The following is a 72,089-nucleotide window of genomic DNA, read 5'->3' on the forward strand; positions in this document are numbered from 1 at the left end:
ATTTGGTATGTTCTTACATATGGATAAGCAACCTCAACATTGGAAATTTCCTACCATTGCATTTTTGGGGGATTTGAAATTATACAAGGTGCATATGACTAACTCGACGTTGAACCAACATCTGATTATCACGTATAGGCCGTAACATGAATTTGGTCTTTTTTCAGATGCAACACTCCTGATTAGAACAAGGAAATCTAAATAGCTGACTACAGGCATAATTCAATAAGCACCCTGTGTAAAGGGGGATTACTGTAATAGCTCCTGATTTGTCTGACATATTGGTTCTTTGTTACTGTCTGATGCCATTACTTTTGCTACCCATACCCTCTTCAAACTACTAAGACAGGAAAGCGCTTGGCTTAAAACAGACTCTTTTTAAATTCTTCATCCGTGTCTTCAAAACAGTGGTTGTGACCAGTCACCTTCTTGCGTTGCTGATGTTTTCCTCTCAACTTCCAAGCACTTTCTATGTTCATCTACCCAGCATCCCCCAATCAAAATCGAAAACCTCTGCACAGCATCCTGATCATGTCCATTTGTAACTTAGGGTTTCTGCACTGGAATTCCTTCCCAGGAGAGCTGAAAGCAATAACCACCTCCCAAAGATGACGTTAACACCCACCTCAGGGGCGTGGATGACCACCAGTAGCTTACTAATCATGCCTCTAACATTGAGCTCCAGGGCACATGTGGACTTTCTGCTGTTTTGTTCCAACTGATGGACATTTTGCTGCCTGCAATGCAGCACCTAATTAAATAGTGCTCCAATTGCAGGTGGGAAAATGCCTGTCAGCAGGTTGGGAGGTGCACGAAAGAAAACTGCAATTTGTTTTGTATTTAAATAGTGGTTACTTCCCTTGATGAGGCGTCAAAGCGATTTTCGGTCAGTAGCACGCTACTCTGAAACTCAAACAGGATTAGAGTTTCATTAGTATATGAAATAGGTATTAATTTAAGTGGTGGACATGTGAGTCTGATAGTTGGATTGAAAAGGATAAAGGAGGGATAGAAGAGGGAAGAGTCTAGAAAGTGTTTATTGGGAGATCATAGTAGTAGGAGGAGGTTTGGGATGAGTAAAGGAGAGATGGAGGAGGGAAGAGTGTCTAGAAATGGATTCGGGAGATCCTAGCAGTAAAATGAGGTCTCAGACGAGTTTAAGGAGGGATACACGAGGGAAGAATTTAGAAGAGTTGTTTGGGAGATCTTAGTAGTCACTGCAGGGCAAACACCAGCATCGAGAATCAAATGGTGTTTGCCACACGGTGAAATGTTCATAAATCGCCCAGGCCTCCTGCAAGAACAAATGCTATTTATGCACTATCATGTCTGTGATAACCATAACTCACTACCTCAGTTTATCTAACCTACCAATTTTGTGATTACTACTTTTGGTATCCAGGGCTTAATGTGGAAGTACTCTCTGTGACCAACTAATAAACACTCTAGGCCCTCTCCCAGTCTTTGATTTGTTTTTCTATGAAGATGGCAAAAGTTAAAGTTTGTAGATTTATATAGCGCGGCTTATCACCCATGAGGGTATCTAGGCCCTGTCCATGTGCACGGGGAGATGAACTGATTTGTGCAGAATCACAGCATGTTGCGCCGATTCCGAGACTCGTACCTGGATCCCCAGCTCCAAGTCAGCAGCTCCAGCTGCTGTGCTACATCCACTTTCCCGCATTCCTGAAATTAAGACCGATTTTCAAGGACACAGTTACAAAGTGGTTATATTGCACTAATACCACATTATGCCACTGAAGGTTTGTGATATTTCACCACTGGCATAAAGCTTGTGTTAACCATGTGGGTATGAATGCAGAACATGTGTGGCAGCATTGTTACCATGAATTGTTTCTGATCATTTCCACTTGTAACTCTAAATCTGAGGATAACATATATTGGATTGTACCCCTGAATTTAATGCTCAAAAATAAGGGAAGGCCTGGGCGTTTTTTGAATGATAAATAGAGATATTGTGATGAAAACTTTTTTTATTCTTTAAAACACATTGGTGCTGCTGGTCATGCATGGTAGGAGCATTCACTAATTTAATAATTGAAATTAATAATAAATAGGTAAGGAGTAAAAAGCCGGGGGCATTCCACGTTTGCTGCTTCTCTACTAAGTATAAACGAGCACTTATGTGAGTGATGAAACATATATGTTTAAAAAAAACTTTCATTTCTGAATTGCCCTTTTATAAACTAAAAGACCACTGTAGTGACCTTTTGGCTTGGGAGAAATCTGGAATTAAAAAAGTGGTTTTGAAAGCTCTTAAATATGTGTGAGCACATTTATAAAGGAAGCTGTCGGTGCACTGGAAACTGAGAGTGGGTGAGAGAAAAGCAAGGAAAGCGATCCCACGGCCAGAGCATACAACATAAATCTGTCTGAGGGAGATTGCAAACCCAGAGGGATGAGCTGGAATGGTTCTCCTGGCCAGGGAAGAAAGGGCTCATGACTGTTCATTCATATATGTGAAATCAAGAAAGGATAAATCCATGGCTTTACACACCTAGCCTGGCTAAGTGTCAATGTGAAACCCTGACAGGAGGGCTCATTTTTAGGTCTGGCCTAGAGAAAAAAGCAGCTATTCACTAGGTCATGTAATGAAAAAGCTAAATAAAAAACACACACACACATGTACTCAATTGAGAGGCCATTGGTAAGTCTTCTTTATCTATTGGTCTATTCAACTGTCACTCATATGTTGCTTCCGCCCACCGCAGCATAGGGTCAGTGGGTCAGCCCACTGCAGGCATTGTCTCTCTTGTACTGTGCATGACTGCATTTTGCTTCCCCATATGTGCACATCAGTCTTTTAAGAAGTGCACTTCACTGCAGTGCCTGTCGACTTTCCAATTATAATTTTACGTTTTTAGTCTGTTGAAACTGTTTTCTGGTTACAGCAATTCAAAACCAGCGGTACATTTTCTTTGTGCACATAAGAATCATATTTTGCTGTGATATGTATGAAAAACAATACAGGTTTCTGTACCGCTGATCATTACACCTATCTGCTAGGAAGCACCTATATTTCTCTATTAAATTACATGCAATGCAAAAAAAATTTTTAACATAACATTTTTTATTGCAAACATGTGGCCATCACATTTAGGTGGACGCATATTTTCATTTTTGTTTCCTATTATATTTGCGGTTTAAGTCAACAGTATGAAATTTAAAAAAAATACTATTTCACCTGCTTGCCCATGCTAGACCTATTGGCATTGTCATGGTTTGTTAGATCTGGCTTATCAGTGCAGAGGTCTACACAACCTATTGTAAGCCATTATTTAATGTGTGTGTTTGAAGTAGAATATAAATATATATATATATATATATATTTCACCTTGCGATACTGGCTTTTCTTGTTGCACCATTCTGCATCCTATAGCATGCTTGCTTTCCAATGCACAAGTGCCTATTTTACATGTCACAAGAATCTTAACCATCACAAATTGATTGCTTTATCCGACAAACTCATTGCTTACAGTAATTTTTGTTTTATTTTTGCACTTTAGACGTCTGTTTATTTTGCTGAAGCTATTGAACAGAAATTGTGGATGGTAACAGACCACCAAATACTGATATTTGAGAAAGGTGGGCAATGAGCAACAGATTAGAATAACTTTTATTGAACCTTATACATTGGTGTACGGTTGGGATCGCATTGTGTGTAGTGCGTGTGGGGAGGTGGATTAATTTAAAGGAGCATTGACTCTAAGTTGGAGAAAGTGGTGTTTGAGTTCTTTCAAACAATGGCTTAGCAAGGCTTGAAGGTTCCTACCGAAACAAGGAAAATTGGTCCCTCCCATTGAGTTGAATAGTCAAAAATGCCCATCGTTGGGGTGCTGTGGGCTCCTTGGCCCCAGTGCCACCACATCTGTAGCACTATTGGCAATACGCTCCTGTTTTGGAAAGTTATCAGAGTTGTAGCAAACCCTTATTCAACGTAAGGAGGGATTCTGGTATGTTGTGTTGTAACTGAACTACATTTTGAAGTAATAGAACCAAACAGTTATCCCGTTGACTAATTTATACACCCCTCCCATCTACTTCTGTGGTGCGTGAACTCAATTGTTACTTATATGTAATCAGTATTATGAGGAAAGGTATAGGACGCACTTTTTTAGAGTATAAAATTGCATTTGTTGTGTACGAACAAAATAGAACTCATAAATCACAAAATGTAGGGCAGACAACACAGTGTTCAGACCGTGAACACAAGTACATATAACAACATAAAGCATGACACTGACCAGATCCCCGGGTTGCACATACATTTTGAAAAGCCATAATATGTGGAGATCATACCAGCACATTCTCAGTATCTCTTGGCGTGTTCTAATACGCTCAATGCAACCTGGGGAGGATATGTCGACATTTTGACCCGTGACTCCTTATCGGGTCGCATCTAGACAAGTGTCATCTGACCAATTTTTCACAAATCATGTGGATTTGGGGACACTCAACAAGTAATCCACTTGAAGTAATGTGTGGAAAAATGTTTCAAAATGCAGTCATTGACTTACGGGCCACTAGATCACTTATGCGGTCCTGTGTGTACTTCAAACGTGATCCGTGCAGAACTGCTGCTTCTCTTTCAACGATCTGCCCCCATATCTGCAGACCTTCAGTAAAGACAGACCACGACTTGTGGTACACAAAGAGATAGTCTGCTTGATGTTTAGAGATGGAAGTGGATCAAGGAAGGATGAACACGATGTGGGTGGTAGATCTCCCTTTTCAAGGGGACGCTAAGAGATGAGGGGAGGCGATGGAGAAAGCTAATTTGGTAATCAAACTTTGTAATACTTGTCTTGAAAGATATTAAAGGTTTTTCTTAGTGCATCTACTCTCACTACAAAAAGTGTTTCTCTCTTTTGTTCATTTGTGCACATGTCCTCTGTCCTGAACAAATAATAAGTATTATTCAATGATGTACTTGCAGCAGTGATCAATTACACCTTCCTGTAAAGCAAGCAAATCTATTTGAAATAGCCTTCTCATCATTAGTTTAGGGTTTCCTCTAAACCTATTTCTGGACTTAAGTAAATGGCAATTATATGGTATTTCTGTTTTTGCAAAGAAAAAACTATCCTGCAGAAGAGCGTTGAAAACCGCATCTTTAAATATGCAGTCCACAATCTATATTTGTTTATTTTTACAGTCTAATATGTAAACACCAAGACGTCCTCAAAGTTGTAATTGACACAGAATACAATGTAACATCAAATAACATAGGATAGCACATTATGGTGTAGCATATGATGCCTTAAATTGGAAGTGCTTTGCTAAATGTGACATGAAGAGTGAGACCAGTCCATTTTCCTGTAGAACAGCATCTCAAGTTCTCGCATTCCATTTAAGAAATCAGAGCATTCTGGCATTTTGTCTTGGTTTGCCCCAATAGAACCAATTGGCTTAACAAACATCTAGTGATATCACTTGCTGTCCAAAGGGCCACAAGTCCATCTCCCCCACCTCTAGAATTTACTAGAGCCATACCCAATTCATAGAATTGCTTCTCCCATCGGTGATTTTCAGTGGGTATTTCCTGCACCACACTCTTTTCAGGCAGGTTTCAGGAAGCGACATAATATTGTGCACTCTCGTTTTGCACGACAAACGTCTTTTGGCTGCACTTGAAAGTATAGTTCATAGTGGCCTGTATTTGATCTAAATACATCACTGGCCGAACACTGACGTTACAAATCTTTTTTTTCTGGATTTCGTGGATGTGTCATAAGCTCATGATCCTTTGCGCTTTGGTATCAATGACATAACAAAGCGTGAGGGGGCCCCCCTGCAAGATATGCTGAAGGGGCCCCTCACACCTGCATCAGTTGGGGCAGAGGGAGAACCCTCCAGTATGAGTAAACCGTGGGGCCCCACACACTGCGGGGGCCCTTGTGACGTCCTTGTTTGGTATCCTCACTCAAGATGAAAATGTTGGTCTTTCCTGCATGACCAGAGCTAGAATACCTAATGATCAACATTGTATTAGGAATAAGAGAGTGACTTTAAATAGTGATATTAGAAGCCATTCTAAAAATGGTAAGGAGTAAAGACCTTTTCAGCAGAAGCAGCATCTTATTGCTAAATTTAGCAGACAAATTAAGTGCTTGCGGAATGAAGAATATGTGACCGGATGCTTCAATAGCGAAAGCACCATTCTAAGGTTTTCACATAAGTAGTAAAATGTTTTGTAGGTAAGAGTTTTGGGTATGGATAAAATAACACATCGTTTGTAATAGCATACCCTCTCCACCACCAATGTTATGTTATGTTATGTTATTTTCATTTATACAGCGCACAGCTACTCGGAAGTGTCCCGGCGCTATAAACCGCTGGGGAACCCATCCTGGCTATCCCTGTGAGATGGTCCCTTTCTGGGTATCTCCATGGTGAAACCAGGCATCCCCGGCATCTGTGGGGGGCCGTTGTAGAGATGAGGCAAGCTTAATGTGTTGCATGAAATATGCTGCTGGTCCCCAGCTCTTGGTTGTAGATTTTAGTGCGGCTCTTATATGAGGGTCACATCAGTTGAGTGTTGTGGTATCCCCAAAGGTGATAGATCTTATTCTGCAATGGTGAAAGTTAACTACACATGAACTGGGAATATATTTTTATTGTGGTCCACCGTTGTTGAAATAACTGGAACTCTAAGATTTGGGTCGAGGGTTCTTTAAGTCTCAAGTTAAGTTGGGTGCTTCCAATAGGGAAGGGAGGTCAGAGGAACTGTAGACCATTCTCTAGGGAGAGCCTCTTTACACAGCTCAATATCATCATTTCAATTTGAATGAGCGTTTCTAAATTGACTGCTTTAGTGGAACCTGGATAAACTAAATTAATAAAAACTATTTTGTATAGTTGTGAAAAAAATATTCTCATTGGTCATATTTAGAATATTCTATCATCTACTCCATCACTAAAACAGAGACTGAAGAGAAAATAACGTAGGAGAGTGTAGGAAGTGTATTTTGTTGGGAGTTTTTAGAATGTACACAGTGAACACCTTGCTATATGTGACTTGTTTCAGAACCCTTTGAGATGTAAGAAGCAGGTATGGATAGGATGTCCATTGCTAATCTTTGGAGGGGTGCAGTATCTCATTCTTTCAAGTCCTTTCAAGTTCTTTCAAGTCCTTTCAATGCATTACGACTAGAGCTAATTATGTTCAATGAAAATCATCCCGAGCTACTAATACTAGTGATGTAAGAGTGAACACTCCATCCAATAGTGTCAGCAGTGATCACATTAGGCAGGGTGTCCAGCAGTAATGTAAAAAAGGCTTTGGCAATTTAAACGCAAATATTACATGAGTAGTACATAAAAACCATAGCTGCAATCCCCCTGGCACCAAGGTATAAATATGAGTAATAAATCTCTCCAATTCAAATAATAGCTTTAAACACATTTTGAAATTTCAACTATTTTTCTTCAAACACCAGCTTATAAATTTGGAAAATACACACATTTCTGTCTTGAATGCATGCTTTTTAATTTTGGTGTATATATGATAATTCAACCAAGCCAAAGATTTGATAGTCGTAAGCTAGGCTGCACACAGGAGAGCTACTCACAGGTAGCTGGAAAGCAACTGGTAGCTTACGAGATACTGATTGGAGACGCCTGGCACTAAACTAATGTAATCTGCAGCATGTTACTTATGACTATGCTGTGTCACAGGTCCTGGGTCAAGAAAAGTCATACTGTCCTTAAATACTCTAGCTAGCAGCAACAACCTTTTACCCAGCCGACCTAGATTTTCATCCTATCTATTTCTAGTGGAAAGGATATGAGTTGTTAAATTAAAACTTAAGTGATTGGTGAGGGGATCAAATGAAGTATGCTACCTCCAGCAGATGGAATACCACGCCCGTGCCCTCAAACACAAATTTCTGCTTATCCTAGATCTTTTCCAACCGGAATTTGTCATGCGTCACCTACAATTAAGCAGATTCAGAAGCATCAGCATCGCAAGGTATTGGACATTGTCCACCCTAGGTCTGGCCACCAAGACCTTCAAGCAATTTCATTGGGCTGCATATTTTCTAATCAAATTGGTACTTTGCCATCACGGACCACAAGTAATCCTATTCTTGAACTCAAGAGGTGAAATAGTTCTTCAAATCGTAGTCCGTCTTCTATATCAAACTCTGTCTCATGTCTGGGACCAAAAGTGATCCTTTGAGCTGCCTCTTTCCTCTCAAATGGTTGATTGTCAGGTATACAACGTGCAATTTTTGGAGCTATGATATTGCCTTGCACTGCTCTTTTCAAAACCCCAGCAGTTCATCAAGGTCTCCTATCCCCACCAGGCCCGAGGATCTTCAACCGGTTCAGCCATGACTCCTGCAATTCCCTCCCTTATCACCCCATCCGCCTCTGCTGTGAGTGGACTGAATTAGTGAACAGTTGCCTCAAGGATTGGAGGAGACACCTACGGGTCAATAGCTGTTTGAGTACCTTGCAGTGCTGCTTGGGAGAGCAGAGACCACAGCATTGACTGGCTGGGAGTCTATTTTTATAATGAATGAGTTTTGAGCCCAGTATCTGCTCTTAAATATTCAGTAGCCACTACTTTTTCTTGTAGTGCTCTAAATGAGCAGGGTTTGGAACTATGAGAAACTGTGTCCAATCAGTAATCACAAATGTCTCCCTGGAACCTTGAACCGAACTCTTACATACTCAAGCAGCTCAGACAAAAAGTTGAAAAACTGAGTACTCTGTTATAAGAGGAAACTTAAAATACTGTGCCATCCTGTGTAATTGGACAGCAGTCATAAGAATACCTTGTTTTGTATATAGTGCCTCATACCACACTTCTGCCATTTCTAAGCACTGAAAGTAACAGATTTTGCTATTACCCAGTCTATGCTACTCAATTTACTGACCTTCAGGAGGATGAGAGGAGGAGTCAGCCTTGCCAACTTCGGAATTTGTAAGTCACTGATCACTGCTTTGTTCCCGTGGAGAACACTCAACTCAATGAGCTATAATACCGGCCATAATTCTTTCGACTGCCACTTCATATGACCCTGGCATATAATATTTTGGGTTCTGATAGTATTTTAGTTTCTGCCCGGTAATGTTGATACTCTGTTAATAGGCACAGGTAAAGTAATGGGCTTTAATCATAGTCAGAATAATTTCTACTGGTGCAGGATCTTCTTTTTTAAGTTCAAAAGAAGGGTTTATTAAAAGAAGTAAGGGTGTCAATACAAATTCATAACACTAGATGCATGTATACAAGAGAGAAACACAGCAAAAATTACTACAATAAAGTTATAAGGATCGGGCTCAAGGATAAAAAAAAATAAGAGAAACAAAATGCTATACAAAAAGCTTAAAAAACAGTAGAGTATCAAAGATATTTGGAACACGTTAGAGGGTCAAGGGGGTTTTGAAACTTCTTGTTGAAATGGCTGAAATCGAAAAGAACGTTTAGCACATATGTCGAGATACAATGTAACAGGTAACCATAACTCCAGTCGCTTTGTTGCTATGTTCAAAGGATACACAAAGGAGGTGTCCAACCTCTGGTTATGACACACATTGTACCACCATGCTTTATAAGATATTTTAGAAAAGTCTTTCCAATTAGCTGTAATTTGCTGGAATGCAACTGCTAGTAGCAGATCAATAACTTTAACATTAAGCGTGACACTTTTCCAACAAGATGAGAGACTACCTAAAAAAACATGAGTGCAAGAAAAGGAAATTTTGGTTCTAAAAATCAAATCAATTTGGAACCATACTTGTTTCCAAAAACTAAGCACAATAGGACAAACAAATAGCATATGAAATAAATCTGCATTTGGAGAGGAACATGTCCAACAAACATCTGATACCTCCACAAACCTTTTGCTCAGATCACTTGGTGTCAAAAAAAGTCTGTTATAAACAAAAAACAATGTCTGCGTGATATTAGCTGCTCTGGATGACTTACGAATTTTGATCCATATGTTATTCCATAAGGACACTGGCCAAGAGAGTGCAAAGTCATGCTCCCACGTCTCTTCTACATTGGATTTTTGCCTGACATTATCTATATTATGTAGGTAATTGTATATGACAGAGGCCTTAGGTGTATTTGCTAGTAAGGTGTGGAGTTGTGGAGTGAGAGGAGAGATACTGGAAGAAGTAAGCTTATCAGACAGCTGGGCATATGTGTCCATCACGGCTTCCTTAAGCAGGATGTATTTGTAAATGAAGGAGGATGGACGGTCAGTTGGAGTAAAATAAATTGTGTAACTGATTATATAGGGAGGTGTTACTCTGACCCAGAATCCTCTCCACCCTCTAGGCAAAAGAAAAAAAAAAAATTCAATATCCTTTTGTATACATAAGACTAAATGATTGACTGAGCAAAGAAAAAGGAATAAAGTCCGATTTCGAGAAAAGCTGGTGTATCCAGATTAATCCTCTCTGGTGCCAGGTTTTCCAATTAAAAGATTTGTTTTCAATAAGTACACTCTTGTTATGCCAAATTGTGGAGTGAATGAAGGAGTCTACATTGGTGTGCGGAGGTATAGAAGAAGAAAGGAGAAGTTTAGATGTTAGTTTAATTATGGGAGTAGATAAGGTTTGTGGTTTGCGTGAAAAAGAGAGGTATTCCACAAAGGAAAAAGGAGACAGAAAAAGACATTCAATTGTAGCCCATAGGGGACAATCATCAATAGGATCGCGCAACCACAGGGAGGCTTGACGTAAAAGAAATGCTTTCTGGTACACCGGGAAATCAGGAAAATGAACTCCACCTTCTGATTTGGGATGTGTTAATTTGGATAAAGACATTCTAGGTTTTTTATTATGCCATAAGAAGGAGGAGAGAATGGAGTTAATTTTCTTTCAAAATTTAGTGGGAATGGGTATCGATATATTAGAAATAATATAAATGATTATTGGGGACAACATCATCTTAATAGTGTCAAGACGACCCCACAAAGATAAATAGAGGGGGTGCCATTTGGCGGTTAAGTCAGAAACCTTTTGTATGCATTTATTCATGCAAAGAGATACCGTGTCTGAAATTGTAGGAGTTACATGTAATCCTAGGTACTTAATGTGATTTGGACTCCAGGTAAAGTTGGAGGCACTGAAATCAGATTTGAAAGTGTACTTTGTTAGGGGTAAAATCTCGCATTTGTCATTGTTCAATTTATACCCAGATATATTAGAGTATTCATGTATTTCTGCTAGGAAAGCTGGGATTGAATCATTTGGTTGAGGCAGGAAAAGTAAGATATCATCGGCATAAGCTGCGAGTTTAATATGGGAATGTAATGTTCGAAAACCATGGATGTTGGGGTTTTGGCGTAGTTTAGAGAGAAAAGGTTCCAAGGCCAAGTTGAAAAGGAAGGGAGATAAGGGACAACCTTGACGCACACCTCTTCCTAACTCAAAAAATTGAGATACTAGACCATTGGCAAAAACGGCCGCCCGGGGATTGGTGTAAAGAAGAGAAATTAAGGATGTGAATTTAGGGCCAAACCCGAACCAGTTACGGGCATGAAATAAATAATTCCATTCAACTCTGTCAAACGCCTTTTCAGCGTCTAATGCAATCGCGACGAGAGGCTGTTTTAAATGTGGAGATTTAGACAAAACATTAAAAAGGAGTCTTGTACTATCAGTGATGAAACGACCTTTGACAAATCCAGATTGTTCTTTGCCTAACAGGTCCGGTAGGTAAGAGTTTAATCGTATAGCTAAAGCTTTGGCAAAGATTTTATAATCTATATTGACCAAGGAAATGGGCCGATAATTTTTACAGTGTTTGGGGTCTTTGCCCTCTTTGGGTATGAGGCAAATGTGTGCTTCTGAAAAAGAGCCTGAAGAGCTGCCTAATGTCTTAAAGGGGTCAATGAGGGAGTGCAATTTAGGCAGTAGAAGTTTGGAAAAATGTAGGTAAAATTCAACCGTGAAACCATCCGGTCCTGGGACTTTATGTTTTTTGAGGATTTGGAGGGCTTTAAGCAACTCCTGTTGAGTCAAGTCTAATTCCAAGGGAGAAAGATCTAAGGGGAAATGTTGAGGTTTTTGGATAAAAGAAAAAAAGTGTAATAAAGTCTGAGCAGTAGGTTGAGTTCCAGAGGTATATAATGTTTTATAAAAGAGGGAGAATTCGTTCAAAATATCAGCATCTTTATACTTTAAATCTGAGTGCTTGTCATAAATAGATTCAATGTTTAACTTGTTATGTCTAATTTTTAAGAAGTTGGCCAAAGTTTTCCCTGCTTTATTCTTACCCCCATAAAATTTTGCGCTAGACTTTAACAAACATAAAGAAGCATCTTCTGTAGACTTTTTGTTAAATTGCATCTTAGCACTAACAAGGGCTGTCAAACAATCTGTCGAATGCGTCGTATAGTAAGAGTGCTCCAGTCTCTTATAATCCTGAAGAAGGTCTCTAGTTGATTTGCGGGCATTTCGTCGGTTTTTTGCAACATAGCCAATTATAAAATCTCTTGCAGTGGCCTTAAAAGGGTCCCACACTATGGAAAAGGGCATGGAAGGGGTTTGATTAATTGCAAAGAACTCGTCAGAAAAGTTAGTAAAAGAACTGGTAAACTGTGGGTCTAAAAGGAGAGCATTATTAAAACGCCATCTCTTGGGACCTGTTACTTTAGGTAGGATGTCGATGGTCACTGAGACATGAGCATGATCTGACAATAAAATTAGACCAATCTCTGCATTGGTGAGGGTCTGCGCAATATTATGGGAAACAAATATATCATCAATCCTGGATTGAGAGTGGTGGAAAGGGGAGAAAAAAGTAAATTCTGTAGTGGTCGTATTACAGAGATGCCAGGCATCAAGGAGTTTATGTTGCATGATAGCATGGACAAAAGACTTTTGGGGTTTGTTAGGGATGAAGGTGATTTTAGAGTTCCTATCAATAAATGGATCAAAAACCTGATTGCAATCCCCTGCAAGGACGAAATTGTCGTCTATGCAATGAGTAATACGTTTGGTCAACGTGGGCCAAAAGGAGGGATCACCACAAGTAGGGGCATAGACATTCAAAAAAGAGACTGGAACACCCTTGAAAGACAATTTAACATTTAACCATCTACCATTAGAATCTGAATCTTGGGATACAAATGAATACGGAAGAGATTTACGGCAAAAGATCATTACTCCATTACGTTTACCTTCACCTGGAGAGTAAAAAACTTCACCTATCCAACCTCTTTTTAATTTTAATGATTCAACATCTGAGAGGTGGGTTTCCTGTAGGAAAACAATATCCGCCTCTTATTTGGCTAGGTGAGACAAAACTCTCTGCCTTTTAATGGGGGAGTTCAAGCCCCTAACGTTCCATGTGATAAGTTTTAAGGACATAGGTAATGGGAAAACAAATTGAACGAAAAATATGAAATATAAGCCCAATGCATTACAGTAATAGAGAAACAAGCAAGATAATGAAGAAAGGAAAGAAAGGAAACAGAAGAATCAGTTGCACGATAAAGATAAGTATGAAAACCTGAGGAAATAACGAAAGGATAGCGACTAGAAGAAGATAGAAAGAGAGCGACACCCAAAGATAAAATATCAAGAGCACTTAGGGAAGGGAATAGGAATAGGATAAAAACCAGGGAGACAAATGGGATAAAAAAACAGGAGGAGAACATACCTACAAAAAGGGAAGTCAGGGGAATACGAACAGGAAAATATAGAGGAGGAGGGTGGAACCACATGAGATAGGCGGCACATCCAGGATCAGCCAAACGGAAACCCAGGGAGATGCCACAGAACAAATAAAGAAAGCCTGTGGAGACAAGAAACAGTAAAATTGAGAGAGTGATGAGGAAGATATTAACAGGAATATACATCGATAATGATGAACACAATTGCAATAAAGTGTGTAAGTAGAATTTCAAGAAATACAACAACTGTTAAAAAAAAGAAAAGAAAAGAAAAAGAGATCTAGAAACCGCAATTCAAGGAAAGGCAAATAACAGTAGAAAAGGTAAACCAAAAACCAATAAGATCCGATTATCCAGGAATGCGATCTCAAGTGTTAGATGCAGAAGAAGGACTTGAGGATTCCATAGCTGTAGTTTTACAGGAGTCTATAAAGCTTTGTAGACGCAGAGGATCATCATATGTTGATGTTCTGTTGTTATGAGTAACCTTGAAGAGACAGGGGTGAAAGAGGCCGCAGCGGGCCCCAATTGAACGCAGATCAGCTCTTATGTTAAGGAATGCCTTCCGGCGGTTAGCAGTGGCCTTGGCATAGTCCTGTGCAAAGAATAAAGATGAGCCTGACCATGTGAGTCTTGGAGAAGCTTTAGCCGCTGTAAGTACCTTCAATAAATCCGTGTATTCTAAGAAGTATAAGATGACTCCTCTTGGTCGTTGTGAGGCTGAGGACTGAGAAGGCGCTCGCCCCAATCGATGCACGCGTTGGATGTTGAGCATCGTGCCTTCTGGGAAATGTAACAGTTTAGGAAGAAATGACTTGAAGAAAGAGAGAGAGTCAGATCCCTCAAGTCCCTCCTCCAGGCCGTAGATCTGAAGATTGTTCCGTCTGTTACGATTCTCAAGATCCTCTATCTGCCTTTGGAGTGAGGAGACCTGTGAGTGAAGATGAGAAGCACTAACGCAAGTTTCCTTCAAAGAGGCGACGTTTTGTTCCACCAAAGAGACCCTTGTTTCAAGTTGGGACCAAGTAACCCTTAAAATTTGCAATTTAGCATTGGTCTCTTCCATGAAGGGCCTGAGAGCTCTAATTTCTTCCAATAGTAGTTCCATAGATACAGGAGAAGTTGACTTAGGTGGCGAAGGGGGGTCCTTTTTTAGCCTTTTAGTGTTAGATTTACCTGGGCCTGCGACAGAGGGCTCCATTGTTAACTCCAGACTCCGAGGAGCAGACGTCAGAGAGTCTTCAAGTTTAGAGAGCTCAGAGAAGATCTTTGAGTTCTAAATAAAGATGTGCTTTGACTTAACAGAAGAAGAGTGTGTCACCTTTGTTCTGCACATCAGTCGCAATCATAGCGCTCCCATCCAAGCAAGTGTGTAGAGGTTGAAGGACTGAGAGATGAAAGTTATGTAAAAAGGCGTACATCCGTGGAGGAGAATGGTAAACCAGCAACAGATAAAAGAGGCCACTGTGTGTAGGCAAGGAAGTAATATTATTTGTGTGGGCAATGAAAATATTGGGGCGCGTTAACGTCTCAAAATGAGGAAGAATAGCTCCACTAAGGCTGCGCCTGTGAGGGCTCAAAAGCAAAAACTGCAAATAAGAAATGTTGCTCCAGTGTAGAGGGGATGAATTCACCAGTCTCAAAGAGATTGTGAGCAGAAATGAGAAAGCACAGCTATTTAAATTAGCGGAATGATGCCACGAAAAGACAATGCCTCAATTGCCTCAGCTTCAGATAAAAACAAAATGGCCAACCCTCCAAGCACATCGTGCAAATCCCGGCAAAGGTGACAGGAGAAATCCTCAATAAAGCCCCAAATCCAGCGTGACAAGTAACAAAGACTCACTCCAGAGTACAATAAGTTGGCTTAAAGGGGCTCAGACGATGTAATTCATTGTAGCGATGAAGCAGAGGATGCGCGCTATCGCGCGAGAAAAAAACAAAATGGCGGCCGCATCAAAGCATAAACGCCACAGAACTTACGGCGTTAATATAACTTCACAAACGATGCCTGCATGGTTACCAATCGCGTCAGCATGGTCAGGAAATCTTCATAAGTCAAGAACCGTCTCCTGTCTTCTGCTGGACCGCCGTGCAACGCGGTATCCGCCGAGGAGACCGGAGAGCCTCACCCGTGTGCTGCCATATCTCGCGGGCGCCAAGCCACGCCCCCCTGGTGCAGGACCTTCTATTTCACTTTTGTCTTACGGGGTTCATGTACTCCCAGCTTTGTTTTCTCTCGGCTGCACAATTTTCATCAGGCACCAACACGATTAGCTGCGAAGGTAAATAATATTCCTGGGGACCACAACACTCTCTCAGGAAATGCCATTTCTCCTTTAGTGCCACTTGAGAAATTCTTTTAAAAACAATGACTATTGAGCATTATCATTATCCTTGAAAATGTGAACTGTATGATCCAACATTTACCCTTAATTTCTCCAAACTTTCTTTGTGTATCAACCACCGAAACTTCCAGGAAGGGTCAGGTGGGGTCACAATGCTCCCTCAGTCAGTGCAGTGGTGGGCTGGTGCACACTGTTTCCCCATAGCTGTTAGGGATCCCTGTCCAGACCTTGCCTCCTTTCATCAGACCACCCTCCCTTCTCTGTCCTTTTCCTTCCTTTGCCCCCCATCCCACCCTCTGCACTTCCCTTTTCTCCTCAGTTACATTTAGTTCCAGATCTTCTTCCTTTCCCTTGCAGATTAGCTCTCCTTTCCTTCACGGTCACCTCGCTCTGCTTCCCTTCATGGTCACCTCGCTCTCCTTCCCTTCATGGTCACCTCACTCTGCTTCCCTTCACGGTCACCTCGCTCTGCTTCCCTTCACGGTCACCTCGCTCTCCTTCCCTTCACGGTCACCTGGCTTGCTTCCCTTCACGGTCACCTCGCTCTGCTTCCCTTCACGGTCACCTCGCTCTGCTTCCCTTCACGGTCACCTCGCTCTGCTTCCCTTCACGGTCACCTCGCTCTGCTTCCCTTCACGGTCACCTCGCTCTGCTCCCCTTCATGGTCACCTCGCTCTCCTTTCCTTCACGGTCACCTCGCTCTCCTTTCCTTCATGGTCCCCTCGCTCTCCTTCCCTTCACGGTCACCTCGCTCTGCTTCCCTTCGCGGTCACCTCGCTCTGCTTCCCTTCGCGGTCACCTCGCTCTGCTTCCCTTCGCGGTCACCTCGCTCTGCTTCCTTTCACGGTCCCCTCGCTCCCTTTCTCTCACTTTGGTTTTACATAATGGCCAATCCCACCTGACCATCTCCCTAAGACTTACCGTGCCTTCAGTGCCAGGTTCTTCGTCTCTTCCTGCGGCATTGAAAATGCAGTTTACCCTCGAGACATCATCCTCCTCTCTCTGAATTGCATCTTACCCTTCCGTCACTGAACAGTAGGGTGAAGGTGTCAATTTGCACTCCTCTCCTTTGTTAGTAAATTCAAGAGCAGTCTGTTGGTTCAGATACACTACTTTAGCGTCAATTCAGTCACATTTTTAGGAATCTGATGTTACCTAGCACTTTGAAGCTGTTCCAGTGCAGCATCACCGCTGTACAAATATGTTACAACTAAATGTCCCAGATATGTAAAGTCAGGAAAGAATCCTCTATTTGCTGAAATGCTTCAATAAGTTATGCATCTCACAGGCATAGGATCTGCAGCCTCCTATAGAAAGCCGGGTACTGTTATCTGTCTATACCATGGGTATACATGAGCATGTCATTCTGCATCTCATTGAAGTCTATAGATGCGTGTGCTACCGAATGCTCACTAGAGATACTGAGGAATGCGCCAACTTACACCACCAGGTCTACAGCACTGTGTACTTCTGAAAACTCCCATCCATTGCTTGCTATTTGTATTTTTCCCTGAAAAGGTCCAGCTGCTAAGCTGACGTTCCATTAAATGTTTTCATTTTCTTGATTTGTTTATCGTCACGTTGCCCAAAAAGTTTTTCTTGTTATATGAGATTTATGAAAAAGAAAGTTCTCACAAGAATACTTCAAGTGAAGCACTAGAAATGGCCTAGGCAACTACTCGTGGAGACATGCCTTGATGTCTCCACATCACTGCCACTTCTGCCACCCAAAGCTCCACCTCATGCGTTTGACATCTCCCTGCTGAACTCTGAACTCCTGACTTCATCCAACACTGAACAATCAATGAATAACAAGTAATCAGATGTGCAGTACGTTTGTAGGTAGCAGTGTGTGTGTGTGTGTGTGTGTGTACACACACTCATACACACATCTGGTTCAGATAGTGCTGCCTGTTCATACCTAACAGACTTATAGAATATCATGACCTTATAGAACCCTGGCCCAGTTTCACAAACCAGTAGTCTGATGTTGCACCTTTCTGGCCCAGTGCCACACAACACTAGATAACATGAATATTTAGATAGTCAAAACAGCAATCGGGTCATTAATTCAATAAAAATAGACAAACTCTAAAAAATGAGGATTATGTTAAAATTCCTCTGCTGCTGGGGCCCCACCTGTAAAGTTGTGTGAGAAAATCTATGTGTGCAGGTGTATACAGATGACACTTGATATTGCGTCATTGCCTCTTCAGGCGATTATAGACTGAGGATGTCAATATTTGGATCCGGGTGAGCAAGGAGAGAGCGGAGATGGAACTGGGCTCTCCATGGACCTTTTCGCTACTCCATGGAAAGCGCCGACGGCAGCTCAAGCACAGCTGTCTGTCTCTGGCTCACAACCTCTGGCATGTGCATTAGTTAGGGACACCTTTGTTCCACATTCAGTATCCCTTTTGTTGTCGATGCATTAATGACTGGGAGTGCTAATGCTCCTTTCAGCCAGAGCAAGGGAACCCAGGAAAGCCGAACAGTTCGGTTAAGGCTCATAAATGTCCACATTGTGCACAGATTGATCTGGAGGTGCCAGAAGGAAGGACAAAGCAAACATGTTGCATGCCAGTTTTAAGAAAAACGAGATAAAAAATGAACATTTATCATCCATGGTTCTCAGGGCCAAAACAAGTCAGCATTGTAAGAACCCCCGAAGTGCAAGCTTTACAAATCGAAAGTTACTCCAGTTAATTAGAATCCCAAACCATACACCTGTAAAAATGTATAGCCTGCCAAAAGAGATTTTTTAACCCATCTTTCAAGCTGAAAGCGCATGCTCTGTTAGAGAGTTTGTCCTGAAGAGGAGTTTCAGCCGTGGAATAGAGTGCCAAGGTTATGAGCATGGAGGCCGCTTCATCAGTTTCCATTGAATAAGAATATACGTCAGCAGCGGCTCTCCCCTGCCCCGTTCTGTGGGTGCGCTCGTGGAAACTACAGATGCGCCATTTTGTGCTAAAATGTTAACATCTCTCTGCTGTGCCGGAACCTCTGTTCTGCTTTCCGCGCTACTATGCGAAGGCGCTCAATGGAACAGAATGCAACGTTTGTCTTTCTCGTTGACTTAACAAAGTGCATCGCTGTGGATACACTGAAAATGCAACATTTGCCTGTCACTGAAGGCCTCTCGTGGGTCACTTGTTTCCGGCCCTGTAATCGTCAGACCTTTAAAGAGGCGCATCTTGCTCTCAGTGGCCTTGTTTACAGAGGCCTTCGAGCTCCTGCTGATACATGTGTCTGCAATCACCCTGGGAAACGAGAAAGGGCAAAAGCAGGTCGGTGCAGGATGCCTCACGCTGCAAGAACAGGGCGCGGGCAGAAACAGCTGAGTGAAGCTCTGAAGGCTGGTCTTGAACCTGTTTCCCTCCCCCGGGACCAATCTGTGGTTTGTGATGGCTGTATGTCATCATCAGATGTATGTAAAGGTATAGTATTTGTAAAGCGCAAACCTACCTAAAGGCAGCGGAGAGCTGTACAGGGTCCAAGGCAACAATTCAGTCAATGAGTGAATGGAGAGGGAGCTGCTTTTTGAACTCCTTCTTCCAGGGTTGGATTGGGATTTAAAATCGGCCCGGGCACGCTAAAAAAAAGTGGCCCACATTTGCATATTGCCTTTCCTCAAAACACTACTTCTGCGAAATTTTATTTTAAAAAAGGAGGGGGGGGGGGGTTGGGGAGATGCAAAAAAATGCACGGATTCGTTTACACTGGTAACTGAAAACAAGTTAGGGCACTTCTGCTCAGGCCCCCTGCCCCGCTAGGTATGCATGCATTAATGGGCCGGCTCTGCGAGAGAAAGAAAGTGACACCTCTGCCTGTTGCTAATCGTGAGGTAATGAGCGCCCATCTGCCTCCAAAAAGGACACCCACTGGGCCGCTGGCTGTATCCGAACAACAGCGACACCGCCCAAATCTTCCCCCCAGACTGCTCCAAAAAGCAGCCCACAGTTGGAACCCGGCACCGACCCCTCGGGCATTGCCCGACTGCCCGCGTTACCAATCCAACGCTGCCCTCTGCATCCTGATGTAGAGTTTTTTACTGAATTGGAGCAGGTTATCCAATGGATACGGGCTGTTGTTGCAGATACTGAGTGCATAGATGGAAATGCTTGTTTCTGTTTCCTTGTTTTTTTGTTATTTTTTTACACCTTTCCCAGATTTGCAATGGATTTTGTCCATCACCACGTACTGTACCAGCCCCTAAATCACCATCACTACCCGAACAGACATGGAACAAACTGTAGAGATCTGCCGTATACTACGGGAAATGAAGTACTATGAAATAGTCCACCACTGCAGGTCCCAAGACGCTGCACGCTATGACCTCTTCTTGACATATCGCTGATATTCAGACCTGGGATGATATTACCATAGTCCATCTCAGTAGATCTCTCAACTATGTCTTCCTCTAGCTTATGTCTGCTCAGGCCATTAACGTGTAACAATATATCTCAGTATTAACACAGCACAGTAACCAGCTAAGTGGTCTATGATCATAAGAAATACCCCAAAGGGACATGCAGATCTCATGAAAGCTGCCAGCTTATTAAAAACACCTCACCATCCACCACAAGGCTAAAGGCTGCGTCCCATAACATGAGAACCGCAACTCGGCAGTCATCATGCACAACATGGAAACATAAGGATCAAAACAAAGACAACACACTGCTAATCACACACTCTACACCGTATATAGTGAGCTGCCCACTTAGCCAACCATGTTAGGGCCCCACTCTTGCTATACAACACAATGCGAAACAATACAATAGGTATCCGGGATGTAGGTACCAACAGCCACCAGATATGTGCAGGAACCTCGGCCAAACTCCTGAGACGGCTTCAACGCATCCAGAACGCCTCTGCACGTCTGATCCTCGACATCCCCCGCCGCAGCCACATCACACCCCACCTGAGACCTGCACTGGCTCCACGTCAACAAGAGGATAACCTTCAAGCTCCTCATCCACATACACAAAGCACTCCACAACACCGGACCAGCATACCTCAACAGACGACTCAGCTTCTACACCCCCATCCGCCAGCTCCGCTCCGCCGGCCTCGCCTGCGCCGCAATCCCCCGCATCCAAAGAACGACTGCCGGTGGCAGATCCTTTTCCAACCTCGCTGCCAAGACCTGGAACACCCTCCCCACCCACCTACGGCAGACTCAAGACCTGCTAGCCTTCAGAAGACTCCTCAAGACCTGGCTCTTCGAGCAGTAGCAGCAACCCCCCCCCCCCAGTGCCTTGAGACCCTCACGGGTAAGTAGTGCGCTTTACAAGTGACATGATTGATTGATTGATTGATTGATTGATATGGTGAGCCTGTCAGCCATATAGGAATGGGATCTTGATAGCTTTGCAAACAATGCAGTTGGTTTTGAAGATAGTGTGGGTAAGCAAGGGGAGTATGTGGAGACCCATGGAATGGGGGTGATGTCATCATATTTCTGCAGGTCATGCATGAGACAGGCCGTAAAAGGTGCCACTGTCATATCTAGGAGACTATGGAGCAGGAAGAAAGCTCTAAATCTCGTCTGGGAGGTCACCCTTTGAAAGCCTGTACACCTCTTGTGCCATATTCAAGCCAGGTAGCTTCAAATGGTGTCAGCGACACAAGACTTTGACACACGTGCCACTGGCAGGTACTTGTGCTCACCTTACAAACATAAAAATTGGCGTAACATAGCACTTTTTCTTGGATGGCAAAAGGCCTCTCACTGACTCTAAATTCACATGAAACCTGCCAATAAATTTTGTTTGAGGACATTGATGGCTTGGTTTGAAATATTCAGCTGGATTCATCTAGTTGCACAAACTGGTTGTGTGTGTTTTTTATGTTGAAATAAGGTTAAAAATGCAAGCTACCAATTCTGATCAATGTTGCCTCTTGCAATTTGACTCACTGCTTTGCAAAAGAATGTACCCTGAAGTGGGTTGTGAATTTGTAAATTTAGAATTTGTCATTGATTGTCCTGCAGCACTTTTGTGTGTGAAACAAAACGGAAAAATATAACCCTTATTCATAATTCTATATATTAGCTATAAGCAGGGAACACAGTTATCCATTTGTTATGTTTTGCTCATGCATCATTGCATGCTTGAGCTCTATTGGATACATGGTTTAGCAACTCAGAATGAAACACTATATAGACAATATTGAAAGTTGGAGGACTGTGTAATTCATTTGTTTTATTCATTTTTATCTACCAAGGCTGTATGATCCAATCTTGGAGATAGGATCATACAGCCATGATAGATAAAAATCAATAAAACGAATGAATTACACAGTCCTCAAAGTCTCTATATTGTCCATATTGTTCATTAACTACATTGACTAATAAGGATTCTGGATCATAAACCAATATTGTATATAAAAATTCTTTCTTTATTGAATATTATTTTTTTAGCCTTGAAAATCAATAAAATAAGGAAGACATGTTACAACTATGTATGAACATTGAGATATCACACAATGGTGATCCATTGTTCACTATCGAAAGATAGTATGATAAGCAGTGTGGATGGTATGTTTTAGAAGAAGCATAAAGTATAATTTGTATATAGACTGATCTGAATATATTTGTAATTGTTTTTTGATGCGATAAACGTGCTGTATTTGACTATGCTCTGGGTTCTGTTGGTCATCAGTTAGGATGCCTCATTTGCAATAGAGTATTATGCCATTGGTATTGATATGTATAGTTGCCTAAGACTTGTTTAGTATGATTGCCCTCTGCTCTGACCGACTAGGACCATGCTAAGCAACTTACTTTGCCCTTGTGGAGATGTACAAGCTCACAGGACCCTCTAGGACCTACTTTGGGAACATGGCTTACAACATATGGTTTCAGAGTGTAATGGCAAAATGTTGAGAGAAAGAAGCCGGCAGTCAGTTGATAAGACTTTTTATCATTTGAGGGTTAAAACTCAGGCAAAAGAATGGAGATTGTGGAAGATAGGGTGCTGGAATTCTAGAAAGTAGACCGCTAACCAATGCTGGATTGGAGATTCTGGTCATGAGACACTTCTGGGTTAATGGTGGTAGAGTGGTACGAAACATCTCTACTTTAGCACCGCTTTGCCCAACAACAATTAGTCAATGCATTGTTATTTGATTCTATAGTCCATTCACCCATATGGCGTCCCAGGCTTTTGTTGTGTTTCTGCTATTAGGTTCTCCTGTGATACCTTTCTTATCTCTTTGATTGTTGGACTCTGTCTTTTTTGTTTGGAGTTGGCCAGCTGCTACAGGCCTTTGTTGCCTTGGCATCCGGGGAGCTTTGCCGGTATCCAAGTAAATGCTAACTCTCAAGACCTTAAAACCCTTTCAGAATTCCGACCCTATTCCCTTCACTGCCTGTGCAAGTGTTGTGTTTACTTTGCACAATTCCAACCATATGGGAGAGCTTGCCATGGGTTAAACGTACTGCAAGTACTTGCTTTCATTTAATCAGGTCAGTCACGAAAATGTTTCCTTAAATCCTGATTAAAATACATCACTGGGTAGTCATTGCTTTAATTTCATCCAGGTTGGATTATTGCAATGCCCTCTACTGGAACATTATGATTCCCCATTGAATAGACTGCAAGTGGTGCAGAATGGCTCTGTCAGGGAGGGTATTTGCTTGCTACATTGGCTTCCTGTCAGAAAGTGGGTTGTGTTCGAGGCTTTATGCCTGGTCTTTTTGTCCCTTCATCATGAACGTTCCAAACATCTCTCTGCTCTTATTAATTGAATTTCAGTCACCTCCCGCGGGAGTTGAGGATTGTAAGGACTCTCATCAAGGCAACAAAGATCACTGTGTATATGGATGCCTCCAAAATCAATGTCCTCCATAGTACATACATTAACTCTGAAAATGCATATGTACATTGCAACTAGCACTTTCAGAGTATGTGCTGCAGATGCAGTCAATGGCCATGTTCTGTGCCTGCACATTGACGCGGATACTGCCCCAAGAGTACCAAGTTAGTTTCTACTGCTTCCATGTCAAAAAGAAGCTTGGAATTAAGGCTCGACATTTGGCAGCATCACCTGTACAAAACACTGTGACGTTATTTAATGAGAAAATCGCTCATTCTTTCCCTCAAGATTGAAAATGCACTATAAGAGTGTACAATGCACAGAATAAAAAGGTAAAGTGCTGTGTACATCTCACAATCGACTGGCTGAAACACAGTCCCTACACTGCTTTAAAAATAAACGTAGAAATGTGTACAAGCTTGGTGCGAAGACTTCATTGCCACCTTAGCTGCTCTTCCTACAGCAGCAGTTTGCTGTCAACAATGACAATGTTATTTGGCGTGTGGCCTGTGTTTTGTGTTTCTAACCCAACACTACCACCTGCAGTAGGCCTTTGACTGCTCATCCTCACTACACTGAGAGACTCAAGTGCTAAACCAGAGTTCTGGTCATTCATTTGGAGTGCAACAATATTGTGGCTCTAAGTCCCCAGTGATAGATTGCATTCATCAAGTGATGCTCGCTACCCTCTGTCTGCCTTGGGACCCCCCAAAAAAGAAAAGCCACAAACTAATAAACAGTGTCAGATGTATTGGTATAAAAATAGAAGGTGTTGACTTGAGTTTTCCTGCTAAATTGTTTTTAAGTACCACTGGCTCACTTTTGCAACGTACAGATAGGCCAGGGTGAAAACTTTGTTAAACCAGCTTAATCTTGCATAATATCCTGCTTTACACTTGTTACACAAAATTCACGTAATTAATTTCAAGTTCATTTGGGTTAAACTCCTATGGGGGAGCACTGCAACAGAACTCAAGAGGTTGTTGTTTGTGGCTCTTTTCACATGTGAATTCATGTCATGCTAAAATATACCGCTAAGTGACAGATTTGTATTTAGAGTCATTTTGTATATTTTGTGCAATTTTACGTAATTGTGCACAACACCATATACAATGAGGGGGTTTATCTTGATGTTCTTGGCGAGAGTGTCCTTAGTTGGGCACAATTTTCTCCTGGAGACTGGGGTTTTCTTTGTTTTCATTTGGTACACTAACCATGGAGTACTTTGTGTGTTTGGGTTTGTTGAATCTGAAAGGTGCTGAGATATAACTGGCAGCTAAAAGCTTTTTCCTTTGATGGTGAATCAGCTGACCACAATAGGGTGACGACTGAGCTGCGGATTATCCCTCGTTGAGGAAAAGATTTAATTTATCCACAATCAAACTGGCTTTTGTACAGGAGAGGTGAGCGCCTGTGTAGACCTGCCTGGTTGTTAGTATTGCTTTTACATTTTCTTATTTGTATTGCACTTGAGCTGCCAGGTGTCAAAGTGCTATATTCTAACTTTCAATCAGGTTTCTACTGGATGCAAGTGGCAGGTCTTCTTGCAACAATAACCATTGATCCTTGCAAAGAGATTTTTACACTTTCTTAAGGTTTGATTCTTATTGGCTGGCAAACAATAGTGTGCTCCGCGTTCTAGGTCCTACTAGAGAGAATTTGTGGTTGAGGAATTGCTTTTGCCAATGCAGAAGCTACCACTTTTTGTTGTAGGCACTCCTGAGTTTCCACAATGCGATATAGATTGAACTCCTAGGTGGGTGCATCTCCTGTCGTTTTCATCACGATTGGCTCACTTTTTTTAGCCAGATTAAGCTCTTGAGAATCAGGCAAGTGTTTTTGAGTTTGGACCTGCTCAACGCGAAATGACGGTGTCAATTTACAAAGCACATATAAGGAAAGGAGGTAGTGCTATAGCAAGTAATTTTATTAATCAGCCCAAACCATCTACCTCCCTGTTAGTACAAGTCCACAGAGGGCACAGTCCTTTCCAATTGTACCGTTTATGGATGAACATTCCCTAAATATTCCCATTTTAATCCTATTTTAAACAAGTCGGGTGAATTCACAAAGGCATGTAAGAATATACAGGGGCACTACTTTAAATAATCCAAAATGCCTTTAAAATGAAATTGGTCTTGTTCGCGTTCCATGCTCTGAATTGCACTCCCAGGGCAGCAGTTGGTGTGGTAGACACTGCAAGTTCAAATTTACTATAGTAACTCCAGTCCTGGAATATTTTTGGGAAAGTTATAAATCCCCCTAGTATTTTTAGAAAGGGTTAAAAAGCTGGTATTGTGAATTGCAGCTAGTGCTGTCCGGAGGGCTCAGCTCAGGGCAAAAAACTAGGAATACCATCAATAGGTTTTATGCAGAGGAAACTTGCTTTACTTTAGCACTTCAGGTGACAGGAGAGTTCTATAATCAGGTTCTTGTCATGGTTCTAATCATGTTATTGCTTGTAGAACTCTGGATTTTTAAAATGATTTTTTGCAACATTTTGGAGAGTTTTGTGTTATAATAGTTGCTCTTGGCACTTGGCTATTTGCGGTTCCACGATCCCAAGCTCATCTTAAAGTCTGGCCAATCTCCCAGGGATTTAAAAGTAAATGAGACAATGCATTTATTAGGGAAATACTTTTGCACACCAGACACAGCAGTTGCTCAGAAACAAAATGACATTTATTTGTTGGCACCCATGCTTGCTGGCCAGCAAGGAAGAACTCAGTGCACACAATGGTGCTCTCAGTCTGTTTCTTCCCTGCGTGACTGGTTTTTGGACCATATATACAATTAGTAATGCAACTTCAGCAGAATTAAAAAAGGACAAGGTGCCAAACATGGGCAACAGAGAAATGCATGATCGGCACCGTGCCAATTATAATACAGACATACAGTGTAAGCAGAAATGAACAACCTGATGAACAAACTAACATGGAAGTCAGGAAAAGCAAGTGACCTTTAAGTTGGTTATGAACAGCTGTTGAAGCTTATCCACGCAAGGTCAGATTGGAAGCCTTTGCAGCTCTGAGCAGCTTGTTACAGGGAGAAGTGGGATAGTGTGGGTGAAACCAAGAACTAAGCATCATATCTATAAAATGCATACATTTAGCCAACAGTATTTACCAGACAAAGATAGTGAAGAAGCCAGTGTTGCCAATATTATTAAATGTTATTATCAAATGTGTGTTTATAGTCATGAGTTGGACAAAGTACAACTATTGTAAATTGGAAATCTTAAATGCCTCCCGTTACGTTTGCTAGTAAATATTACAATGAAAGTGCATTGCCACTTAACCGTAGTTGCTCTCTTCCTCACCAAAATCCTCTGAGTGCCTGAGCTTTGACAGCACAGTTGTAAAATAGACCAATTGCTAACAATATGCATAAAGTAGGCTTTAAGCCCGCCCCGATTTACTATTGGCTTTCTTCGACCAACCTGTTTTACCCATTGGCTTAAGTCTTTGTCAATCACATCTTGGCTCAGTTCAGTGAAGTATTTTTTAGGGGTGTGTGAAGCACATGTACTTTGTTTTTTGGAAATTACACACAATTATCAAAAATTATTCAAGAATTGGGTGTAATTATGCATAATGTGTCTCTGGTGCCTCGTGGTCAGAAATAACACGAGACGCATTTTGCATAAAAACAATGGTGCAAAATGGCATGACATGCTAGACAGGGGCACGGCTTTTTGTATACTCAAGCCTGCTTCTGCCTAGTTTTACCTCGTGTTTCCCAGCTTTCCATGTCCCTCCACCTCCATCCATCCCATTCTTGTCCATCATTCCCTTTAATTTCAACTTTATTTTCACTTTTAGTTTCCCTCTTTTCCTCTACATACCTTCTACCAGCTACGGTAGAGGTAGCTTTGCTGTTGATAGCGGAATAATAGAGTAATGAGCACCACATTTTTGGTGAAGCACTGATCGCAGGGCTCAGTTTTAGGTGCAGCCCCACCTCTTCCTCATGCTGGCAGCAGGTGGCAGGCCCTGCAAGGGCTACAGCCTGGCAGAGCACACATTCTGGTGGGGGAGAGTGTGGCACTCTATGCTCCACCACATCAGGGTCTCCCAAAACAGCAGTAAGCTGGCATCATTGACTGGGAGTATGACCTGCTTGGCATGGAAGTGGCAGGGCAATGTAAGGCATGTTTATATTTTTTTTAATTCATATTCATTCATTTTAAGGAGGAATTATTTACATCACAGATTAATTTAATTGCGATATATACATACATATTTTGTGCTGTTCTCTCCTTTGCAGCAAATACACAGGCACTCTGGTTCAAAAAGTACATTTATGTATGTGAGTGGCACCATGTTCACAGTGCAGAGGGCTCATTTCAAAGCGGTACTAACATGTTGGTGCCACTCACATAAATGCCCTTTTTGCACCATAGTCATTGTGTCCACAATGCTTGCTGCAAAGGAGCACTTATGGTCCACAGAGAATAGTGGGGCATTGCTGACAGGGTGGGTTTAGCACTGTAGGATTGGGAGTGGAATGAACATCACATGAATCAGACTGCCCAGATTCTGTTCCACAGTGAGCGAGCTTGCTTAGATTTAGGATGATGTACAGGTTATCAGGAGGTTAGTCTGACATCAAGGATGTTGCCATTGCCACATAACTCTTCTGTCACTAGTAGACAATCTCCATCTCTGTGAGGTGCACTGCAAGATGGAAGACAGACTTTGCCCATAGTTTGTTAGAGTGACAATACCCAAAAGGTATGAAGCAATGAAGAAACTTGAGGAGCAATATAATTTCTGGGTAAAAATGTGTAGGCCAGGGAACTTCTTTTAAGATGGGGCTAAAGGGGGGAACAGGTTTGGTTGATCAGGCAGAAAATGTTTTTGTAAAATGCCCTGGGACACTGCCATGCATATTACGAATTTCAAATCCGCCAGCGGTGCCATGGAGGTCTTTCCATGAAAAGGCTGGCGGTCCTGAAACAAAAGGCTCCTGTTGCCCATGTACATGGGAATGCATGCAGGGGGGCACAACATGTACCCCAATGTGTGCATGCACCCCAGTTCCTGCATGGCTTGGACCTTCCAATCAATGCCATGCTGGAACTTTTTGGGGCGTTCCCATTGCAGTGCCCGTTTTCAGGAACACCACCGTGGGACTGCCTGCAAGACACGAGGAAACTTGTAATCTGGCGGGGAGTGTGACCAAGGGTTTGGAGGAGCGGGAGCAGGCCAATGGCGTGCCGGTCCGCTCCCGCACCGCCAAACTCATAATCGGGCCCAAGGTGTCTTCTTCTTGTGGCTTCTATAACACTGATGTGTCTTCTTCCTTAGATTAACCATGTGACTAAGCTTACCTGCATGTCCATATGAAACCTAAACCTAGCCCAAGCTTTGATGTTTTAGAGTAGAACTTACACAACTCTCACTTTCTCTATAGCAAATGAAAAATACATTTGTTGTACATATAATGAATTTGAGGTGGAGACGGGCTGTAGTGTGGGACATGGCTTAGACTCAGGAAGGGACTGGGGAGAGAGTAGGATAATAGTGCCTGCCAACTCAGAGCAATTTGTAGAACTTAATTTCTACTTTCAAATTACTATGTCAAATTTATAACTCCGTGCACAGTCTTGTCACCTCATTCGCTAAACTACATTAACTATAAATCGCCACTGTACCATGCACTGTGTTCCGGGAAATAATATAATTTCAGATGTCATAAGTGTTTTAATTAATGCAATGATTTCACATGCTATAACTTATGTAATATCCAAGGGTATAGCTAGTGCATGGAGAACGGGTGAGTTATAGTTAATGTAGTGTGGTGAGTGAGGTGACAAGACTGTGTACGGAGGTACGCAAGTGATATTAATTGAAAAGTGGTGCGTAAGAATAAATGTGAGTTATAATTTAAGAGAACTATAACTTTAGAATTTCTAATGTTTGTGTAGTTTAAGTTGGGTTTGTATAGCAAACATAAATAGGTTTTACCTAACTATATCTTATCTTTAGCCTTTGTTTTTGTGTAAATGTGTATATATATATATATATGTATATTCACTTAAAAAACCATAGGTTTCACACATGTTATAGTTAGGTGGATATTTCACTCATAAAAAACCAATGAAATTCCCCCGTTATAGTTACTTCAGATAACTATAACTCGCGCGCCCGCAATCCTCTGCTCATGACGTCACATATTACATCACTCATGACATGGTCAGTGGCATCACTCTTGACATCACTGATGACATCATCCTTGTGATAGAGTGGCGGTCGCGCGAGTTATAGTTATCTGAAGTAACTATAACGGGGGAATTTCATTGGTTTTTTATGAGTGAAATATCCACCTAACTATAACATGTGTGAAACCTATGTTTTTTTAAGTGAATTTGAAAGGTTTTTTAAATGCTAATTCCTAACTATAACGTATGTGAAACCTATGGTTTTTTCAGTGAATTTATATGGTTTTTTAAATGCTAAGTTATGTATGTATTATAATTTTTTTTATATATTTATTTTTCAATAAACTACGTATTTAAAAAAATGTTAATGTTTTTTTCTGCCTTCGGGGTCCTTCAGGGACCCCCTGACAAAGGCTAGGGGGTCAGGAACTCTCTACCCTGCCCCCTTTTCACGTTCGCCACCTTCCTTTTCCACTCTTGCACTGAAAACAAACAAAATGGCGGCCGACACTTCCTGACAACATGTAACAACCAATCAGAATTACGCTCGCGCACGTTACGGTGTGCGCACGGTGCGCGCACGGTGCGCGGCTATAGATATGTATGTGCTTTTTACTGCAATTTTCTCTGGAACTACTGAACAGATTGACTCCATATATGCAAAAGGCACTTCTCTGACCTGAGGACTACCTCTCTGCCAAATTTCAAGTAATTCTGTTCAGCCGTTCGGGCTGTACCTTCGACTAAAGGTCCTATGGGAAAATGCATGGGGAAAACGTGTTTTGGGACCCCCCTTTTTTCTCGGCCCCTGCTTGACGAATCCCCCCGAGACTTTTAGGGTAGGAGCTGAGCGGAGCGCCCCATTAGTTTTGAAAATTTCGCGAAGATTCGTCAACCGGCGCCAAAGTTATTCAAAATAGAATTTTGAGATTTCCTATGGAAACACAGTCCTAACTATAACTATCTACTGGCGACCGCCAGTAGATAATATATATATATGTATATATATATATATACATAGATATATATATATGTGTGAAAACAAGCAACCAACTCCCACAGAGTGAACCATGGAAGGAGAGACGGACTCCAGGCAGTTAGGATACGGCATCTGTTTTATTGGCGCCATACAAAAGTGAGTTATATAGCCCTCCCCTTCAATAGAATCTGGGTAGACATAGAAGATAGACTCTACATGCTTCATCTAAGGGTGGACGATACATACATTTTCAGTGCATGCATATTTCGGAAGATTTGCGTACTATGCTGTTAGTTGTATTTAGTTATTTATTTTTTATATTTGCATAGTCAATATATGTTGTAATAAGCAGAACTTACCGACCAAGCTTTTAAAAAATGTAGAGTCGATCTTCTATGTCTACCCAGATTCTATTGAAGGGGAGAGCTATATAACTCACTTTTGTATGGTGTAATTTGGATTGACAAAGCCTGCTGTGCAGGCGAAACGCGTCTCTGTTTTTTACTATGGGATTGAGGCTGATCTGATTCAATAAAACAGATGCCGTATCCTAACTGCCTGGAGTCCGTGTCTCCTTCCATGGTTCACTCTGTGGGAGTTGGTTGCTTGTTTTCATCCATTTCGGCGTGGTTGGTCGTCACGCCTTACACGGAACACCAGTTGTTTGTGGCTCTCTCATACGACTGCAATTCTTTTGACGAGTACTGGAGTACTAGCGGGGAGCCCCCAGTGTGGCAACCGGAAAGAGGAACAAGGATGACTGCAGAGGCAGCCCAGGGCCCGCAGCGGGGCGGTTTTCACGACTGCCAGCGCAGGATCTGTGTTTCCCGAGCAAGAAATGCCTTGCCCAAAAGACCGGTGCCTTCTGGTGACTGGGCACTGCGGATGGCCTATGCCGATGCGGTGGGGGTATGTTTGGCGAATTCAACTTTTGTTCACCAGTCTCCCTCAATCCTCAATTTGTGCCCAGTTTGAACTGAATGTATCATGCTGTTACATTAATTTGGACATTGAGACTTTTTAGTCCCTTCCATTTAACAAACTTTTGGCATGAACTTGAACTCTAAAATCCGGTTTTAATCTTCAAGTGTTCCTATGCTTTGCCTCGTGTGTCTCCGTTATTTCAATTTGTGGATATGTTGCATTATGGGATATGCAGTTTTGGTTGAGGTCAAAGCATGCGCTGGGAAGTTGATTTACCGAGCAATGTTCACATTATGTGTTTCATTGCATTCCCGGGGAAGCTGCTGCCTCATATTCTATCCCGATCCCTGAGATTTAAAATTATTGTGACCGGAGATCACAGGAACGGAGCTGAAGTGAACTTTTGCTCTTAAAATACAGGTCAGAGGTGATCGCGCAATAAACAGACCACACCGTGTCTTTAGCGTAAAAGGCCATTTATTAGGACCAGGCTGCACAACATTAAACAATAACCAAACATTATATGAATAAACCTTTCCCCCAACACTCTACCATCCTTCACTCCTTTCACCCACTCCACACTCCCCTTTTGTACCACTCCATGCCCCTTCCGTTCCTCACCATTCCACAAACCTCCTTGCATCCTCCCGGCTCTCCTCGGCCATTCCACTCACGCCTCCAATACCCCCACCTCGTTCACTCTTCCCCCCCCGAGGGATGGGTGTGCCCGCTAATGACTCCCCCCACCCCTCCAAAGTACCGCCACCCCGCAGCCTGTCCTAAACTGGCACGCTTTAGCCAACCCTGGAAACCCAACCCTCAACTGCAGGGCGGGTGGGTGGCCTTTTCTAAACCCTCCCGATGGTGCCGAGCGCAGGAAGAGGAAGTCGCCTTCCTCCCCTGCGCTCATATACCCACCCCCTAACTCCACCCCTTGACCCTACCTGGTCCTACCCTCGCGCGAATGACCCCGGGGGAAGACTAGTCTGCGACTCTGCTTCCCCCGGGGCCCGGCATCGCGCAATAAACAGACCACACCGTGTCTTTAGCGTAAAAGGCCATTTATTAGGACCAGGCTGCACAACATTAAACAATAACCAAACATTATATGAATAAACCTTTCCCCCAACACTCTACCATCCTTCACTCCTTTCACCCACTCCACACTCCCCTTTTGTACCACTCCATGCCCCTTCCGTTCCTCACCATTCCACAAACCTCCTTGCATCCTCCCGGCTCTCCTCGGCCATTCCACTCACGCCTCCAATACCCCCACCTCGTTCACTCTTCCCCCCCCGAGGGATGGGTGTGCCCGCTAATGACTCCCCCCACCCCTCCAAAGTACCGCCAACCAGGTAGCCCCCTGTAGGGCGGGTACCTGCCCCACCCCCTAGGCCAGGGCCCCTCACACATCCCTGCGACACCAAAGTGCCTCATTCCAGAGCTTGCTGACCACATCCCTCATCTCCATCATATAGTAGGCGTTCCCCAGTCTAGACAGATGCACCCCGTCATCCCTAAATAGCAGTGGTTCCTCCAGTCGCAGTCCTGGGTGACTGATCACCTTGACGTCCTTCTCCCCACAAAAAACGCGCATTGCTCTGTTCAATTTTCGACGCGCTTTCTCAATTGCCCCATGCTTAACAGCTCCCCTCCAGATCCTCCTCGGAACAAACTCTGTCCATGCAATGCAAGCCCCCGCCAGTCTGTGCTTAAGTACTTCCAAGTCTCTCTGCATCAGCTGTAAGAGCGCCAAACCCGACAGCCGAACCAAGTCATTTTCCCCCAGGTGTATAATCAACAGATCCGGGCAACCCTTCTGTGGGACCATCTTCGCGAGCCAGGGCAGTAGTGCCCCCCATCGCATTCCCCCTTTACCCCACCAGTGCACTTCGTGAAGTTGTCCTCTGAGTCCCAGGTTACGGCCGTACACCTGTTGCTCCGCATATTTCGACGCCCAGTGCACAAAAGAATGCCCCACGATCCATGTGACCGTCTTGGCCCCAGGGCCTCCCACGCAACCTAAGAAAGAAACAGAGGTTAGAGACGCACCAAGAATGCCACACCCCGCACCATCCAACCCCCCACACCCCGCCCCGTCACTTTCGCACGTAACGCTCACAACACCTTGACCTCCACCTCCCAATCTGTCGGATCCTATCCCAGGACCACCCCAGCCGAGCAGCCGCTGTCGCCGCCCCAATCCGGAAGGAGTGAGTTCCAAAACCCGCCGGCTCCAAACCCACACGCACCAACGCCATGCGCAACACCGCCAACAACTGGCCAGCCGTCACTCGTGCCCCAGACTTGTGACAAAATATTTCCCCTACCCCAAGCTGCCGCACCCTCACAAAAGCCTGCCACTCAGCCACCGGGCACACACCCCCTCCCTGATTCTCATTCAGCCAAACCCACTTACCCCGGCCCAACTGATCTGTCTTCGACCGACCGAGCCAAATCCCCAGGCGCCCCGCATCCAATCTGACGTCCTCATACCTCCGCCCCTCCCCAGCCCGCGTGCCCAGCAACTCAGACACCCGGAATGCCCCAAAAAACATCCAGACCATGCACAAGCGAAAAACCCGAACCTCAAACTCATCATAGCAACAGAGCGGCAACGCCGCAACCAACCGAACCAACACCTCAAACGTTATGGCCTCCCGCGGCACAGAGCCCCCAACCCGCTCCCTACCCCAACCCCGCAACACCCTACTAACAATCACACCTTTCGTAGGGTCAAAACCAAAAAACAGACAGCAATAAAAGGACACCCCTGCCAGTTTTCCTGAAATGGTTGCCGCCGACAACCCCTTATCCATGCAGTGCAGCACAAACTGTAATACTCCCCGCTCCACCCCCACCTGTCCCCCAGCCTCAGAAACCCCGCTCCAACCCATAAAGGCGACAAACTCTGCCCACGCCCGTCTGTAGGTCCGCCTGGTGGTAACAGCAACAGAATTTTCAACTAGGTCAACCACCCTCACTCCCCTAGGGCCCAAATGCCATCCGGCAGCCCCGTCTTGCACAGATCCGCTCCAGGTGCCAGTCGCCGGAATCGCTGCCACTGCGAACGAGACAAAGCATCCGCAATGTCATTATTCGCCCCTGGCACATGCTTGGCTCGAAAAGTCACATTCAGCCGCAAACACTTCAGCATGAAACTCCTCAACAAGCGCAACACCCTCAGGTCCCTTGCCCTCTGCCGGTTGACCAACTCGACCACCGTCATGTTGTCCACATGGAACAACACCGCCCTGTTTTGAAACTCCGAACCCCACACTTCCAGTGCCACCAACAAAGGAAAAAATTCCAAAAAGGCAATGCTCCTCCCCTGCTTCCTCCAGTGTTCCGGCCAGGTCTCTGCACACCACCTCCCGTCCCAGAAAATGCCAAAGCCATCCGCCCCAGCTGCATCCGAGTAAATTTGGATTTGCCAAACCGTGTTTTCCTCCACAAAGTCCAATGAGACCCCATTGAACTCCATCAAGAACAGCAACCACGTCCGCAGATCCGCCCTCACTCCCATGGAGATCCTGACCCTGTGGTGTGGAAGCACTGCCCCCGACATGGCCATGCCGAGCCGTCGGCAGAACGTCCGCCCTGCCCTGACTACCCGGCACGCAAAGTTCAAGAACCCCAGCAACCTCTGGACCGCCCGCAGCGCAATCCGTTTCTCACTAATCACCCACTGGAGGCACTCCTGAATTTCCTCTACCTTCGCGGCCGGGAGCCTCGCTGTCCATTGGATGGAATCCAGCTCAATGCCCAAGAATGTCAGAACGCAAGCCGGCCCACTCGTCTTTTCGGGCGCCAACGGAACCCCAAATCCCTCCGCCAACTCCTGGAACCCCGACAGAGCCCTGCCACAGTCCCCCGAACCTGCCTTCCCCAGAAAGAGGAAATCATCCAGATAGTGCGTGACATCCCGGTGCCCAGTCCGCTGCGTGAAGGCCCACTGCAGGAAGGTGCTAAACATCTCGAACAATGCGCAAGAAACCGCACACCCCATGGGCAAGACTTTGTCCACGAAGATGGCCCCCCCGAACTGCATCCCGAGGAGCGCAAAATCCGCCGGGTGTATAGGTAGCAAGCGGAAAGCCGACTTCACGTCACATTTTGCCAATTCCGCCCCCGGCCCACACACCCGCACAAGGCGGATCGCATCGTCCACCGACGCATACAGCACCCGGGAATCCTCCTCCGCGATGAAGTCGTTCACTGACTGCCCCTCCGGCCACGATAGGTGATGAATCATCCGAAACTCACCCTCCTCCTTTTTGGGCACCACCCCCAGTGGAGAAACGACCAAATCCTCCATCGGCCAGTCATAAAAGGGGCCCGCAATCCTGCCTTCCTCCACCTCCTTCAAGAGTTTAGCCGCCACCACCCCCGGCAATTCCTTCGCTGACTTGAGGTTGTCGGCCCATCTCCGAGATCTGGGACCTTGATACCCGACCCGAAAACCATCCGTAAAGCCCCACCGAATCTTTAAGGCGGCCTCCCTGTCCGGGTAAAGGGAGAGCCACGGGGCCATCGCCTCCACCCTAACCGGTGTAGGGGCCCTTCTGTCCAGTCTGCCCCTTCCCCTTGGCATTTCGCCATTGTTCGGAAGGAGTGGTGAGTGTAAGGCATTGCGTAAGGGGGTGCTTCCCCCCGCACTTAGAGCACTCGTGCTTGAACTTGCACGGGTACCTGGAACAATACCCCCGATTGTAACTCCAACAGGCCCCGGTATTGTAAGTGCCGGGCTTGCTAGACTGTCCAGCCCCACCTGTGGGTGCTGTGGTCCCCCCCGCCCCAGTATGGGCGGGACGCGACTGAAAAGACCGATACGAGACCGGCAAACCACTCGCCGTGTGAGTTGATGCGGATGAATGCGTAGACGCCATCCATTGCATCCACAATTCCTGGTCCACCTCACCCCAATGCTTCTCGGGGTTCGCACTGACCCGCGCCCTGAACTCCTCATCATAACTCAACCACGCGAAACCCCCAAACTGCATCTGAGCCTTCCTGATGATATCCATGTATTTCAGCAATGCGATTGCCCTATCGGGATGCTTCTCGCAATAGATACTCGCGTAAATGAGAAAGGCCGAGGTCCAATTCTCCATATTTACCGGCACCCTCGGCCGCCTAGTCAGCTCCCACTCCTCTTCCTTGGAGCCCTCTTTGGCCTGCACTTCCCTATGCAGCAATTTAAAAACGTCCACGTACTCATGCTTCCAGATCTTTCCCTTTATTTTGTCGGACAAGTGCGACCCCAACGGCATAGCCAGGCCCATGTAGGGCAGTTTTTTCGGGAGCTTACTCCCCGACGCCTCCTCCTTACCCCCATCCTTCTCTGTCTGCACCCCCGCCGACGCCACCGCCTTGCCCCCAACCGCTTTGTCCTTAGTCGGGAGCCCACCCTTGGGAGCCTCCACCACCTCCCTCACAGAACCGTCCCCCACCCCAACCGACCTACAAGCCTTCTTCCTTCCCCCATTGCGACCCCCGTCCCATACCGACCACCAAACCCGCTCACCTGTCAAAGTCGGCTGTCGCTCGCTGAGCCGTCCTCCGGAGGGGGTCGCCCGCCGCTTCTCTCCCGTCTCCTTGTCCGCCGATCTCCGGGGGACCTGTAACACACCAACCTCTCTGTTGTCCATGCCTGCGCCCGTCTCGTCACAGTCATCCCGCACCTCCCCGTCCTCCAGCTCATCACTTTCCGCCTCATAATCCAACTCCACATCTGCCTCCACACCTCCAGGCACCCACAACACCTCTCTCGCCGCTCTCTTCACGCCCTTGCCATTCAGTTCACCAGACATGCGTGACCCCTTCCCCCCCGCTGCCACTGCCCGCTCCCGCGCTGGAGGGACGGCCGCCGCGGACCGCCCTACTGCTTCTTGACGGCGGTAAGGGGCCGTCTTGCGCCCCACCGTACTCCCCTTAACTCTGCCGACAGCCGCCGGCTTGGATCCCCCCCCGCCCCCCAGGTCGCTCAAACCTGGGCGGGCCCCGGCACCATCGGGCCTCAAAGCCGTCCTGGCCGTCCCTGCCTGCGTCCGCGGACCCCTGACAGCCCCCCCCACCCGCCCCCTCGCCCTCTCCGCCCTCCCCCGCTCCTCTTGCTCCGCCCACCGCTCCTCCTCCGACGTGGGCGACGGGGGCCCCTCCGCCTCGGCCTCCCACACCGCACCCACCCACCCCTCCTGCTCAGCCCGCCGCGCATCCTCCACTTGCGCCCGGAGGCGCTGTTCCCGCAGCCTGTCCTCCCAAGTCCACGCGCACCAACCCGGAAGCCGTGGGGGGGGCGGGTACCCAAAGACCCCCCCTCCAAAATCCCCGCGGCAGACTGTCCGAGCCCCGCCGACGGCACGCCCCCTCCGGGCGGAACCGCGAGAACCCCCCCTCCCGGCCGCCCCGCGCCGCCAACCGACACACCAGGGGTCGACGCCCGGGACCCCCCCGAGACAAATCAAGGGGGCCCTCAGACTCCAAAGCCCCCCCCACTCCCTCCACACCAGCCAGCACGTCCCCCGCCCCGGCCGCAGGCCCCAGCCCCCCAGCCCCCACCCCTGCCACAACCTCCTCCACCTCGCCCCCCCCAGCCGCCACGAGCCCCAACCCTGGCCCCCCCGCTCCCCCATCTGCCCCACCCTCCACAACGCCGGCCCGCCCGGCCGCAGCCGCAATCACCGGGAGCCGCTCCTCCGCGGCCAACGCCGACGCCACGCCCCCGTCCGCCTCGTGGGCCTGAAACGTCAATGGGGGAAAACGAAGCCGCGGAGGCAGGCTCCTGCGCCGGCCTCCGCGCGCCTGGCTCGCTCGGCCCGCACCCCGCCCCCTCCCCCGCAGACCCGAGAGACACAGAGGTGGCGGCAGCGGTGGCTCCTCCTGACACGCCAGTACCGCCGCCGCCACCCCCGCCGAGGCCGCCCGCGGAGCCCTCTCATAACCCACCCACGCCTCTCCCAGCACCCCGGGCCGCAAAAGATCCTCCCTCCCGGCCCGCCCCAGAACCAACAACGCCCGCCTCACCTCCTCGGAGGTCGCCACACCGTCGGCACCGTCACACGCCATCCACAACGTTCCGCCTGCCACAACAACGAGGAAAGCACCGACCAAATGCCCCAAGGCCTAACCCTACACTACTCTCGTCACACACCCTTTTCTAAACCCTCCCGATGGTGCCGAGCGCAGGAAGAGGAAGTCGCCTTCCTCCCCTGCGCTCATATACCCACCCCCTAACTCCACCCCTTGACCCTACCTGGTCCTACCCTCGCGCGAATGACCCCGGGGGAAGACTAGTCTGCGACTCTGCTTCCCCCGGGGCCCGGCATTTACTGGCGGAGCGGTTTCCGGTGTTTTCTCACATTAACTGCATTGTATGTTTTGCCAAGGGACTTTGGAGGGGACATTTACAAGCATGAATTTTTTTAATGTGTATACATAGGTTTGCATTTCATAAAGGGCAGCATGTTTTGAGAGTTTTGGCGTCATATTAGTAAAACATACCAGTGCTCTACGAATTGTCACTAGGACATGCTTCATCTAAGGGTGGACGATACATGCATTTTCAGTGCATGCATATTTCGGAAGATTTGCATACTATGCTGTTAGTTGTATTTAGTTATTTATTTTTTATATTTGCACAGTCAATATATGTTGTAATAAGCAGAACTTACCGACCAAGCTTTTAAAAAATGTAGAGTCTATCTTCTATGTCTACCCAGATTCTATTGAAGGGGAGGGCTATATAACTCACTTTTGTATGGCGCCATTTGGATTGACAAAGCCTGCTGTGCAGGCGAAACGCTTCTGTTTTTTACTATGGGATTGAGGATGATCTGATTCAATAAAACAGATGCCGTATCCTAACTGCCTGGAGTCCGTGTCTCCTTCCATGGTTCACTCTGTGGGAGTTGGTTGCTAGTTTTCATAAATGTGTGTGTGTGTGTGTGTGAATATATTTTCACTGAAAAAAGAAAGGTTACAGTGATATTTTAGTTATGAGAAAATGCTAGATAAAATGTAACATTATAAACTAAAAAAACACTGGAATTATTCAGTTATAGTTAAATGAAGAACCTATAACTTGAGGACCTAGACTGGACTGTACCTGACATGCTGTGAGTCTCTTAGTGCCTCCTCTGAGGTAATGCTGGGCTTTAAAAGTGTATTACGGTAGTGGATGAGGACTTAAATGACTAAAGTTAGAAGGTAAAATATTTGACCATGAAGAATCTGATTGGTGTGTCCAACCATTGCCCCATTGTGGTCAGTGTCAAATTGCTCCTAAGTTCTGGTCTACCATGACCATTGACTATCATTGGCACTTTGTGCTTCTTGGCACTAGTCCTACTTAAAACTTTAAAAACTCATAACTAGAGGTCCCCTTATTGGATTTTTGTCATTTTCATGTTGTTTTGTTTAATAATCTGTACTCTATTTTTCTAATTTATTTTCGGATTTATATTGTTTTGCATTTTGACTTAACTGTTGTGTTGGTTTCAGGAAGCTTGTATTTCCCTTGTGTCTCATCGCGAGTCTCGTGCTTCATACCCTGTCAATACCATCAGAAGAGTGGCTTGGAGAAGATGAGAGGTGCTCTTTCTCTTCCTTTGAAGGAGAATGTGAAGCTGGTGTGTCCAGTGACAGAGCATCCACAACAATATCTTGCTCAACAGCAAGCTCAACTTTCCACCCTGGTCATGCCTCCAGGAGATTAGGTGTAAAAGACTGTGGTTGCTGTTGAGTTTCCTGTGAAGATTTCATTTGTTGCTAGGACAATTCAATTCCTGATTTACTGCTCTCAGCCATAACTGCAGTTCGGAGAGACGTCTGCTTCAGTTTTGGTGTTGGTGGTGGTGTGGTTGTTAGTCAAAGGGGGATCCTCCTACCAGATTCTTCACCCAATTGGAGGGTGCAGTGGGTCTACCGCATGTCCAGAGAAAGTATGAGTGCTTGGTGTCAGTGGCTGCACTGGCAACAGACTTCTTTTTCTCTTGACTTTCTTGGCAGGAATCTCGTTCTTTGGGCATGTTCTTTATTTCTTGTATAGGTTAGCAGCAACAGCAGAAAGGCTCAGCAGAGAGGTCTCCCTCAACTTTGGTGTCAACTATACTATAGTATTCTCTGAGGTACCTGCAGGCAATAAAAATAACAAGAAGAGAGAGCATGACAATTCTTGTCAATGCAATACATGTTCTAAATTATTAATAACATCATCATAACAATATTATAAAATACTGATTAAATTAATATAAAAATATCTAGTGTTCCTCCAAGGCCCATGGGCTGCTTATGGAAGGCGGTGGGAGCGGAAACAAAAGGTAATATATTAATTGATAAAGAGTTGTTGACCCCCTATGAAAGGTGTGGGGGTAGGCAAAACTTGAATAAATTAATTTATCAATAGTTGGTGTCCCACCATGGCCATAGAGCCCCTATAAGAGATGGTGAGGGGGCAGGCACAAATCTAATATATTGATTAATAATGGTTGTATGCCTCCAGGTCACATGGGGCCCCTATGAAAGGTGGGAAGGGGAGCAGGCAAACATCAAAATGATTAATAATTAATTGGTCTATCTCCAGGGCCCATGGGAATGTGGGAATATGGGGCAGGCAAACATTTTATAAATTATTAAATAGTTGGTGTCCCTATGGAAGGTAAAGGGCAAACATTGTATAAGTTAATCAAGAACAACAACTGTGTACCATAGACTATTACAATCAACCACAAGCACAAATAAATATATCAGGAACAATATATTAGGAAAAACCAAAAAAAAGAACAACACAACTTGACTTTTTAATATGAAAACTACTAGAACATGTAATAAAATGATGAAAAATCAGAAACTGCCACAGACTCAACAAAATAGTGGTGGCTCACCACATGGCATCGGCCAGCAAGGAAGGACGCATGGAGAGCAAAGACAAATCGTACGTTGCGCGTGGCCCAAAGGAGGCATGGAGGATAAAGACAAAGTGACTGCCTATGACTGACACACATACACACACAAGCACCACAGCACTGTGGTCTTCCACATGGCCAGCAGAGAAGATACAAAGAACATGACTGCCCTATTCTGCCAGAAGCACCTTCCACCCCCAAAAGAATCTTTAAAGATTTCAGGGAAAGGATTGCACAAATATATAAACCCAAAATGTATCTGGGCCCTCCCATGGGACTGCCTTTACCCGCCACCAGTAAATCAGTAAAGTCAGAAAAAAAACTTTAAGAATTCCTCAACTAAAAATGGCTCAAGGCAACATCAATTATCTCTCCAAAATACTTAAAATGTGGTTTGTAACTAAGCACAATAATCAATCATCTCACACATACATGAGTCAGAACAAAACAGTGGATACACACATGGGGAAGTAGGTAGCTGAGAACAGAGCAAAATGTCTGGCCATGCGGGCCTGGATACCAGGAGCCAACATGACACAAGCCCCCCACAGGGAAATGTAGACAAAAAAACAACCTATATTTTTCAGCGAAACAAGGACATCCACAAGCCCCTAAAATGATTTAGAAAATCCTATAGCAAAGCTGCAGTGAAAATGCGAAAAAAGCACTAAAACTACACCCATGACCTACTGTACTTCAGACTAGGCTATTAACAGTAAAACAATAGAACAGTCTAATGATTAACAAATCTGTACCCAATTTTCCAAAAAATGCATTCAGCAATGGAGAAATGTATATTTTAACCGCAGACCTTCTCCTTCCCAAAAATGTGCAAATATTATTCCTACATGGGCCCTCACTCCAAGCCCCCTGGCCATTCAACTAACAAAAAGAAAAATAGTGTTGCCTGGCATCTCTCATATTTGCTTTTACCCAAAAAAGTAAAGTTTCCAATGGTGTGGATGTAGCACTGATTGCAGACAAAAAAGAGTGATGCTTTCCCTGTAAAATCCAAATCCAAAAATCCAAAATTACCAATGGCAGACCAAAAAAGAGGGAAATGTCTTCAGGATAGGAGGAGGTAGCTGCTGCTGAATGTACAGTAGCCTCCCAGTCTCCATGGCACCTCCTGTAAAAAAATTAATGCATTTGGCGCTTAAAAGAATTACCTGAACGCACTCAGGTAAAAATCCAACTCGAAATTGTATGTTTGAATTGATTTTTGACACTCATGTTCAGAAAATGCAGCTTGCGTACATACCAATTGCGTTGTTTCCATCCTCTTGTGTTAGGCTTTTTAATCGAATCGTCTTCTCGTTACACCATGTGGCGTTATCTCAGGATTATACATACATTTTGTTATGCCAAATGCCTGGAATGATGCTAAATTACACTGATATACCAGAAATGACATCCATCCGTACTATTCAGCGGCCTCTTAACATTATTGGCTGTTTGAATGTCTCTTTCCACCTCCACTCAAGGCTTAACTGCATGCTGCACTAACTACAAAAGAGACTACTTTACAACCATAGCCCTCTATGCCCCCTCCTGCTGCCTCCCTCCTAGGTTGTGCTCTCCGGTAATTGTAATTGCAAATATATAGAGCTTACTCCCTCTGACAAGGCGTCAAAATGCTTTTTTGGCGAGTAGCATGCTACTCCGGGACCCCAAAAAGGATTAGTGGTGAATTGTGTTACGACTGCATGTACCTTAAAAACAGACCCATTCGCTTTGCCAGTGCTTGTTTATTAGTGAGACAAGCAATTCGTTGTTCTCTTAGATATCAATATGGCTCTGGTCTTGGAGACTCTGATTAAAGAACAGGCGTTCATATAAAAGTGCAGAAGAAGAGTGGAATCTGAGATGCGTCGTCCTGTATTTTGGAGGCAACTGCAAAATGTTCTGCCCAGGGTTCTATGCAGCTAGATAATTCTAATAATGGTTTTCACATCATACAGAAGCAGATTTCAGTGTATATTTGTCACCCTATTATTTCTGGCAGAGGAGTTAATTTGGCATATGACTACAAGATGGCCCGAGGCAGGCTTCTCAGCACAATTCTCTCTCTTGTATCCCGGCGCTGTGCAATTGATTCACAAAGGTTACTTCTGTTCCAAGAGGGTGGTGTATTCCAAAGCTTCATGGCACATCCAGGAAATGGTAAAGGATTTATAAAAAGAGAAGGCTCAGTATTACACTCTTGCAAAGTCATCCTGTGGCCTGGGCACCCCCAACTTTTGTGGATGGACTTTCCAGGTTTTTCCACTTAGCTGATGAGGACTACCAGGGGGTAGGTTAATAACCCATCACCTTTCGTTTTGGGGGCTGTGCTACAAAGTAATCCTGTGCCCTGGGCACCCCCCAACTTTTTGCTGACTGGTACTGGTGTAACTGACTCTGACTGACCCTGGGCTCTGCCTAACCAGGGCCAGTGCTATGCTGAAAACACTTAGAATACAATGAAAACACCTACATACACTAGGGTACATTAAGGGTTGGGGTAGCTCTGTGATGGGCATGACCTACCCCATAGAGCCCTAGTACATATTAGGGCAGGGGGATTGAAACTAGCTATCAGTCCCTAGTATATAATAGGGCATGGCAGTTTAGAGGCCAGCAGACCTTTCTGCACTTGCATGTGTGCACTGCTAAAGCCTGAGGTCGTTTTAAAAGTGGCTCTGTGTGGCAGGACTGCTTTTAAAATTTAAATTGTGCCCAAACTCGACTTGTGTGTTTGGGGCACATAAAAATTGTTAACCTACAATGTTTGGGCATATGGGGTACCCCCAGGGTCTCCCCTAGGTGTCCCAGGGGTAGGGGGATCAGGTATCGATAAGGTGGACCCTTATAAAATGAGTTTTATATGCCCTGGGTAAAGTGAAATTGCACATTTCACTCCCCACATTGTGATAAAGTGCTGCCAAAAATAAATCGACTTTGGTGGTAGGACCACTTTGGAGGGAGGATCTGCAATATTTTTACATATTCAGAACCTCTAAAGTCTCCCCTAGGTGTTCCTGGGGTGGGGGTCCTGTAGATATATGTAGTGTACTTATAAAATATGTTTTTATAAGCCCTGGTGCTTGAAAATAGGCCAAAGTCACTTTTCCCATTGCAAATCCCATGCCACAGGTTAACATTGGAAAAGGTTATTAGTTAATAACTGGAGAAAGAAAAGCCATACAACTAGGATTAAAGGACTCATTAGAATGGCAATGATAAATCCAACAATATGATATTGTTGAATTTATTGTAAAATGTACGGACAAGAAGCTATAAGACATTTGTTGTCTGTAAGCCAAAATTCAACCCTGCACTGCTATGTTCTGATTGGTCAGAGATAAGTGGGTGAGCCTGGCTGCTTTGAAGAGGTGATAAATGACCCTGCTATCCTAGGGGTGTGTCTAGCCAGGTCTTCTCTCCTTGCTGAAAATTCTGCTATATTGAATTTTGGAAGAATAGTGGTTTCTGGGTTAGCATTTTGCCACACTCTGCAGGAAGTGGTAAGACCTTTGGGTGGAACCCTGCAGCTCATTGGACAGGAGTTCCCTCCTGCTTGTCCCCAGAGAACACTGAATAAGTATCTGAGAGGGGCGGTGCCTCTCAGATCTGCTGTTTGAAACTTAAGAGAATAAGAAGGGTCTGCGCTGAAGAGTTTGATGTGTATTTCCAAAGGCTTGCACTCTGAAGTTTGTGCCTTTTTGCACCATTTGAACCTACAGCCCTGTGGATCAAACCTGCTTCAAAAGGACTAAAGAGTGGACTCCCTGCAAGTTACAGGTTAACAGAGCTCACCTGGACCATCACTACAGAGAATTCCCAGCCTGGAGTATTACTAGTGGATTTGTAAGGGTTTTGTCCAAGTGAATTGCGGAAATTGAAGTCTCACACCTTCAAGGACCCTCCTGGAGATTCCATAACCTTGGATTGTGTGTTGGATACTTTGGGACCCGCAAGAAGAACTTCGAGGAAGGAGTTCTAACTGGACCCAGCCTGCTGGAGGGGGCTGCACAAGAGTGGTGAGAGATCCTCCAGAACAATTGCTAAAGGTGAATGTGTCCCTGTCAGAGGCAATGAAATGACAAATAGGGTCACTGTTGGTTTCTAAGCACTAGAAAGTGACTAATCTTAAAAAATTCACATCTCTGGTTGCCGACAGTGGATTCTTTTTGTTTTGGTGTCATTTAAAAGATAAAAATATTTGCTATTTTTAACAATTGTTGTTGGATTTTTATTTTGTGTTGTGGCTTAATTATTTACTGAATTGATGTTTTTAAATGCTTTACATACCTGTCTTTGAAGTTAAGCCTGCCTGCTCGCAGCCACGTTACCAAGGGTTGAGCATAGGAATCTATCAGGCATTTGTTAAGCACGACTACTCACCCATAAGGGTCTCGAGGCGCTGGGGATGGGTGGGTGCAGGTTCCAGTCCATCAAGGAGGGGGTCAGTCGAAGAGCCAATTTGAGGTTTCTTACGAAGATGGGAAGCGATGTTGTCTGTCTGAGGTGGAGCAGAAGGGCGTTCTAGGCTTTGGCCGCGAGGAAGGAGAAGGAGCGGCTTCCCGATCTGGTTTTTCTGGTGCGTGGGACCACGGCGTAGGAGAGCTGGGCTGATCGTAGGGTCCTTTGGGGTGCATAGAATTTGAGTCAGCTGTTCAGGTATGCTGGTCCGGTATCGTGGATGGCCTTGTGTGCGTCGGTGAGCATCTTGAAGGTGACTCTTGCATCGATGGGGAGCCAGTGGAGTGTGCGCAGGTGCTGGGAGATGTGGCAGTGTTTTGGCAGGTTGAGGACCAGTCTTGCAGCGGCGTTCTGGATGTTCTGTAGCTTGCGAGTGAGGTTTTGGGTTATTCCGGCGTAGACTGTGTTGCCCTAGTCAAGTCTGCTGGTGACCAGGGCGTGAGTGACGGTCTTTCTGTGTTCGGGGGGATTCATTTGAAGGTCTTACGTAGGAGGCAGAGGGTGAGGAAGCAGGAGGCCGAGACTGAGTTGATCTGGCGGTCCATTTTGAGCTCGGAGTCCAGGATGATTTCCAGGTTGTGTGCGTGGTTCCAAGGGCGGAGGGCCACCAGGTGTTGTTTCAGGCATCGGGGTTTGGGCCCATGATGAGTACTTCTGTCTTGTTGGTGTTTAGTTGTAGGCAGCTGTTCTTGATCCATTTGGCGACGGCTTTCATGCCTTCTCGAAAGTTGTGTCTGGCGGTGTTGGGTTCGTTGGATAGGGAGAGGATGAGTTGGGTGTCATCTGCGTATGACACAATGTTGAGTCTGTAGGTTCTGACGATGGGGGCGAGTGGAGCCATGTAGACGTTGAAGAGCGTAGGGCTGAGGGAGGACCCCTTAGGGACTCTGCAGGTGGTTGGTGTAGGGTCCGAGAGGAAAGGGGGGAGTCTGACCCGCTGCATTCTGCCGGAGAGAAAGGAGCTGATCCAGTCGAGGGCCTTGTCCTGTATCCCTGCATCGTGAAGTCTGCGTATTAGGGTGCGGTGGGAGACTGTGTCGAATGCCGCTGAGAGGTCGAGGAGGATGAGGGCTACTGTTTCTCCTTTGTCCAGTAGGGTGCGGATGCCGTCTGTTGTGGCGAGGAGGCCGTCTGTTGTGGCGAGGAGGGCGGTTTCCGTACTGTGGTTTTTCCTGAAGATGGATTGGGAGAAGTCGAGGATGTTCTGCTCTTCGATAAATGTGGCGAGTTGGCTGTTGATGGCTTTCTCCATTACTTTCACAGGGAACGGGAGCAGGGAGATGGGTCTGTAGTTTATAAGGTTGGTGGGGTCCGCCAAGGGTTTCTTCAGGAGGGGGTTGACCTCGGCGTGTTTTCAGTCATCGGGGAACAAGGCAGCCGCCAGGGAGCGGTTGATGGTGTGGCGGAACATGGGTGCGATGCTGTCGGAGGCTCTGTTGAAGATGTGGTGGGGGCAGGGGTCTGTGGGGGCCCGAAGTGGATTGACTTCATTGTCTTCAGTGTGTTTTCGGTGGTGAGGGCTGTCCAGCTGTCAATTGTTGGCTTCAGGGTGTCAGGGGTGGTTGGTGGGGGTTCCGTGTGTGGGTTGTCTTCGTCGAAGTTGTCGTAGAGGCTCTTGATTTTGTGGTGAAAGAAGGTGCTGACTTTGTCTTGTGAGGGAGGGATGTCAGTTGACTCTCTGGTGGGTTAGACAAACTCCTTGATGATGTTGAAGAGTTCTTTGCTGTTGTGTGTGTGGGTGAAGATTCTGTCTTCAATCGCTTTTTTCCTCGTTTTTCTGATGAGTTGGTGGTGGGCATTGTTAGCGGCTCTGAAGTTGTTGTGAGATTCTGTGGATTTGGTGTTCCTCCAGGCCTTTTTGAGGCGGCGGCAGGTGCGTCTGGACTCTTGAAGTTCGCTTGTGAACCATCTGGCTTTCTTGGCGTGGGTGTTGTTGTTTTTCTTGATGGGGGCAATGATGGTGCTGTCAGAGATCCATCTGTGCAGGGTTCGGGCTGCTGTGTTGGGGTCGACGTTTTCCACGATGGTTGGGGTGGAGTTGCTGAGTGAGGAGGTGAGGTGGTCATCGGGGACTCTGGTCCAGTTTCTTTGTGGGAGCAGGTGCTGGTATCTGTGGATGGTGGGTGTTCTGAAGGTGAAGTGTAGGCCTGGGCTAAAAATCTGTTCCGCTCGCGGAAATTGCGATAATTTGACATTTTCGCGTTCCACGGAGAGCGCGAAAATGTCAAAATATCTGCAATCCGCATTTTTCCGGAAATCTTTTGCTTTCTCGCGCTGTAAAATAATACATCCTTGCGTGCGCGCGATCGCCTTAACTAAATCCCCGCGTTCGCCGACAAGTTTTCCCGATCCGGTGGGGTGGGAAAAAAACTTCTGCATCTTCGCGATATTTCCGCATGTTTGCGGAGATTTTTAACATTTTCGCGATAATTTGCGAGAATGAATTTCGCAAATTCCACCCACCCCTGGTGAAGTGGACGCATCGGTGGTCAGTCCATGGTAGTTCGGTGGTGTGGCTGAAGGTGATGGAGTTTCCTGTTGTGAAGAGGGGGTTGAGTGTGTATCCGTCGGAGTGCGTGGGTTCGGTCACGATTTGCCGGAGTCCAATGTTGTGGAGGATGTCTAGGAGGGATGTGGTGTTGGGGTCCAGTTGGTTGTCGATGTGGAAGTTGCAGTCTCCCAGCAGGGTGTAGTTTGTGGATGCCATGGCATGCGGGGAGATGATACCCGTGATGGAGTTGGTGTGTGGTCTGCGGGGTCCCGGGGGTCGGTAGATGAGGGTTCCTTGGAGGGTAGTGGTAGGGTTGGTCTCTATCTTGAAGTGTAGATGTTCCATCATGTCTGTGGGCTCGTCGGGGAGTGTGCTCAGGCAGAGGGTGGATTTGTGGACGATGTCGATTCCTCCTCCTGGGTGGGTGTGGCGGTCCTTTCTGGTGATCTTGTATCCTTGGGGAATGGTGGTGGCAATGTCCGGTCCCGAGGTGGTGTTGGTCTAGGTTTTGGTGAAGAACGCTACGTCTGGGGTGGTGCTGTCGAAGAGGTTCCAGATTTCGGTGGCGTGTTTGTGGAGGGGTTGCACGTTGAGGAGGATGCATTGCACGGTCTTCGGTTCGGGTGTGTTCTTGCAGTCGGGTTGTGCTGGGTCCGTGTTCCTGTCGGTGCTGCAGGTTTGTGGGCAGCGGTGACAGCTGAAGGGTCTGTGGGTGTCGGCCGGCGAAGCTAGTTTTCAGTTGTTGTTGGTGCGGCCTGGGTTGAGTTTGTGGAGTGCTGCTGGGATGTAGCGTTGGCAGTGCAGAAAGATAGAGGGAGAAAGAAAAACGAGTGAAAAACGGAGAGGAGAGCAGAGCGAGACAAAGGAGAACAGGAATCATTTTCTAAGACCTATTCTGTGCCCTATACTGTGTTAGTGGCCTTATTGCCAGCGGCAGACCTACATTTGCCCCTACCAATAATCCACTTCTCAACAGACACTAATTTAAATGACAAAATATGCATGCAATTAAAATCCCATGCCAATAGTAGGTTCTTTTTTCAACGCTGATTTCTCCCCTGGTCACAATTTCCCTTTCTTTCTCCTCCTTATTTGCTTCCTTTTGAGGCCTTTTTCTTTCTTGCTCTGAGATTGTTTTTGTCCTCAAAATAAGTGCCAGTGTCCACTACATGTGACCAACAAATGTAGCACTGTGCCTGCTGAATCCAAATATGAGTGTCATGATTTCCCAGGTAACAAGGTTATCTCTTTATTTGTGTTGGCTGTCGCTACTACAGCTGATCATCTCCAGCTAGGGAGGATTTCCTCTATCCTTGCTTGTCTCTGCGGCACCCCCTAACTTCCCTTTTGGCCCCACTTTCTTTTGTTTCCTTTGCCTTCACCGTGTATGTTGTCCGAACTCCACTGTGTGTCATCATGATCCTAGTGCCCGTTGGCTCTGTGCTTTGTTTCCTAAGAGCATAACAAACTCAGATACACAGAGCTTATTTCCCGATAGAAGTACGTTTACTTCACACACTCATTTCTAAAATGTCTTTATTTTATTTCATCGGTCATGAAAGTACCCCTAACTGCCAAACATGACTGGGTCAGAACGTGTCAGCACCACAAGAACGGACATCCAAAAATACTATGGTTTAAATGAAATGGCGTTTAAAATTCCTGAATTGGTGTAAAGAATTAATGTAGACATCTTAGAAAAATGATACTAGCAGGGTATATCCTTTTTCTGTCTATGTATTGGTAGACATTAGAACCAAAATGAGGCTTGACGCCGTAGGTCTCCTTCACTATAGACAAGCATCAGGCGACCCTCTTGCTGCAAGAAACCCAAAATGTAGCAATAATGGCATGCAAGTACCAGTGGCGGAATGAAAGTTGAGCCCCCCCCCAATCCGCAGTGGCAGGGGTATCTAGCCACAAAAGCGAAGCAGCCATGCCTGCGGCCTAACACAGAACGCAGCAAAATGTGGAGCAGAGACAAATTTCCATAGAAGGACTAGGGATTATGTCAGCAGCAATGCTGATGCCCGATTGGTGGCATAATGCTCTAGCGGCTTTCTTTTGTTTACATTTACTTTCAGGTGCATAATCCTTGCACCAGCACAGCTCCAACTTTTGCAGTTGAATTTGGCATCCTTCTGCGTTGTGTTGTACCATGTACCGGAGGGATAAGTACAATGAGAAGAATTAGATGAAGCTGGGAGTACAGCGTCTAGCGATTAAATAACTTGGTGATTGAATGATGTAATATCGTGGTTAAGTGGTGAGTTAAAAGCCTGTATGTCAGAGGCGGCAAGCATTCTCAGAAAAGATTAAGGAGAAAGCTTGGACCATAAATGTTTGCGTAAATAAGTAGTATTGTGTTGAATAATAGTTGAAAAGTGCAAGACTACATGTCAGAGGCGGCAAGCATTTTCAGAAAAGATTAAGGAGAAAGCTTGGACCATAAATGTTTCTGTAAATAAGTAATATTGTGTTGAAGAATAGTGGGAAAGTTCAGCAAACAAACATCAAATAGGACCAGAGCTTGGTCAGGGCAAACCTGTGACAGTCAATAAGTGCATAAGAGGCCATTTACATGCTTTTACAGACGTTGTTATCAAAATTGATATGATTTGAAAGTAATTAAATACACTGTTTAATCATGTTGAAATAAGTCAAGTAGTCCTGCATGAAGAGAAAATTGGACAATCTTGATAAGCAGCACAGATGTTGCAATCCCATAGAACCAAGAAAGAAGACTGACAGAGAATGAGTAAAGCCAAAAAGTCTGCATAGTGACTGACAAAATTGAAGATAGTTGAAGAAGGGAGTGGTAACACAATACATCTGTGAGGGAGCAGTTAGGCAAAATGGCAATTGAAAAGCAGATATCTTAGGTGTCCGCAGTGGCGGCTCCTCCATAGGGGTGTCGCCCCACTGCTTTTTCGCAGTGCGAGAAGGCAGAAACATAAAATGGTAAAACTACCATTTTTTGTTTTTGCTTCTCGCACTGCGAGAAAGCAGAAGTGCCTGGTTGTGGGGGGGTGCATGGGCAGTCCTACTCGCAGGCAGGGGTGGAGTGGCTTTCCCACATTGTGGGCACTGACTGTTTGGTCGGCCCCAGGGCTGACCAACCCAGTCATGTACACTCCCCCTTTTTCTCTATGTAGATTGCTGCATGTAGCCTACATAGAGAAAATGGCCCGGCTGGGGCGCTCTCCGCTGCGCCTCACCAATAACAACGTTGCCATTGCAGCATTGTGATTGGCGGAGGGGAGGAAGGCTGCCTGTGGGTGGCTTTCCTGTTGAGAGCGGGAAAACACGGGACTGCGGGAGTCGGAGCCAGGAGCTGAGGTGGCGCGGGACGGTGAGTTTTATTTTATTTATTTAATTAAACCCCTCCTGCCCCGCCCCCACCATGACTACCCCATTTCCAACCCCCCCACCCGCCCATCATGCCGGCCGCGACTGGGTGTCTGCAGGAATTTGGAGGTACAGCTCCAATATTCTCAATTGTTTAAAAAAAAGAACAATGGCAAGGCCACCACCCTTTCTGATGGTGGGAGTAGATGGAAAACTATATAGTCAGACAGCCATGCCGTGGCTAAATCAGGTCCTGCTGCATTGGTGGTCCAAGATTTTGTGATGAATAGATCAGGCCGCAGTTAAGAGTAGTAGCACCTGGGGCTTAGCAGAGAGGGAGGGATTAATGGTGGAATTGGTGAGGTCCAGGAGGAAGGGCATGTCAAAAGACAAGGTGGTAGCTGTGTAAACTGACTGAGAAGCGGAGAGTACCATTGAGTGGGCTGTACAAAGTAGTACATTCTACCTATTCTTCTTAGCAAGACTGCAGTCTCAGTAGCTATGGGTTGACCTTGTTACCATACACACAACGGAACACAAGACCCAAACCAGAACCAACCAGATCCCTTGCATGAGCTATGAAATTGCTTAGCTCAGAAAATTCTTCTGGTGAATGTCCACCAGTGTACTGGATGCACAGCGTAAACTGCAGAATCAATACAACATACTGTTATAATGCAAACAAGAAAAACAAATGATACCATATAGAATTTGTAGGTCCAATAATATAAACAATAATTACAACACAATGAGCGCCCAGGAAAGGCTAAAAAGCTAATACCTGCATATGTATTACACAAGGCACTGCGGAAATTAATCAAAGTTATGCACAAACGTTAAAAGAAAATTTATAGACCCGTGATCAAGAGAAAGTGAACTAAAGTACACGACCCCAATGACTGTGGCAAAATTAAACAAAGACATTCCATTATATAACAGAACTTGTGTGATTGAAAGTACCAAGACCTGATAGTGACTCTGATGTGGGAATCCAAAAAAGTTGGTATTGCTGATAAAAAACTGCTTGTATGCTCAATGTCAACTTACTTTCAAGCTATGGCAAAGTGTGACTGCTGTCTGAGGATCCCTATAGACGGGGACTGTGTGAAGGCTGAATAAAAAACAGAGAAATGCCCAATGTTATACCCTTGAAACTCAATAATCAATGATCTAATAAATAAAGAACTAGTGTTTTACCTCAAATTGTGCAGATATAGTGAATACGTCCTCCTGAGCGGACAATGTGCTGAGGATAAGTTGTGCTTGTATGAATCCTACAAAAGACATATATAAATGGCATCTAATGAGTAACCCGAAATAACAAGAAACACCGATTAAATCATTACTCGATTCCACACAAGACTATTACCTCAATAAATAGCATTAAGCCCTCCTTAACTGATAGTGACTGTAGTTGGATCGATTACACTAATGGCTAACACGCCACTCCGCCCTGTGATAAGAACCGGAAAAACTTGCTCAGAATCCCTCGATGATGTGTGTCCATGTCTAACACTGTGATTACAATATGAAACGCTAACAAGTCACTGCATCTTACCTCTAGAAGTCTAGTAACATTCCTCCAAGAGAATCACTGGTAACTGGATGCCGGAAGCGACTTATCACATGCAAACTGGATAAATAGACCAACAATCACCGCGATGTGTAAAAACGCGCAGCGCTGATAAAAACTGAAACAGGACAAACCCGATACTACTGTGGACGCCATCTTGAGCTGGTACCAAAGACACCAAGTTAACCGTGGTAATGATAATAGCTCCTGTTCTAACTTGGCATGTTCATCATGTGAGGCACACCAATCCCATAAAGTTATTAGTTAAAGATAATGGTATTGATCATAGGTGTCCTAGGCGCTCAAAGGGAAATTCACATTTGTAAAATATCATACACTTAATCTGACGGTGCTGTAAGGTATAGAGAAACCACCAACTCTACACAGAAGAGCAAACGCTCTACGTAACAGTTCAACAAATCCCCAGCACTCGTATTAATCAAAGTTTCAAAACAGTTATGACGTGTAAGTCAGAAACAACAATAGCAATAAGATTCTTGTGCGAGGTTTAGTTTTCCTTGTTCTTTATTTTCAAGGCGACATCCTAGTCACAGCCAACACGTGTTTCGTCGTGTAGGGGCATTAACCCACGACTTCCTCAAGGCTGTGTGAATTAAAAGACAATACATACCATAAGGTATTATCAACTTCTGAAAGATAGATCATTTAAGGTGGCATTGTGCATTACCTCTTAAGTTGTTACACAGAGGATTCCCATGCAGTGAACCAGTTCTACAAAATTACAAGAACAGGAATCTATTGTCAAATCCGAAGTGAATAGACGCAAAAATTGGATACATACAGGTAAACATATGGAAAGAAGTGTATTCAAGTAAAGAGATCGAAAAAATTATTTAGAATTAGGTATCCAATAGAGCTAGCGACCAAAAGAAAATGGAGAGAAACGGAAGGGCGTGCAGAAAAACGACGTGATCAGGTCTCGTCTAATAATAGAATCGATTACTGTGGTGCTGGTCGTGTCTCACGTGAAAGTGACTGAGTAAAATTGCAATCAATGTATCGACAAAAACGTGATCCGGTCCCGCCTGGTGAGAAATTCAGTTGCTCGGGTGCTAGTTGTGATTTTCGTGAAGGTGACTAGGTGTTGAGCAACACCGCATGCCCATAATAGTGAGTCCACTCCTAACGAGGACATAAGTCAAGGATAGTTACCTATTTTCTATTCAATTGGTACCTCTAGTATAGGGAAACATAATCAAAGCGCAAGTACATTAGTAGTCTAATATGCGAACTATATAATATTATCTTAGGTATGTGTCCATAAATTGAACCTACTTAATATGTGGTTAAAATTCCAGACCACATAGGGGTCAAATCCACGACTGGAATATTCAAAATTTCTTCGTTCCTTAGCCAGTAAAGCGTAAGTATTGCGCTGAGCTGTAAAGAGTAAATGCGCCGATCAGTGCTGCTTGGCTAGGAGTATATACTCAAATGTATCTCAACATCTAATACTGTTATATCACAGTTAAATACCAAAGATATCACAGTAAGCTCACAAATATCTATCCTCAAATGTTGTCTACAGTCACCCGATCCCAACATGATTCAGCGTATTCTATTGTTATGGTTCCAAGGAAAAAATCCAGTCTGGATTCTTACTATCTATCAACTTTTCCCTGTTTCGGTATTTGCCAAATAAAATCAAGGTCTCCAATCCCTAACATTATCTATGAACACACCCTTTCAAATTAGTATAATCTTACCCAATTAGTCAGTTGGTTTCATGTTATCTTTTCCAATTCCCATCTAAAAGTGTCCGGCGAGCCGAGTGCAGCTGTCCGTGGATTTCGATTTCTCCGAAGTGACGAGTGAACCCTGGTGAATATACTTCCGGGTCACGTAGAACGTCTTGCGTCTTAACAATAAAAATAGAAACAAGACTTCGCCGAGTCAAGCGGACCAAATGACTGTACCTACGTTAATACTTAAAACGGGATACATGCGATCCCCAAATATTAGAATTCTTTCGATTAAACTCATATTCATTTAGCCTGGACAATCCCATCTTTTTGGAATTTAAGAGAGAGCTCTAATTGAACGCCCTGTCTCCTATTGCCAATGTGGGTTCTAATTGTCATCAAGCAGAATACAATGCCTCCGAATCCAGTATGCGTGCAAGTGTATCATGGCCAATTTATATTCAGTGTATGAAGGACAGCATGCTTCTTGTCCTTAAATGTATCCGTAGTTCAAAAAACCGGCGCCATGCATGAATTTTCGAGTCAGTTTTGTAAATAAAGTGAAATGTTCCTATTTGAGCCGTTGTGTTTCGATTCCAATATCAATTGTGTCTCCCTCATTCTCTCCATTAGTTAAGGTCTTACAACAAAGGTGTAAAATGTTTCAAAACAATGAAACGAGTTGTAATTCGAACGGTTGTACATTCCTTAAGACATAGACATTGTGAAACAGATTGAAAGCGATTAATAAGCTTGCTTCATCTAATATTGAACCAAATCGTGATCATTACGTCCATCAATATACATTGTTGCTGTCATCATTTCGTCCTAATAGCTGAAACTACTTGTCTACATTGGGAACATAAGGAAATTCACATGAGAGGGTATGTATATTACCTGCCCAAAAAGTAATGAAGCTCATGGTCAATATTCAAGCCACATTCTGTGCTCCTCAATTTTAAAATCCACAATGCTTCCTTGTGTCTCAGTGTTAGTTCTCGGTTCCCACCCCTCGGGTGTTTAGGTATATGGTCAATGCCATAAAATTCAAAGCTCTTATTCAATGTTTGTTCTGAGCAGATGGATGTGTGTGCCGCTATGGGATATCTCATGTCACCACTCTTTACTGCTCGTATATGTTCCCCAATTCTGTTTCTTAAAGGTCTGATCGTGCTCCCAATATATCTCTTCCCACATTTACATGTAATGGCATAGATCACAAATTTGGTCAGACATGTGATATTGTGTCTGATTTTGAATGTCTTCCCACCCGGTCCTTGAAATTCAGTGATCCTTGGAAGCGCCCATTTGCAAGCCATGCAACGGCCGCAGCCATAAAAACCAATCGAGTGTTGTGACAGCCAGTTGTCAACTTGTTTAGGTATTGGGTAGCTGGGGCTCAGGATATTTCTAAGTGTAAAGCCTCGTCTGTAGGTGATATCTGGTCTGTTGGCAATTACTTCATCTAAGGTTTTATCTGCCCTCAGTAGATGCCAGTGTTTGTTAAGGCTTTTCTTGAGGATCCCTGACCAATTGTTAAAACTTGTGACCAAACGTATCTTGTCCTCATCTTTTTCTTGTGTAGATCGATCTTTCAAAGTATCTATTCTTTTGACTGTCTCAATCCTCTTCTCTGCCTTTCTTAGGGTCCCATGGTCATAGCCTCTGCTCCTGAATCTAGTTATGGTTCTCTTTTTGTGTTGTTCAAAATCAGTGTCTGTGCTGCAATTCCGTCTCACCCTTATCAGTTCACCATAAGGGATGGACCTGATTTGATGTGGTGGATGTGAGCTGGATGCGTGTAGTAGGGAATTGCAGGCTGTTTGTTTTCTGAACAGTCTACTTTGTAAACATTTGTTTTCTACATAGAACTCTATGTCTAGAAATGAGATCTTATCCTTGCTTTGTTCAGTTGTGAATTGAATATTATGATCGTTTGAGTTGAGGTGTTTGATAAAATCAGTGAGTTTGGTCTGGGATCCTGTCCAAATCATAAGACAGTCATCTATATACCTCCCCCAGTATAGTAGTGGACTACTTTATGTTGGCAAAACAGCACGCAAAATAAAGGTGCGCATATCTTAGCCCAAGAGCACAATTCGCACACAGAGTATTAAATCTCATATTGTGTCACATTGGCCAGAACATAAACACACAAATACACAATTGATATTCTCCATCCTGGAAATACTACTTTGTAAATCAGGTTATGACAATGCCAGGCTTCTTTCACAAAGGGAAGTGTGGTGGACTAAATTTCTTCAAACATTGACGCCAGGGGGTCTCAATGATAAATTGGAAATGTCATGCTTTCTTTAAAGTGTTGTGATGTTTCTACGTATTTTCCACCCTTTCTGTCATCTCCATTACAGATTGTACACATGTTTTACGCACGGAAATAGTCTTCATCTATTTTTTCGTTTCACAACTTCCAATTTTTTATAGGATGTGGTGGAGGATACCTTATTCTTTATGTTTGTTGCATTCAAGCAGCACCCTTCTCGGTGTTATTATGGTTCTTCCTATTATATACACATTATGCTTCCATCACTCTACATCGGTGTCGATAGTTTAGACCTCTGAGTGATGATCTTTTTGACAGTTTTGGTCCATTCCGTGTACTGCCACACGTTTATGTGGTTTTTGCACTGGTTATTAGTTGTCTAGTACTAACTTTATGGGATTGGTGTGCCTCACATGATGCTCGGGCCAAGTTGTTATAGTTAGAACAGGAGCTATTATCATTACCACGGTTAACTTGGTGTCTTTGGTACCAGCTCAAGATGGCATCCACAGTAGTATCGGGTTTGTCCTGTTTCAGTTTTTATCATCGCGGCGCGTTGTTACACGTTGCGGTGATTGTCGGTCTATTTATCTAGTTCGCATGCGATGAGTCGCTTCCGGCATCCAGTTACCAGTGATTCCCTTGGAGGAATGTTACCAGACTTCACGAGGGAAGACGCAGTGACTTGTTAGCGTTTCATATTGTAATCACAATGTTAGACATGGACGCACATCATCAAGGGATTCTGAGCACGTTTTTCCAATTCTTATTACAGGGCTGTGTGGCGTGTTAGCCATTAGTCTAATCGATCCAACTACAGTCACTATCAGTTAAGGAGGACTTAATGCTATTTATTGAGGTAAGAGTCTTCTGTGGAATCGAGTAATGATTTAATCAGTGTTTCTTGTTATGTCGAGTTACTCATTAGATGCCATTTATATATGTCTTTTGTAGGGTTCATACAAGCACAACTTATCCGCAGCGCATTGTCAGCTCAGGAGGACGTATTGACTATATTTGCACAATTCGAGGTAAAACACTAGTTCTTTATTTATTAGATCAGTGATTATTGAGTTTCAGGGATATAACATTGGGCATTTCGCTGTTTTCTATTCAGCCTTCACACAGTCCCCGTCTATAGGGATTCTCAGACAGCGGTCACACGTTGCCATAGCTTGAAAGTATCCGGTCTTGGTACTTTCAATCACACAAGTTCTGTTATATAATGGAATGTCTCTGTTTACTTTCACCACAGTCATTGGGGTCGTGCACTTTATTTCACTTTCTCTTGATCACAGGTCTATAACTTTTCTTTTAACTTTTGTGCATAACTTTGATTAATTTCCGCATTGCCTTGTGTAATACGTATGCAGGTATTCGCTTTTTAGCCTTTCTTGGGCGCTCATTGCGTTGTAATTATTGTTTATATTATTGGACCTACAAATTCTATTGTAAACAATGTTTTTCTTTTGCAGTGGCCCCTGAAGAAAGGATTAGTTCAATTCCGAAGTGCATTGGGCTTGGCTGGGCAATCCAGTTGTAAAATGTATTAGCTGAATAATTGAGCAGTATTAATTGATTCAGTTGGCATTGTTATTCAGTATTGGTATTCAATATATGTATGCATTGTTTTGCTACCAGAAGGTGGTAACAATTTGTTTTCAATGTCTTATGTCCATTACATATCTTTTGTATAAACTCATGGTATCATTTGTTTTTCCTGTTTGCATTATAACAGTATGAAGTATTGATTCTGCAGTTTACGCTGTAAATCTAGTACACTGGTGGACATTCACCAGAATAATTTTTTGCTTCATTAGGCTGGCTGGCTTTTACTGGATTGCACGCATCCTTGTTTGAAATTCAGAATTGGTTTTGTTTAATTTATTAAATAGGAGTGCGCTGACCATACATTCATTGTTTAGCTCAGCCCACTTCTCTCACTGGCTATGAAATTACCACATGAAGAACACACTCTCACAGAGCTCATCCCCATAGAAAAAGTACTACTATTGCAAAAATGCCGGAATTTAAGGGGAGATCCAAACTGTTGGTATGCCAAGGGTGGTCACAAGACGTTACTTAAACATAAATCAAAGGGGATGAGCCGACTAGGGCTATGGGATCCGAAAGAGAAGCAAGATAATGGCCGTGATTCTTTCGGTAGCCGAGATGCTGACGGGACGCGGAGACAAAGTTTGGAATAATTGAATTGTTCACCTCTAGCGTGATTCTGCCACAAGATAGTTGGTTATACCATTATCTGAATACTCTTTCGGATCCCATAGCCCTAGTCGGCTCAGCCCCTTTGATTTATGTTTAAGTAACGTCTTTGTCATACCGACAGTTTGGATCTCCCCTTAAATTCTAGCATTTTCGCCCAACACACCTCCTTTGTGTACATTGTGGAGATCCATTGAGAAAATAAAGTGGACGCTCTTATATTTGAAGTCTCTGTCTTGAAGATGACCCCAAAAGTACCCGTGGGTCGAAACGCCGTTGACGCTTAAAACGTGGCCTAAATAAGCGAGGACGCAATTGTGATATTGTGCATTTGTATATTTGTTGTTTTGTTATGTTTTTTCTCTGCCACTGTTTGTTCAGTTTACACTTGTCATTGTTCACACTTTTATCATTGTTTGTGTAACTGTACGAGCGCCATCACTATTTTGTTCTTTTTTTGTTTGATTGAACCTACATCAAATATTATCCTTTGTGATAATTGTGGTACATGGTTATTTTGAAATTTAGTCAGCACTAGTTTTTCTCTTTCTTTTGCTCAATTTCCTTCTGTCTATATTTTATTGTAGTTTGTTATTTTAGCTCACGAACCGCTGTTTGGAATACAGTACATTACCAATGTGCAGCGCAGCACGATGCAGGGTTAGGAATTTGAGGCACGGCAAAGGATTGTGTGTGTATTCATTTGAAAAAGTAGACTAACTACGGAAACTCAAGGTAGCAAAATAACAGCAAATAAACATCTAAAGGTCAAAACACAACTTAACAAGCATTGGCAAAGTCAATCGATCTGGAATTGGCTGATGGTTTTTTGGCTTTGCCAGTGCTTGATTTGTTCTTTCCTGGCTTTTGAAAAACTTAATTGTTGGGGAAACTGCTGGGTCCTAATCAATCTAAAACAAAACGTTGTCTGCAAGCTAAAATATGTTTTGGTCAGACAAAGCACACATTGCCATAGTCTCCCCTTAGATTATAGAGAACTATTTCATGTGCGGACAAAGTGAAACTGGCTAATAATAACAATGAGGAAATTACAGCACAAGAAGCCCTATATATTTTTTTTTTTTTTAAGTTATAAACTTTTTATTCAAGGCACTGTTGAAGGAAGGCGGGTGAAGAGCGGCTTGTGGAAGAAACGGTGATGGTCCTATCGGGGGTCAAACACAGGAGGTATGACTTAGGAGATGCAAAGGTGATTGATAAACCCCTTTGACCTCAACTAGTCATACATCCACAGTTCAGTTAATAAGACATGCCCAACACACCGGAAAATATTACCCATATCACACCATCAAAAGATTACTTCCACTCTGGTACATGATGGAAACTGCTGAAGCCTGTGTATATCCATTCCCAAACTGCTAAAAGGTTTTTAAAGCCGTAAGATAGACAAAGGCCACAATGCAAACTAACATAAAGGAAGACAAGCTTATACAAAGATAATTTGCATGCGGTAAAATTACATTCATCAAGTTTACCATATGTAATGTGGCATTAAGTTGTTAGGTTTTTCAATAGAAGTAACCCCACAAACATCACTCGGGGCGAGGCAAGATGTTCCTTTATGTGTATACAACTAACTCCCATTGTAAAAATCATTCTATCTTGATAGGATTATACATGGATGGGCATGAGAGAATATGAATTATTAAAAGTGATTTCAGCCAGATGTCTGCAGATGCAAGTTTCTCGAGCTGCCCCCACCCCCTTGCACATACAGTATGGGGGCACAGAGGATGGCCCGGTTGTGACAGATCCCGATCCCTAAGCTGTGACTTACTCCTCGAAATTCGGTAGGAGTAGGCATATGACGCACAGAAGGCCTATGTGAATCCGGTCAGGATGTGCATGTTTACCCATGAGAAGGGTCGGTCACTCCCCTCATTTAGATCTCCTCTTCCTAAATACATCGTCGAGAAATAAAAGGATAATGCCCTAAAGGGCCATCTCGGAGCTCACATATTAAAATATTCACAAGTGCACACAAAGACGCTGGGAGCACGATTCTGTGTTTTACTGCATGCGGTTCAGGGGTTTAAAGTGAATTAAACGGCCTTGGTGCCAGGCTGTGCATGCATACTTTGCATTAAGCAATAGGTAGACCACAAGAGATAGTCCACATTCCGGTTGCCTAATCAAGATGACTTGTCTATTTGTCATTTAAAAACAGCTTAATTCTAATAAATCTTTTTTCTTTAACCCATGGATCCAGATGTTTTAGCTATGAATGTTTTCAACAAAAATACAATTGCCATAGGCGACTTCAGGGAAGTGCAGCTTTGCATGTTCCCCCGTAGCCCATATGGGCAGAAATCTTAGGATATGCTTCCTAGTTCAGGCTGCGCTTTGCAAGAGCTTTCTGATGTTAACAGCACAGCAGGCTATTTTTCAGCAAGCCCACTCGGGTTGTTATTGAAAATTAAAAATACCTTCAAGAAATCTTTCAGGAATTAGGCGCTCTGCTGGTCGACCCCACCCAGAGTGCCTTCTAACCCACAACAGAGGGGAAGAGGCTTAACCCTTGACCCGCCAGCACTATTCACTCATTGTTCTTGGGCTCTGCTCCAGGAGAATGAATTCAAGATGTGTGTTTTAAAATAGCCCAGCCGGTTTTATTTTAATTCGAGGAGTCTCAGCTCCAGTGTTGTTTATCCAAGTCAAATATGTTTCGCAAAGCTGGGGTAGGGCAACAGCTCTGGGGTGGGAAATCTAGGATTCACGGTGGCTCAGACAAGGAAAAAGTAGAAAGCCTTAAAATTGAAATGGTGCCTAAATCTTGAGCTTTCCCTAGTCTGTATTTATTAAATGTTGGCAGGCTGTCACTTTTAAAGATGTTTCAAGGCTTCTTCAGGACTGCAGATTAAGCACTAAAATAGTCCCAGTAAGGGTTCTGCAGAAATAATTAGTATTTGATATTATCAAAATTATTGCATTCGCTGCAGCTGTGCGGATGGTTAGTAATCAAAGATTTAGTCCCTAAAATTATTGTCTATCAAATAGTTAGTAGAGATTAAAATGTTGTTCCTTCTGTGGTCTGGGCACGTGCCCCATTGAATGCCTGGTGTTACGTTTTTTACCCTCTATGGAAACGAAGCTTAGTTTTTAGATAATGCAAATGTTCTTCAAACATTAGCCATGGTAAGGGCTAAACAATTATTGTATTTCTTTTTTTATTCCTGGACTTATGGAGTGTGCCTATTCATATTATTTTGCTGTGGCCACATCTACAAAATGTTAGTACTGGTTCAGTGCTTTTTCTGATTTAAGTGACTCTAAATGAAGCTCCCCCAATGATGGTTTGCGCTGAAATATAATGCTTAAAACTAATTGTTGGTAAGTCCATACTCCTTGTTCTGACCATTACATGTGAGGTGTCATACCTTCACAGCCAAGTTTGCAAAGCCCAACTTCCTCATGAAATAAAAATACAACATGCTCCTCTCTCCACCGCGTGCATATACACCCTTCGACTTACATCCTTTATCCTGTATTATACTAAGCTCGCATAACGACTGTCCCCACCCCACCCTAAAACAATTAAAATAACTGATGGGAATGATGCAATGATCAGAAGAAGGAAGCATGGGCTCAAAGTGATGTAAGCATTTCCTCTTCGTCTCTTTCCTTGTTCTTTTATATTAAATATAAGGGCTGCCCGTGCTATAAATCAAATGATTATAGTGGAAAAAATGAAGCTCTTAACAATATCATGTATGAATATAAATGTATTTCTCTACTATTAACTTCTTGGCAGATACCACCTTCTCACCTAACATAGCTTCCTGATGGCTAACAATGCCAATCCTGTAGTTTCTGACATTTCCATTTGACTGCCTTTAATATTTCTTGCAGAGAAGCTCCTTGAGATTCTGCCCATGATGAGCACTTGTTTCTAGTTGATCTATCTTGAATACCATCTGGTGGAGAAAACACCTGATTCTGGTTCGCCAAAACACTTACCATTTCAACCTACTTGCTTAAAGCCTGAAGTGAAGGAAGGTCAACTTGACTTGCGGTCGTACAAATTACAAACAATATCTGAAAAGAACAACTCTACTAATGTAATGTCTTCTTTGAGATAAAGACGCAGAGAGATCTGCGAGGGAATTTCCCCCACAGACTGAGATAGCTCAGGAGTCACAAGATACTGATAGCCCAGCTGTCCACAAGAGAGCAGGAGCTTCACCTGAGTCCTGGTGCTGTTTTATACATCATGGCCTGGTGTTGTCACAAGTGTGAGCCTGCACCGTCCTTAACCACCACATGGTCACAGTGTGCCTGTACCGCATTTCCCACCTGCAAAAGGTCCAGGAGATCAGTAGGCCTTCACACCCCTGGTTTGGTGCGATGCTTAATTTGCAAAAGAATGAGTGACACACCGAAGCTCTGCTAAGAAGCACATGGCGGTCTCAGCTACATCTCAGCATGCCTGGAATCCACCTCATCCCTCTTTAATCAACTACCAGAATCCCTCTACCCCTTCAGTTCAATCTTGCAGGTTCCTGCTTTCTCCCTTTGGGACAGCTTTCTGCCTTTCAGTTTCTCCTTCTTCGCCATTCGCATGCCCCACCCGCTCTTAAGAAATGTCCAATGAGGAAAAATAAGTTCCTCTTTTTTTTCTTGTATCTCAATTCTGCAATGGTGAAAGATCTTACAATACGCAATCACATGCAGAACTCGAGTAACAGAAGCAAGAAATGGGTATGGGAAGATCAAGGGGAAGGGGGGGAGAAACCTGAATGGGGACAATCCTTCTCGATGGCCAACAGGGGCGAGGGCAAGTGTACCCTCGGGCTCGGCCAGGTTAGGTTCACATATAGATAGCATCAAGGCTGCAGGTGGGTCTCAGGATCATAGAGCTCATTTCAAGAAGGTTGTTCATGATGGGGCTGAAAAATAAGTTCCGATGGTGGGCCCCACTGGCAACCATTGGCAGAATTTAAGAACTGGTTTATGGTCCAAATATGTTTGTTGGATGATGCCCACATTCTGAAACCAGTTAAAATGTACTTAGTAGCCTTTACGATTCTGATTGGAATCAAGTCTAATCCTAAAAAGACCACTTCTCAATATGGAATAGTGACCACACATTCTGCAAATGTATCCTTTATATCCATGTGGGGTTCCATCTGTATGAAAATACCTCTTGTGCAAATACCCACTGTGTTAGACCCGGCATCTTTTGGCATGCTTTCCCCTGTCTTTGTGTTTCTGGCCTTGTGTGTTTGGCTGTGTGCTGAACTTTGTTTCTGCTGGTTTTAGGACTCTGGGCGCTTTGCCACTGCTGACCAGTGTTAAAGTGCATGTGCTCTGTGTCTAAAAAGTAATGGCATTTGTTTTCTCCATGATTGGCATATTTGATTTACTAATAAGTCCTTACGACAGTGACACTGACACTGAGTGTGCCCATAAATCAGATGCTACTAGTGTGTCTGCAGCATTAATTGTGCCACCCATATGACTAGCCCTTCAAACCTGTTTCAGGCCATTTCGACCTGGCTAGTTCACCTACTGCAAGGCCCAAACCTGCCCTTTTATTACCTATAAGGCTCCTCTAAAATAGGTCATAGGTAGCCCCATGGGTTTTACATGTCCTGGTCACTACAGCAAGGCCTATCTCTCTCTGGGAGCAGATAGAAAATTGTAGTTTGGTGTCTCTGGACTCACAATTTAAAAACACATCTTTTAGTGAAGTTGGTTTTTAAATTGTAGGTCTGAAAATGGGTCTCTTAGATATTTGGCATTTTCTTACTTAACCATCTTGTGCCTCTGCCTGTCCCTGTAATACACATTTGGGTTGGATGACCGTTGGGCTTTGTGAATTCACCCTAGACAGTCACACACAAAGGGGGCTGAGGTGTGCCCTGCATATCCTGATTGCTCATTAACCGGCTGATGAGCCTTCTTGAGCTAGAGGAATCAAGCGCCTCTCTGAAATCAGTGTGATGTGCCTGAGAATAAGAGCCGAGGGGCAGCGAGTGCTCCCGCAGCGGTGGGGACACGGCCAGTCAGAGGGTGAAGTGTGAAGGGGGTGTGAGGAAAAGGGGAGTCGTTGGGGGAGGGGAAGACGCGTGGGATAGGGAGGGGGATGGAGGGATGAGGTGCCGAACTGAAATAGAGGCAAGAGGTCAATGTAGAAACCGGAAAACGCAGAAGGGAGAGGGGGCAGAAATATGAAAGAAAATAGCAAAGAGTGGAATGGAAAAATAGGAATGACCAGCAGGATAGAGGAGTGATGGGGAAGAGGCGAAAATGGATGAGACAGGATGAAAGGAGAAGGGGAATGAAAATAAAGGAAAAAGGCAATTTAGGAACACAAGTAAGAGGTGGAGGAGTTAAGATGAAAAAGTGGAAGCAAGGAAGAAGCAGCGTAGATGGGAAACTTGGGGATACCGGTTAAAAATGGGAGAGGTGGAAATAGAAGGGAGACAACGAGCTAAAGACGTAAAGTAAAATCGAGAAACGGTAGTAACATGAGAGACAGTGGTGTGGAGTAGATGGAGAGAAGGGGATAGACCAGGTGGGAAATGGCGGGTGAAAGGGAAATAGGACTGGGGTTGTTTGGAGATAAATAGCACAGGTAGAACGGTCAGTAGGAGAGAAAGGAAAGTAATAAAGGGCAAAAGAGGGAAATTTCAATAAGGACAGAAAAAAGAAAAGAAGACGAAAGAAAAAAGCACATAGTGAGAAAAAACGTAGTAGGAGGAACAAAAAATTAGAACGAGTCAGGTCAAGAGGAGATTCCGGCATGAGTTAGAGGAAAAAGAGCGTGAGTGCAGCAAAAAAAGCACACAAAAAAACAAACAAAAAAACACGGCAGTAAGAAGGAAAAGGGGCGAAAGGGGACAGGGAGTTTAGAACGCGTGTTAGGAAGTAGATTAAAAGAAACAGGACGAGAGACGAAGAGAAAAGAATAACAGATGGGAAAAGATAAACAATAAATTGAACGTATGCTATAAAGAAGGAGGAGTGTAAGGCGAAATTAAGATGGTTAAAAGTAGAGAAAAAGACCACGAAGGAGAAAGGTTGATGCTAGTGAGGAACAGGAAGAAACGGAAGAACGATAGAAGTGGTGATACAGTAGCTCAGTAAAAAAAGAAAAAAGTGCTTAGCGGCTAATTAGGAGACACTGTCTCCTGCTGCCAGTAAAAGATGCAATCCCGGTGCGTGGGGCCAAAAGCGGACGGGGTGGGAACCAAGAGTGACTAAAAAGCCTCCTGGACAATCATAACACCCGGTTTTGCATAATTGGTGATGCAAAATGACCCGCACCAATGCAAAACACGGGCAGAGCAGAAAGTGAGCTTCTGGAATCGTATCGATTTCAAGAAGCCATCGCATGGCGACGGCAGCGCATGTGCGCTGCTAACGCCAGGCAAGACCTAAAAAGATCTGCATTCCTGAACTTTAGTAAAAAGAAAATGGAAAGTGTGGAAATTAAGGATTGTGAATACCAGGGACGTTTTTAGAGTGAAATTCAAGGTTTATCATGATGCAGGGCAGGTCCACAGTGACGGCTACAGATTTTAAATGGTGCTAACATGCCTTTGGTCACTTATGAAAAACTGCAGCAGGACAGCCATGATTAGCTTTTGAGCATCCCTAGAAAATCACTCCTATGAAGTCAACTACCCCTGTCTAAGACTTGTCTTTCATATTCAAGGTGCTGAAAAGAGAGGGTACACAGTCACTACAGACCTGGGTGGAAGCTCACAGTGTGTTCACCATTGCCAGTCAGGCTTCAGTCCATGCACTGACACACAGCCAGAAAGATTCATTAAATCTCTTCATCTGCGTCAACAGCTGTCCTACCCCTGGACCTGTCCTCATCCTTTGAATCCTGTTTGGCCTTACTGTGGTGTGCTTGGATGGGAACATCTGGCACTACCTTCAAGTGAACTGAATAATTTCCTACAAACTATTTCCTCTCACCCATTCAAGAGTGAGACATCAATTGGGTTGTTTCTGTTCCTTACTCTCTCCTACTGTTTTTCAGCACTGTTCAGACATTGTGAGGTGATACCAGCGAGTGTAGGGGTGGGTAGGAAGACAACCCTTGTAAGGTACTTTTGTGACAGACTAAGCGTATGTTTAAAGGCGGCTTCAGTGTAAAATTGACATTAAGAGCTGACAAGTAGTTTGGCGCCTTTATGGACAAAGCCTTTAAAAGTGTTAGTGTCAATTTTAACACAGAAAAACCAGTACTGGTACCCCAAAGAGCGCATTATTTAAAACTGCTCAACTTATTGTCAGCACGAGCCAGCCAGGCAGTCGAAAGACGAGTGTACAGAGAGAGAGCCTTTTCCGGCACGTGTCTCTTTCAGGAGATTCTTCAGAATTTTGGACGAAGCGCGTTGATGTGCACACCTTCTTGAGGTCAAAGCCCTTAAAGGCGAGGTGCATAGTTACATTCAAGGCTCACATACTTTGCTGTTAGTGTTGAAAGCTGAATGATGCCCGGTGACACACCCCCCAAATTAAAAGCATTTATTGGGTAATGCACTTCGTTAGCAGTGAAGGGAAACAAAGTATGATGATGTGCACACCTTAAGTAGCTTCAGTCGCTTTGTGGATTCAATTGTTTTTTTTTTTTTAAAGTGCAGTGATGCGCACACCATTTGCTGTAAAGTGCAATTTTTTTGTTTGTTGTTCGCACATGGAAAAAAAATAATATGGAACAAGTAGCAATAACCACACTACCTTCTTTCGTAGCTAATCAAGGGGCACCAGTTATCCAGTTGGATGACTGGATTGATATAATTCAGAATTTCTTGCTGGCCATGAGTTAATCTCAGAGAGAAAAAAAAGCAATTCTGTTAAGTTTATTGGGATGTGAAGGTCAAAGAGTGTTTACGTTTCTGCTGGAAGCATTAGAACATAGTTCCAAAATATCAGATGTGTATAGGGAAGCAAGAACTAGGCTAGGAAATAGATTTGCCAAATAATCTAATGTGGTAATGGCAAAGTGAACGTTTTATACTCAACCACAACACTTTGGGAAACAATTGATGAATTTATGTCAAGGTTGGTGGAATTGTATGTGAAATGTCAATTTGTTTGTAGGGGTTACAAGTTGATAAGGGATCAGCTAATAGAGCAATGTAAGAGCAGCAAAATACAAGGACGTCTGTGGGTGGCGAAAACTCCTACGTTGAACGATGATATTGAGATGGAAAAAGTGGTAGAGGAATCAGAAGTTTGCATGAGGGAAACAAATAAATATGCTGTACTGGTTCATGATATAAGGATGATGTGGAGGCTGTTGGTGAGGTAGATAAGATAAGCAATAGTGCGGGGGACACTAAGTAAAAAAAATATCCAGAAAATTCCCAGAAACAAACATAATACAAAAACATGCATGTAACTTTCATCGGAGCAATTCCAAATCATGCTATCCCATTGGTAAAATGATGTGCCATTGGTACAATTTGGCTGCAAGGGCCCTTTCACATGTATGTGTAAGGATTGGTCCTAATCTAAGGTAGCTGAAATGAGTGAGGATAGTGGAGAGACTTTTCATGACCATATTTTGAGCTTAGGTGATGATGAAGGGGTTGAAAAGAAAAAGAACAGACCCAAAGCATGGTTTACTGTGAGTCGAAAAGATGATTAACTCATGGTAGGCACCGGTTCCAAAGAAAAGTTTTCAGAAAAAATGGTCTAACATGAGTCTTCCTGCAAAGGATATTTGTCCAAGGGGATGTAAGGGAGAGGAAATTGATATACTAAGTTATTTTTTCACTACCATTGAATTTAAGACTTGGAAAACTGAAGGAAAAGTCTATGTTGCTGAGAGTGGGCCCCCTATATTAGGATGGATGCATCAGTGTGATTTAAATATAATTGTGAACCCCAGGGCCTCGGAGTCAAGTCATGATAATAGAAGAAATGAACATTGATGAAGGTTTGAGTGATATGAAAGAAATGTTTTGTGATGAATTGGGCGGATTTAAGGGATTTGTGCATATGATCAGAGCCAAACAGAAGCTGTGCCTGTGAAGCACAGGGTTAGAAAAGTCCCCATAGCGGTCAGAGAGGAAGTCAATTGAATGTTAAATGAGATGATGAAGATTGGAATAATTGAGTCTGTGGAGGCATCCAATTAGATATCACCCGTTGTCACGATGCAGAAAGCTGACGGGCAATAATGATTTTGTGTGGACCTTTGCAGTGTCAATCAAAACAATGTTACCAACAATATTCCTTTACCAAATGTCAGTGAGTTATTGTTATTACTCAATGGTGGTAAGTACTTTTCAAAATTAGATTTGAAGAGTGCTTATCAGATTCACTTGCATAAAAATTCTAGGGACCTTACAGCTTTCGGAACTATGGGAGGGGTTTTTTACTTCACAAGGATGCTATTTGGTTTTTTCAAGATGACATTTTAGTATATGGGGCCACAGTGTAACAACATGACCAAGTTTTAAAGAAAGTGCTAAAAAAAATGTTGGATGTTGGACTTACGCTTCACAAGGAAAAGTGTGTGTTACGAAGCAATGAAATCAAGTACTTAGGACCAATGTTCCCTCTAATTGTTTTCCTCTGTGTGCGGCAGTGTAGGGTCATGGCTAGGTGCGCCAGGGACCAGACTGTGCATGCGTGCAGCGCCAAATATCACTCCAAATGCTTAGTAAAGTTAAAAGACGGTGCATTTCCACACATACAGCGCCACATTTGGGTCTTAAGGCAGGTTTGCAATTTGGATATGCACGCCATGACATGAATTGGTTACACAGGCAAGTACAGTTCAGGTTTAGAAAAGCACAAGACTCCAACGGTGGTACCATCATAATATTTTACTAAAAATTCTTAACTGGAGCACTGTTTATTGGGTGAGGAAATGTTGGGAGCCTACACAAGATCACATATACACAATAAGTTACACACTTACATAACATGTTTACAATTTGATGGGCAAGCTACTGAGTAATGTCAGGCTATCCCATCAAAGATAGTGTATTAAATGCGATTAACTTGAATACTTTCACAAAGCCCCACAATGAGCTCCGCAGCCACGCTCTATTAAGAAAAGAAATGCATCAAGTCTAATGGCACAACGTGTTTTAAATGTCGTGCTTTTGGACTTGATGCAATTGGCATCTGGCATGCTACTTGACATATAATATACATCTGGATGCAGAGAGAGAAAGAAGCAGCAACATACAACCAATGACAAAGCCAATAGTCATGGCTTGTTGTAGATGTAATATTACTTGTATTATACATCTGGATGCAGTGCCAGAAGCAGCAAAATACCAGTCAGGCAGCACACTATGCTAAGCACAGATTTTCAGTTTGTGTTTTTAAGCCATGGCCTTAATTACATCGGTCACACCACTTTAAGAGACCCCATAGTTTTTTTTATCCCACGTAAAGTCCTGTCTATAAGATTTGTGGACAGTTACTGTAAATATAAAATAGAATATCTAGAAGTGCTAACATTATGGGATTGGGCTAAATGTAATAAAAACATTTCCTATGTTCTTTGTACTGCATCTAGCTTTGAGAAATACACCTCACGATCCTGCAAAGGTGCTTTATCTTTTATCTTATTAGGCTATCAAAAATAGCGTGAATGGCCCCAGTAGGCCTACAATGAAATAAGCCACAATTATAGTTAAAGTTACTTTAAGAATCCTGAATTGTTTTTCAGCATATCCTCTCTGAGAGCTTCCTTTCACCAACCCCATCCTCCTCCCACCTGTGCCTTGAATCATTAATCAGTAGTATTTGTCCAACAGGCCCCTTCTGGTCCTTTGCTATGAATCCCTTTGCTAAGTAAGAATCCGCACAGCAGAGGCGGGTTGTTTTGTATTGGCTTCTGGCCCTGACACAGATCAGTAACTGCAACTTACAGATGTTCAGTGACATGATATTGCGAGTTTGCATGAGAAGGTTATTGAAGCTGAATGGTGTGTAAACATGTTTATTGAAGTCTCTCGGGGTCGCTGTGAGGCCCATCAGAGTGCTGGAAAGAACATATACTAAGTAGGCGGCTATTTATTTTATTTATTTATTTATTTCACTTGTAAAGCGCATGAATCGCCCCATAAGGGTATCTCAGCGCTAGGACCACATAAGCGAAAAAGGAGATCGAATTAGAAGAGTGAAGTCTTCAGCAGTTTCCTGAAGGTAAGGTAGTCTGTGCATTGACACAGGCGTATGGGGAGATCGTTCCAGA

The 72,089-nt window shown here is 44.1% G+C and overlaps 1 protein-coding gene across 1 annotated transcript; it reads right to left on the minus strand.

The window, feature by feature from the left end:
• Positions 1–33,246: 33,246 nt before the first annotated feature.
• On the minus strand, positions 33,247–37,925 carry LOC146799572 (uncharacterized). Its single transcript, XM_085628082.1, has 2 exons — positions 37,424–37,925; positions 33,247–33,918 (listed from the first exon to the last, which is right to left on the minus strand). Exons 1-2 carry the CDS (start codon positions 37,707–37,709, stop codon positions 33,302–33,304), a joined length of 903 nt encoding a protein of 300 aa, XP_085484208.1. The 5' UTR covers positions 37,710–37,925; the 3' UTR covers positions 33,247–33,301.
• Between the last annotated feature and the right edge of the window lie 34,164 nt (positions 37,926–72,089).

Source organism: Triturus cristatus, chromosome 9 (assembly GCF_964204655.1).
Source record: "Triturus cristatus chromosome 9, aTriCri1.1, whole genome shotgun sequence".
Lineage (NCBI taxonomy): Eukaryota > Metazoa > Chordata > Amphibia > Caudata > Salamandridae > Triturus > Triturus cristatus.

Bases quoted from the DNA above. Each gene is read 5' to 3' on its own strand.
- LOC146799572 (XM_085628082.1), bottom strand. From the start codon at position 37,709: ATGTCTGGTGAACTGAATGGCAAGGGCGTGAAGAGAGCGGCGAGAGAG. The intron at 33,919-37,423 runs GTGAGCGGGTTT...TTTCTTTCTTAG, and splicing joins GCGACAGCCGACTTTGACAG to GTTGCGTGGGAGGCCCTGGG.